Source organism: Triticum aestivum, chromosome 6D (genome assembly GCF_018294505.1).
Source record: "Triticum aestivum cultivar Chinese Spring chromosome 6D, IWGSC CS RefSeq v2.1, whole genome shotgun sequence".
In the NCBI taxonomy this organism is placed as follows: Eukaryota; Viridiplantae; Streptophyta; class Magnoliopsida; order Poales; family Poaceae; genus Triticum; species Triticum aestivum.
The window spans coordinates 248723832-248795920 of NC_057811.1; the positions used below are offsets into that span (position 1 = coordinate 248723832).

At 44.8% G+C, this 72089-nt stretch overlaps 1 protein-coding gene across 10 annotated transcripts; it reads left to right on the plus strand.

Annotated features, from left to right (window-relative positions):
• The first annotated feature begins 5916 nt into the window (after positions 1 to 5916).
• LOC123144558 (uncharacterized protein At5g03900, chloroplastic) lies at positions 5917 to 38144 on the plus strand. 10 transcript variants are annotated; one of them, XR_006471695.1, is made up of 15 exons: positions 5917 to 6473; positions 6568 to 6675; positions 6753 to 6853; positions 7077 to 7151; positions 7269 to 7338; positions 7439 to 7504; positions 7620 to 7718; positions 8182 to 8247; positions 31330 to 31472; positions 31773 to 31859; positions 31940 to 32003; positions 35581 to 35744; positions 36298 to 36441; positions 37575 to 37717; positions 37827 to 38144. XR_006471695.1 is itself a non-coding variant. In XM_044563767.1 (14 exons), exons 1-14 carry the CDS (start codon positions 6066 to 6068, stop codon positions 37609 to 37611), a joined length of 1632 nt encoding a protein of 543 aa, XP_044419702.1. In that variant the 5' UTR covers positions 5917 to 6065; the 3' UTR covers positions 37612 to 38144. The 10 variants fall into 10 exon arrangements, 7 of the variants coding, with proteins under 7 accessions (XP_044419702.1, XP_044419708.1, XP_044419704.1 ...); XR_006471696.1 differs by lacking the exon at positions 37827 to 38144 and having other exon boundaries at positions 35581 to 35856; positions 37575 to 37808; XR_006471697.1 differs by lacking the exon at positions 37827 to 38144 and having other exon boundaries at positions 35581 to 35850; positions 37575 to 37639.
• Positions 38145 to 72089: the final 33945 nt, after the last annotated feature.

A 72089-nucleotide genomic window follows, 5' to 3' on the forward strand; every position in this document is an offset into this window, starting at 1 on the left:
TTGACTTAATTCCCGGTGCATCGCTACCCAACCGTGCACCATACCGTACCAATCCAGAGGAGACGAAGGAGATTATGCGTCAAGTACAGGAGCTGCTCGACAAAGGTTATATACGCGAATCTCTTAGTCCTTGTGCTGTTCCTATTATACTAGTGCCTAAAAAGGATGGTACGTCGCGTATGTGTGTTGATTGTAGAGGCATTAATAATATTACTATTCGTTATCGTCATCCTATTCCTAGGCTAGATGATATGCTTGATGAATTGAGTGGCTCTACAATATTCTCCAAAGTTGATTTGCGTAGTGGATACCATCAAATTCGTATGAAATTGGGAGATGAATGGAAAACTGCATTTAAAACTAAGTTTGGTTTATATGAGTGGTTAGTCATGCCTTTTGGGTTAACTAATGCACCTAGTACTTTCATGAGACTAATGAACGAAGTTTTACGTGCTTTCATTGGACGATTTGTGGTAGTCTATTTTGATGATATACTGATTTATAGCAAATCTTTGGAAGAACATTTGGAACATTTACGTGCTGTTTTTATTGCTCTACGTGATGCACGTTTGTTTGGTAACCTTGGGAAGTGCACCTTTTGCACCGACCGAGTATCTTTTCTTGGCTATGTTGTTACTCCACAGGGAATTGAAGTTGATAAAGCCAAGATTGAAGCTATTGAGAGTTGGCCGCAGCCCAAAACGGTCACACAAGTGCGGAGTTTTCTGGGACTCGCTGGTTTCTATAGGCGTTTTGTGAGAGATTTTAGCACCATTGCTGCACCTCTCAACGAGCTTACAAAGAAGGATGTGCCTTTTGTTTGGGGTACCGCACAGGAAGAAGCCTTCACGGTATTGAAAGATAAGTTGACACATGCTCCTTTACTCCAACTTCCTGATTTTAATAAGACTTTTGAGCTTGAATGTGATGCTAGTGGCATTGGATTAGGAGGTGTGTTATTACAAGATGGCAAACCTGTTGCATACTTTTCTGCAAAATTGAGTGGGCCTAGTCTGAATTATTCTACTTATGATAAAGAACTATATGCTCTTGTTCGGACTTTAGAAACATGGCAACATTATTTATGGCCCAAAGAATTTGTTATACATTCTGATCATGAATCTTTGAAACATATTAAAAGTCAAGCTAAACTGAATCGTAGACATGCTAAATGGGTTGAATTCATTGAAACTTTCCCTTATGTCATTAAACACAAGAAGGGTAAAGAAAATGTTATTGCTGATGCATTGTCTCGTCGCTATACTATGCTTTCACAACTTGACTTCAAAATATTTGGTTTGGAGACCATCAAAGATCAATATGTGCATGATGCTGATTTTAAAGATGTATTGCAGAATTGTAAAGAAGGAAGAACTTGGAACAAGTTTGTCGTTAATGATGGATTTGTGTTCCGTGCTAACAAGCTATGCATTCCAGCTAGCTCTCTTCGTCTTTTGTTGTTGCAGGAGGCGCATGGAGGAGGATTAATGGGACACTTTGGCGTGAAGAAGACGGAGGACGTACTTGCTACACATTTCTTTTGGCCAAAGATGAGACGGGATGTTGAGCGTTTTGTTGCTCGCTGCCCTACATGTCAAAAAGCTAAGTCACGACTCAATCCTCATGGTTTATATATGCCTTTGCCTGTACCTAGTGTTCCTTGGGAGGATATATCTATGGACTTTGTTTTAGGTTTACCTCGAACAAAGAAGGGGAGGGATAGCATATTTGTTGTCGTGGATAGATTCTTGAAAATGGCTCACTTTATACCATGTCATAAAAGTGATGATGCTGTTAATGTTGCTGATTTGTTCTTTCGTGAAATTATTCGCTTGTATGGTGTGCCAAATACTATTGTTTCCGATCGTGATACTAAATTTCTTAGCCACTTTTGGAGATGTTTATGGGCTAAGTTGGGGACTAAACTGCTTTTTAGTACTACTTGTCACCCCCAAACTGATGGACAAACTGAAGTAGTCAATAGAACATTGTCTACTATGCTTAGGGCTGTTTTGAAGAATAATAAGAAAATGTGGGAAGAATGCTTGCCTCATATTGAGTTTGCTTATAATCGTTCATTGCATTCTACTACTAAGATGTGCCCTTTTGAAATTGTGTATGGTTTCCTACCTCGTGCACCTATTGATTTGTTGCCTCTTCCATCTTCGGAGAAGGTTAATTTTGATGCTAAACAACGTGCTGAATTGATCTTAAAAATGCATGAGTTAACTAAGGAAAACATTGAGCGTATGAATGCTAAATATAAACTTGCTGGAGATAAGGGTAGAAAACATGTTGTGTTTGCACCTGAAGATCTTGTTTGGTTACATTTGCGTAAGGATAGATTTCCTGATTTGCGCAAATCAAAGCTAATGCCACGTGCTGATGGTCCTTTTAAGGTGTTAGAGAAAATAAATGATAATGCATATAAACTTGAGCTGCCTGCAGATTTTGGGGTTAGTCCCACTTTTAACATTGCAGATTTGAAGCCTTATTTGGGTGAGGAAGATGAGCTTCCGTCGAGGACGACTTCATTTCAAGAAGGGGAGGATGATGAGGACATCAATACCATTGTTACACCCACAGCCCCTGCTGCTATACATACTGGACCAATTACTAGAGCTCGCGCACGCCAATTAAATTACCAGGTACTTTCGTTTCTTGGTAATGATTCTAATGTTCATGAGAATATGATGCTGCCTAAATTGGATACATTTGTTTTGCTTACAAATGAAGGGCCTAGCTTTGAGAAGGATGAACATTGGAGCAAGAACAAGCATGGAGATGATGGCATGCGCATGGGGAACAAGAACGGAGTTACAAGTGATGATTTCAGGACGTTGAAGCCACCATAATGCGTGCATGAAGCCTTGGACGAAATATACAAGATGCTACTTCATAACTTTCGTCCAGAGGCTATTCTAGGTGCTGCGTCACCTTATTATTGGGCCAGGCCCATGTAATTTCGAAATACATAAGTATAGGCTGTTTTTAGAGTCCGTATGTGTGGGGAAACAAGAGATAGGGTTGGTTTCGGACCCCTTCCTCAAGGGCCACGAAATTCCCCCCTCTTCCTCCATATATACAGCCCTTAGGGCGTCGTTTAGACTTTGGGTTTTGTTTAGATTAAAAGTTCGCCATAGCTGCAACTTCGCGTACTTCGTTTGTGTTCAGCGACCAGACAAAGGCGTCACAGAACTCCACCTTGATCAATAAAGCTTTCATCTTATATTCGCAATATCCAGATTGCAATCTCAGTTTCTTGCTTGTTCTTCGTTTGCTCGCAGGAAACAGACCCTCGTGGTCAGGTTGATCGTGCTCTGGCGTGGTCGATAACCTCTCGGAGTTGGTTTAGCGATTGCTAAGGCGCGAAGTCCTCGTACGTTCGTAGTCGGATCGTCAAAGTCGACTTCCACCAAAGCGATATCCATCATCTCATCGAAAGACGGGACACCTTTGCCTCTATCAGTGGTGCACCCCTGCAGGGAAGTTTATCTATTCGAATAGCCGTGTCCCTCGGTAAAAGGACGACCCGGAGTTGTACCTTGACCTTATGACAACTAGAACTGGATACTTAATAAAACACACCCTTCCAAGTGCCAGATACAACCCGGTGATCGCTCTCTAACAGGGCGACGAGGAGGGGATCGCCGGGTAGGATTATGCTATGCGATGCTAGTTGGTGAACTTACCATCTACTCTCTTCTACATGCTGCAAGATGGAGGTGGCCAGAAGCGTAGTCTTCGACAGGATTAGTTATCCCCCTCTTATTCTGGCATTCTGCAGTTCAGTCCACTGATATGGCCCTTTACACATATACCCATGCATATGTAGTGCAGCTCCTTGCTTGCGAGTACTTTGGATGAGTACTCACGGTTGCTTTTCCCCCCTCTTTTCCGCCTTTCCCTTCTACCTGGTTGTCGCAACCAGATGCTGGAGTCCAGGAGCTAGAGATCCCGAGGATGATTCTACATGGAGTTCGGCTTCGAGGAGTAGTTAGGAGGTCCCAGGCAGGAGGCCTTGCCTTTTCGATCGTTGCTACTTTTGTGCTAGCCTTCTTAAGGCAAACTTGTTTAACTTATGTCTGTACTCAGATATTGTTGCTTCCGCTGACTCGTCTATGATCGAGCACTTGTATTCGAGCCCTTGAGGCCCTTGGCTTGTAATTATGATGCTTGTATGACTTATTTATGTTGTAGAGTTGTGTTGTGATATCTTGATGCGAGACCCTGATCTTGATCGTACACATTTGCGTGCATGACTAGTGTACGGCCAAATCGGGGGCGTCACAGGGTTGCTCTCGTCGGCATAATCGCACATGCATGGACACAAAGTTGCACAATCTCGCTCGCGTAGTCGCACATGAACTATCGTGGGAGGTGCTCATACATGGTCGCGGAGTTGCACACTCTCGTCGGCACAGTCGCATATGCATGGCCATAGAGCTGCACAATCTCGTCCGCATAGTCGCACATGAGTTGTTGTGGGAGGTGCTCATGCCTGGCCGCGGAGTTGCACGCTCTCATCGACATAGTCGCACATGCATAGCCATAGAGTTGCACAACCTCGTCCGGATAATCACACATGAATTGTCAGGGGAGGTGCTCACGCCCGGCCGGAGTTACACACTCTCGTCAGTATAGTCGCACATGTATGGCCACAGAGTTGCACAATCTCATTCGCATAGCCGCACATAAATTGTCGTGGGAGGTGCTCACGCATGGTCGTGGAGTCGCACACTCCCGTCGGCGCAGTCGCACATGTATGGACACAAAGTTGCACAATCTCGTCTGCATAGTTATACATGAATTGTCGTGGGAGGTGCTCTCGCATGGCCGCGGAGTTGCACACGCACAGTCGCACATACATGGCCATGGAGTTGCACAATCTCGTCCGCATAGTCGCACATGAGTTTTTGTGGGAGGTGCTCATGCCCGGCCGCGGAGTTGCAGACTCTCGTCGGCATAGTCGCACATGCATGGCCACACAATTGCACAATCTCGTCTGCATAGTCACACATGAATTGCTGTGGGAGGTGCTCACGTCCGACCACGGAGTTGCACACTCTTGTGTGCATAGTCGCACATGTGTGGCCTGGAGTTGGGACATTCTTATAGAATAGTCCCTTAAATGCGGTTGTGGGGGCTGCACAGGCGCGGCGACTACCAGGCAGTTGGCCAGGGCACCGGGGCAACAGACGAAATTGCACATTTCACTGTTAGAGAGTAGTATGGGGTGGTGCCACTAGTGAAAATTGCATGGCCTGGGCAACAAACGAAGTTGCACATCTCACTGGAAGGAGGCAGTTTGGGGGTGGAGGTCCCATAGAGGAAAAATGCACGTTTACGGTGCACGAGAAAAGTTGCACAACCCTGTCAGGTAATTGCACATCGACGGCTAGTCAGTTGCACAAAACGGGGACAAAATTACACAAAACAAATTCGTCAAAACATACTCATGTAAGATCTAGTTTCGAAGAGCACGCCGCGAGAGCTCCAAAGTTAAAGCGTATCTTAATTTCGATGTTTCGTTTAAAAGTTATGTCTTTAAAAAAAATTAAACTAAAAAATAAATGTTTTCACACATATCGGATGGGTATTTCGTTGCATGCTGCTTTTTACTCCCTCTGTCTCATAATATATTATATTATGGGACGGAGTAAGTAGCAAATAAAACAGATTTTTTTATAATTTATTGGATGGAGACAAAAACTTAAGGAAGAATGCCACGGAGCGGGCAGCTAGACGCTCGCACGCGTCCAACTGACTGACCCCTGGTTTTCAGGCGGGGTGGGCCTCACCCTCCCTCTAATCTAATCCAACATTCCCACATCAGATCATTTCAGATCATTACGTGGATGTAACATTGCTAATAGAACCGATGCTACCTTTTTATGCAAGGGTGCCCATCTCGTGAAAAGACAAAAACGATGCAAGGGTGCCCATCTCGTGGCCACGGGCAGCACACACCGCCGCTTCCTCCTCCTCACCTTCCCTCCACAGCCACTCCTCCCGGCAAGATGCCCACCATCATCTCCTCCTCCTAGACCTCAGCCGCGCCAGCCATGGCCGCCACCGCCGCCGCTTCCCTTTCCCTCCACCTCCGCCTCCGCCCTCCTCCCTATGCCCACCGCAGCCCCCTTCGCCATGCCCCGTTCCTCCTATCCCCTTCTCCGTCCATCCCTTGGCCTCCTCACCATCTTCACGTCGCTAACGGCCGGCTCCCTCCCCCTTGCCGCCCCTCTGTGAAGGCGCAGGCAGGTACCATCGAGGCTCCGAGCCTCGCGCGCCTTGGGGGCGCCGTAGAGACCGACCGCCTCCCCGCCGACGTGCGCGACCGCGCCATGGACGCCGTCGACTACTTGGGCGGCCGCGTCACAATCGGCGACGTCGCCTCCCGCGCCGGCCTGCAGATTGACCAGGCAGAGCGCGCGCTCCAGGCTCTCGCGGCAGACACCGGGGGCTTCCTGGAGGTGCCCCCCCCCCCGCCCCCGCGGCGCGCGCTACTTCGTGGCTAGCCTTCTTTCCGGCTGCGATCTGAGCGTGGAACTGTTGTGATTTGTGTAGGTTTCGGGGGAAGGGGAGGTGCTGTACGTCTTCCCCGAAGACTACAGGGCGAAGCTAGCTGGCAAGTCATTCAGAATGCGGGTTGAGCCACTGGTCGATAAAGCCAAGGTATTCCGTAGAGGCAACCGACTGTCTTAATTCATCTGAGCAGGTGCTGATTTTAGTTATGTTCTGCTTCTTTGCAGGAAGCGGGTGCGTATCTGGCGCGGGTGTCTTTTGGGACAGCACTAGTTGCTTCCATTGTGCTTGTATATGCTACCATCATTGCCATTCTCTCAAGCTCGAGGTATGTATGCTATTGCAAGATAGAGTTCGTGTGCACAGATTACTATATGCTATACCTCCCAAGATAAGATACACAGTAGATGCCATTATGCCCTTAAGTTTTGAAGATTTTGTCAGCGTTTTTTTGCGCATTATTATTGTATAATTTTCTGTGTTTAGGTACTTAAAATAATAATCTTTATCCCCTATCCCCCTTCCAGTGATAGCACTTACTCTTCTTATAGCAGTGATGAAGATAATCGTGGAAGGCGGCGCAGATCCTATGGCTCTACGATGTTCCTCCCAACAGATTTATTTTGGTAAGTATCCTGTTTTAGTTGGGGATCTGGTAAAATATATAACTTCCCATGTGAATGTAAATCAGTTATGTACAGATTCTTATCATTTTCGATACAATCTCATGTGTTCTCCTCCAGGTACTTGGATGCAGGTTCCTCCAGGAGGAGGCGGGTAGAAAAAGATAAGGGGATGAGCTTTATTGAATCTGTAATTTAAACTGGCTTGACATGATTGTTCATTTTGTTTGTGTAATTCTGAGATGCACAGGTGGGATTAAATTGTATATTGTCTGATCAATGTTGTGCAGGTCTTCTCGTTTGTATTTGGGAATGGTGATCCTAATGACGGGCTTGAAGAGAGAAGGTGGAAGATGGTAAAGACTTTCTCAGCATGTAGCTGCTTCTATTTGACGTTCTCCGAACCAGTTACTACTATTTATTAGTTTTTCCAGTAGCAAATTTCAAGTGTCTCGTTCAATAAATTCACAGATTGGGCAGTATATTTCATCGAATGGTGGAGTTGTTACGGCAGAAGAACTGGCACCGTATCTTGATGTACCGGCACCTGCAGAGCAAACCAACTCCAAGGCATATAACTTCTGTTCCAAAGCACTAATAAGTATTGCTTGTTTCTGTTAGACCTGATTAAGTTTTCCACTCGTTCATTGAATAGTAAATAAATTAAATGTATAAATAGGTAATCTCCATCCCATTTGTAACCCAAGTCCTTTATGCTATTGTCACAGTCTACAAGGTGAAACTAGAGCCAGCAATTTCTATGCGAATATGTTGACGAACATAATAATAATTATTCATTATGAAACTACGTTTCATGACGAGATCTAGTAATATTAGTGATGTTATTGGTGTTAATAGTTATTTCTCTATAGATGTTCGAACCTAGAAATGTTTGTCTGGTGCATATTCTGAAAGGACATGTGTTGTGAGCAAGCGGTAGTAATTGATTATCATGATACTGCTATTGTGAGGTATTTCCCCATTTATGGATGGAGTTGAATCTAATCTTATTCGTTCTATCTCTTGAATACAGGATGATGAATCATTTATTCTTCCAGTTCTTTTACGCTTCCAGGGACATCCTTTAGTTGACGATCAGGTCCACCTCTTCCCTCTCGTATATTTCAGGCTTTGATTAAAGAAAAATCATTAACCACATGTCCCTATATCGCTCTTCTCATTTTGACACCTTCAACCTCGTTATTTATTGGACATGACATGCTCGACATAACTGCCGATGAACTTAAGCCAATGTTTTTAAGGCGAGGCAAGGTTCTGTAGCACCACCTCACCTTTTAAGGGCGTTTTTGATGGTGTAGCTATACCATGTAGAATAATTGGTGACGTGGAAGAGAGAGAGAGAGAGAGAGAGAGAGAGAGAGAGAGAAGAGAGTCTTGCCTTCTCTTAGCTAAGAGATCTCTTATGAAGAAAGATTTGTTCTGAATTATAAGACGTTTTGGATATTTCAATACGGACTACATACGGACTGAAATGAGTGAACGAACACACTAAACGCATCTATATACATTCGATTTAGAAAAAGTCAGAACATCTTATTATAATTCTGAACGGAGGGAGTACAACACTTGTCCCCATTGCATGTGATATCTTATCTTATTCACACGTTCACTAGTTTTAATTATGACCGTTCCATAATTTTAGGATCTCATAACATTAAATGCTACAAATAACACTAAGAGATAATCCATTGTATAACATGCTTTTTTTGCTTCTCTAAATGATGTGGAATACATAAGAAAAGACCGCCTTATCATCCACTGTACATGTCCTAAGCGCTTAAAGCATAAAGCGAGGTGGCACCTTACACACATAAATATATAATATATGGCAGCCAGTCAGGAGATCTAACAACTAACATTAACATAAAGTGCACCACAACTCTACAGGTTACATAACATGACACGGAGTAGCTGTTAGCAAAGCATAGGCCTGAAATCATTTTGTGTAGATGAGGAAATGGTGCCTTTGAAGTTTGGCCTCATCCTACTCGTCTATATATCACTCCATAGCTTTAAACTTTCTTGTGTATAAGAAATTGCGCATCTCTTTGCTAATTTAGACGGATGCCTTGGCACACTTATCCACATCGCTGATACCCATGAAAAGGTGCTGCTTCAGCCTTCTCACTGGCATGAACTATCTTTCCTGACAACATACACAAGTGTAAATATTTCCTCTCTAAATTTTGCCAGCACATACTTCCAAGCTGGATCGTAGGATGTAGCTCTTCTCCTAGGATCATTTGACATATCATAAGCATTACCAGTCGCAGGATACATCAGAGCAGGGACACTTGGCTATTGCAGCAACACTAAGAGAGGGCCAATCAGCCGTCAAAGAAAAAGAAAAGAGCCAATTACTAGAGCAACCAGATCAAGCATGAAGGAGAGAAGCGGTGGTGGAGCTATGACCACGTGGGTGGAGTCGTGTTGAAGAGGATGTTGGGAGGAAGCAAATGCGGATGGATATGGAGCTAGCAGATGCAGATGATAAAAAGTAGAGGCGGAGAAAAAAAGGAGCAAACGGAGGGTTGGCAGAAGAGAGAGGAGGAAGAAGAGAACGGAAGAGAAGCCATATCTTGCAACTGCTGGGGAAGATGGAAGAGAAGCCATACCTTGTAGCTGTCGGGGGAGTGTTTCACATCTGCCCAAAGGATGGAGAGCAGCGACCGAGCAGGATGCTGGCGGATTTGCGCCAGAGGAGCTGAGACCAGAGAGAAACAATGATACAAGGCGAATAGTGAGGGTGGCTCGATCTTCACGAAGTGGAGGTTGATGAGGAAGAACACAACAAAAACACGAAGGTCAAAGGAAAAACTCGTGGATAACTAGTAATGCCAAGGCAACACCCTCTTGTATCGTAGATCCACACCACATGGTTAATGTGACTTCTTACAAATCCAAGGGAAAGCAAGAACGAGGTGGGAGTTTCTTCCCGCAAGTCCTAGGATAGGGAGGACTTGAATTACACATGAGGACTCTTCTCCATGGAAGGTCTTGTGCTCGTAGTAGCCTTCAACCGTAAGTGGCATTGTACTCCTTGGAGTCTTTACCCATAACTGGCCTTGTACTCCAATGGAGTATTCTCTTTCCCTTGAGAGTTCTTGATCCCACTAGGGGAGGTCCTAGGATAAGGAGGACTTGAATTACACATGGGGACTCTTCTCCATGGAAGGAGGTCTTGTGCTTGTAAGAGCATTCACCGTAAGTGGCCTTGTACTCCTTGAGTATTTACCCATAAGTGGTCCTTGTACTCCAATGGATTACTCTCCCTTGAGAGTTCTTGATCCCACTAGGTGAGGATCCTATAAGGGGAGGAAGATGAGCTAAGCTCTATCAATGAGATCTATTCTTACCTAACCACAAATCTAGGAGGGGAGGAGTATATATAGTCTAGCCAACAAAGGGGTAAGTGCGGAAGGGATACATGGGCCTTTGGCCCAGAACTGCACGCAGGCAGGCGACCAGACAATCCGGTTGGGTATGGCCTATCCTGTTCAGTATGGCCTGGACAATCCCGGCCTGGAGCTTTAGCCGACGCAAGCATTGACATCGGATAGTCCATGGACTTGTTCGGGTGATGTAGAGTGGAACCCTAAGTTAATGATCTTTTCACACTTGGAGTGGGGAAAGAAAGCAAATCAAGAGAAGAATACAAGATTAGCACTCAAATAGACAAGATCCAATCACACATATACTAAATCCGCATACACATAGAGGGATACAAAGGTCCAAATCCAACACATGAGGATAAGAGGAACTAGTTCATCCCAATCCTTGAAGGAGAGAGGTCATGAATCCAAAAGGATCTTCCCTAAGAAGGGGTCTTGAATCCACTCATGGGATCATCTTGTTGGAGATATGCCCTAGCGGCAATCATGTATGATGATATTTCCTATGTGTTTATGAATAAAGATTGTCCTTGGACATCATCAATGATGTGTATCAGCAAGTACGTGACTTGTTTGTGGAACTATGCATTGTATGACGACCGTCCTAAAAGGTCCCTAGTCGAAAGGGGCATGTGGACGCGCAACCAACTAGACTAGCATATGATACGGTGGATGGCTCGGTTTCACTAGCCATGGAGCATTGGATGCTAGCCGGATAATATGGACTTGGAATCATCAGATAAGGTCCGAGTCGGACAGACCCAACTATGAGACGCAGCGATAGGTCATCTGTGAGTCTCTAGTACAACATATGTTCTATGTCCTAAGACCTGAGCTGCCGCATGGGATGGTCACAAACCTGCTTTGGGCCGACCAAACGCTAGTCCGTGACTGGGTAGTTATAAAGATAGGTTTTGGGTTTGTCCAGACCCATGTTGCGAGACATGGTCGAGCAAGATGGGATTTGCTCCTCCGATTAGGAGAGATATACTCTGGGTCCCTCGTGTGATTCGACCAAGATAAGCATAGCCATGCGACAAGGATTATGAGATAATCCGGTTTGTGGTCGGCATCACTGGAATGAGAAAGAGGCCAGGCTAGCACAAGGATGGCAGACTTGCCTTGAGCCCGACAACATATATCGTGTGGCAAAGGGAACAGAAGTGTGACATGTTGTACAGGTTCGCCAATCGGCTTCATTGTCTACTTGGTGGCTCGCACGCCTTGCTAGAGGCTGCTACCAGTCGAGCAGGTCGGAGGTGATCCGACTTGTGACCAAGCCGACTTGAACCTAAGGGGTCACGCGCTTAAGGGAAGGAACCCGTGAGGCCGGAGCAGACTCCATGAGTCAGATGTGATCCTACTCGGACTCGGATCCAGGCCGAACAGACTTTGGGCTTTAGGATCCGTGCGAGGCCCAAGTGTTGAGCCCGCAACGGATGCCTTATATAGTGGGGGTGCGGCACACTCATTCGGTTGATCGCTTTGGCGCCGTCATTAGGGCTTTGCAAGTGCTGCAACTAGCCACCTTCACTCGCCGCCGGTTGTGTGATCGGACCTAGTAGTCCGCCGCATGACGTTTCTCTTGCACGCGCGGATATTGTTAGAGGCGGTGCACTTGCGCTGCTCCGGTGAACCTGTTTGTGGGATCCGATCGACTATGTGGGAGATCGACGAGGAGGAGACGACTCCGTAGACGCGCTGTCCCAACTTTACTTTTGCTTCACGGCATTGCGCATCTAGTGGTAACGATCCGTGATCCATCTCCCATAGCATGTTCTTGGTTTATGTTGCAGCCGATGCCCCTACCGTAGAACCCAACACATCTCACACAGAGGCCTTGAACTCCATGGGAGTGGTAAGTGGATGAGCAAAACTCAATCCCAAATGAGCTAAACCTTTGCTAACCCTAGCTAGGAGGAGAGGGTCCATATACAGTGTTCCACGAGATGAGAGGGGGAAAGAGGGGATACATGGGCCTTTGGCCCGGTTAAGCACTGGCAGGTGCCGGATGTCCGGGCTGGGGGTCGGATGTCCGCGGTTCGCGTCGCGTCGGATGTTCGGGTTGGAGCTCGCCAAACTTCTGTCGCTCTCGGGTGTGCTCGGGCTAGATTCTCGGCCGGGGGCTGGATGTCCGGGGCAGTCGGGCCGGATGTCCGAGTCCTGGCACTTTGCAGCGGCTGCTCTGCCGTGGTTGCCGCTGGACCGGGGGCGCCGGATATCCGGGCCAGGGGCCGGATGTCCGACAGCCATAGACTTCAACGGTCTCCTTCATTGTGCTTTATCATCCGTGTACTTGGGACTTGGTCTTCATTCCAAGCATCTTCGGGGTGGTCTTCCTCGTACCTAAGCACACATAGCATTCCGACTTGGGATAGTAGCCATGTCTCACGTGGGTCATACGGAAGCTCATCAAGGAGAGATGTCACCTCGTTCTCGATAACTATTGCACGTGCTTGTGTCATCGGTCCATTTTGCACTTGAGGAGACGAAGGTAGGTCCATGGGGATGACCGCAGGATGCTCCGCATCACCCCCTCCCCCCGTCCTCGGGAAGGTTCGTCCTCGGATCGAAATCCTCATCGCCATGGAAAGGAGATAGATCCTTGATGCTGAAGATGTCGCTCATGTTGTACTTGTCGCGTGCAATGTCGATCTTGTAGGCATTGTTGTTGTAGTGTGCGAGCACCTTGAATGGTCCATCAGTTCGAGGTAGTAGCTTGGACTTCCGCTCGTTGGGGAAACGGTCTTTGCGTAGGTGTAGCCACATAACATCTTCGGGGGTGAACACCATGGGGTGCTTGTTGATGTTGAGCTTGGTAGCGAGGCGGTGTACTTGGTTCTTGATCGTGCGTCGTGTATCTTCATCCACCTTCTTGAGGTATCTTGCTTGTGCACGCGGGTTCATGTTGATGCGCTCTTATAGCATCTCTAGCAGACCCCGTAAAACGCCGACCCGCAGAACTCGTTTATAGTTCGCGAAAATACGGGTTTGCGGGCCAACGCGGGTTGCGGCTGAGCAGACCCCGCGTAGCCGACCCGTAAAACAGAACCGAAAACCCCAGATTAGGCAATTTGACAGCGATTCCGACGATTGAGTTTAAATGCGAAGAATAAAACATAGTTCGCGCGCAAATGAAAGTATAGTTTTCTACGACAAACGCAGAAGGACTTATGCAAAAGCAACGACCACGTCTATCATCATCTTGGTCGCTTTTCACCCGTCGTCATGATCTTCACTCCGCACCACCGCCATCGATGCCATCGCCGCCTCCGAGTCCATCACCGGCACTTGTTCCAACTCTGGCACCGAAAGCATCGCCGGGCGCACTGAAAGCATCAGCGGGACTGGTTCCAACTCCTGATGGGAAAACATCACCGGCACCGAAACATCCACCTGCCGCCGCTAGCATCCTCCTCTTCAAGATGTCTCTCCTTGCCATATCATGCCATTCTTTGGTGATGTCGTCCATGTCATCGCGGTTCAGTGTCATGATTCCTTGGCTAGAAGCTTGGCCATGGCTTTGGTCTCATCGGCAAATACTCTTCTCTCCTCAAGGGCCGCCTTGTGCAACCCCTCATCCTTGAGCAACTGCCACTTCTCTTGCTTCTCTCGTGCCTTCTTCTCGGCCAACTCTTTCTTTGCCTCCAATGTCTTCGCCAACATCAACTCATTTGGTTGCACCATGGTATCTATCTTGTCCCGCAAGCTCGTTGCCTCGTGTTCCCTTTTGATCTTCTCCCTTGTCTTCTTGTCTCCATCGGGCTTGTTCAAGTTTCGTGGGCCATCATCATCCATGTTCGTAAGTGAACCTCTCTTCGGTGGGGATTCTTTCTCAATCAACTTCCACTTCTCACACTCTTTTAGCAATTCCCAACAATGCTCTAGTTTAAATAATTTGCCTTCGGAAGCTTCCATGTCTTTGCATCTTTGTTGGGCAATTTTGTCCTACACAATTTAAACAACGTCAAATGATGCAATCACTTCAAATGCTACAAATGATTTGCACAACTTGGGACGTGAAAATGAACTCACATAGTCGGATTTCACGATTCCACTTGGAGGTGCATTGCGAATTTGTTCCAAGCAAGCAGCCCAACGGCTACAAATCGGCTTGATCACGTCTCAACGACCTTGGAGTGATCGAAAGGTGCGTGGAGTCCTATTGGGATACCTTGCCATCATTCGGAAGTATTGATCTTCGATCCTTTGCCAATACCTCTTGACGGGTTGAGATGTGCCGGTGCACGCATCAAGAGACACCGCACTCCAAGCCTTGATCAAGATTTGGTCTTCGAATAGCGTGTAGTTCTTCGATCTCGCGCCTTTTTTGCTTGCGCTTGGTCATACACCCCCTCGTCTATCTCCTCCACCTCATCTTCACCACCGTGACCATCCACGCCACCATCCATTTCATTGTAATCGAAATCAGCGATCGGGGCTTGATCGATGTCGACGGTGTTTGTGTCCAACAATTTGACGAACTCGGCAGTGGCATCGTTCGAACCGGTGCCATAGTGAGTGTCATCAAGTCACGAGCTACCGCAATGGCGAAAAGCGAAGCAAGTAGAAGAAATCGAAGAAGCATACCTTCTAGCCATTTCGTCGAACACCTCGCTTGCAGTGGAAGCAACACCATTGAAGGGCATCATCGGGGTACCTCTTGCCGGGGCGGAGGGAGAGGATGAAGTCGCCGGCCTTTTTGTAGGAGCCTTCTTGCGCTTCACGGCCGAAACCTTGCCCTTCTTCTCTTGCGGCGGTGGGGCAGATTACGCAGTGGCGGCGGAGCCGGGCGCGCGTGCCTTCCCGGCGGGGCCAGCCGGATTTCCGCCCCGCACGATGACGTTGCCCTGCCGCTTGCGGACAGGCGCGGTGGTGCCTTGAGCGACGGCGGGGGCGACATGGCCGGCGACGAGATCTGCTGGAGGGGATTGCGCGTGCGCGACATCCACGGTGACGGGGGACGGCTGGGAGGCTTCCATGGCGGCGAAGAATGGCCGGGGAAGATGGACTGGAGCGGGCGGAGGCGGGGCAATGGCGGCGAAGGGGTGGGAAGCGGGAACGGCCGCGCGGAAATTTCCTTTGCGCCAAATCTCGTTGCGGATAGGGGGCGAGCTCGGGTCGGCCTCCCACCCTGTGAATCTAAAGGTTGAGGGCGAACTTTTGCCGCGCCCCGCAAAATTTCTTACAGGTCGCGGCCTGATACGGGGTCTGACCGGGCAGCTTTTTTTGCGCGGACCCGTATTTTGGCGGTTATTTTGCGAATAGCGGCATTATACGGGGTCTGCTAGAGATGCTCTTATAGTGGTAGCGGTAGAATGTCCAATGGATACAACGGGTTGAAGTTGTAGACGACCTCGAAGGGGATTTGCCGGTAATAGAATCTCTTGCTCAATTGCAGGCGTACTCGGCGATGGGCAAGCATTCTTCCCACTCCTTGATGTTCTTCTTGATCAACACGCGGAGGAGAGTAGATAGCGTCCGGTTGGTGACCTCCGTTTGGCCGTCGGTTTGTGGATGATATGACGATGACAATAGTAGCTTGATTTTGAGCTTGGCGCAAAGCGTCTTCCAAAAGTAGCTGAGGAACTTAACGTCGCGGTCCCACACAAGTCTTAGGCACTCCATGTAATCGCAAGATTTCCCTACAAAAGAGGTCTGCAACATGTGATACATCGTCTATCTTGTTGCATGGAATGAAATGCGCCATTGAAAAAAAATGGTCCATAACGACAAATACCAAATCCTTGCCGTTTTGAGTTCGTGGCAAACCAAGCACAAAATCCATACTAATGTCTTCCATGATTGGTACGGAATAGGAAGTGGCATATAAAGACCATGGGATTGAGCTTTAGACTTAGCTTTGCGGCATGTGGAGCATCGGTTGGTGTAGCGTGAGACGCCGCAAAACATCTTTGGCCAAAAGTAGTTCTTGGTGAGCGTGGCGAAGGTCTTGTCACGGCCGAAGTGTCCCATAAGTTCTCCACCGCGAGCCTCTTGCAAAAGCAACAAACGAAGAGAAGAATCGGGTATACATAGTTTGTTAGTCCGCATAAGATAGCCATTTGGCATAAGGAATTGCAAATGAAACATCATGTGCATACAAGTCTTTAATGTGCTCAAATCCAATAACTTCCAATTCAAGTTGAGTTACTAGCAAGCATTTGCGGGAAAGAGCATCCGCCACTACATTTTCCTTACCTTTAATATACTTGATAACATAAGGAGAAGACTCGATGAACTTTGGCATATGCCGCTTATTGAATTTTGTTTGACCCTTAAGGTATTTAAGCGTCTCATGATCCCTATTGATGACAAATTCACGAGAGCGAAGATAATGTTCCCACACATGCAAGACTCTCACTAAATCATAGAACTCCTTGTCATAAATGGGGTAATTAAGTTGTGCTCCGGGAAGTTTCTCGCTAAAGTATGCGATAGGGCGCTTCTCTTGCATTAACACGCCACCTATGCCATTACCACTAGCGTCGCAATGCACTTCAAAAGTTCTATCAAAATTTGATAATGCAAGTAATGGAGCATGTGTAAGCAAGTTTTTAAGCTCATGAAATGTGGTGTCTTGAGAAGGTCCCCAAACAAATGGTACATTTTTCTTACTCAATGCGTGCAATGGTAATAGTGCTAAAATCCTTAACAAATTGATGATAGAATCCGGCTAGGCCAAGAAAACTACACACTTGTTGCAAAATTGGTTGGTTGTGGCCAAGTTTTAGTAGTGTCAATTTTAGATTCATCAACTTGAACACCCTTAGAGGACACAACAAAGCCCAAGAAAATAAGCTTATCAACGCCAAAAGTGCATTTTTCCTTGTTAGCATAAAGTCGTTCGTTTCTAAGAACTTGCAAGACGTCCCTAAGATGTTTGACATGATCTTAAGAGATTGACTAAACACAAGTATGTCATCAAAGTATACCACAACACAAATTCCAATATATTTGCTAAGAACATAGTGCATCACACACATAAAAGTGCTAGGTGCTTGAGATAAGCCCATAGGCATGACTAACCATTCATACAAGCCAAATTTGGTATTAAAAGCCATTTTCCATTCGTCACCCTCTTGCATGCGAATTTGATAGTAGTCACTTTTAAGGTCAATTTTTAAGAAATTGGTTGGAATGGGGTGTCTATACCGAATGGTGATAGTATTGATGAGACGGCAATCGGAACACATCTGAAAACTACCATCTTTCTTAGGCACAAGAATAACCGAAACGGCACATGGACTTAAGCTCTCGCGTACATACCCCTTTTCCATGACATGTTGTACTTGCCTTTGTATCTCTTTGGTCTCGTCGGGCTTGACGCTGTACGGTGCCTTGTTCGGTAAAGGTGCGCCGGGGATGAGGTCGATGTGGTGTTTGATTCTGCGAAGTGGAGGAAGTCTTGGAGGTAGCTCATCGAGGTAGACGTCCGCGAATTCCTGTAATAGATGAGACAAAACCAAAGGAAGATGTTGTGAAGTATTAGTCCGCACCACTTCATGAAGAACACTCGATGGGCTCTCACTCACATCCTTTATGTCTCTTTTGGTGGCTAAAAGCACTAGGTTTTTCTTGTCGCTCATCGTGGAGTCGCTCAATTTTGGCTTGTGGCGCACACTCTCTTTTTGGTGGTTCGCTCGCTCACTAGTCTCTCCACGATGGGTTGAAGCTTGCTTGTCGGTGATTACTTGACTTGGCGACATGGGTCGAAGCACGTACTCCTTGCTTTCATCTTGAAACTATAGTGATTGGTCGTCCGTCCGTTGTGGATGACGCCGCGGTCGAATTGCCAAGGTCTTCCTAGGAGGAGATGGCATACGGATATGGGAACCACATCACACTCCAATGTGTCTTCGTATGCGCCAATCTTGAAGGACACTTGAACGGTGTGCTCAACTTGAATGGTGCCAGAGTCACTTAGCCATTGGACCTTGTAGGGGCGAGGGTGCTTCTTCTTGGTCAATTGTAGCTTGGAGCATAACTAGCTGCTTGCCAAATTGTGGCATCTAATGCCGTTGATGATGACCTTGACGGAACGTCCATTGATGCTCGCTTTGGTATGAAAGATGTGGCATCGTCGGTCTTCATCTTGTTGGTGTTGAAGTGTCAAGACTTTGGAGACAACTAGAGCGGGGCTCGAATCATTGTCACAAGACTTGAGCGTCTTCATTTTCGTTCACTTGACGGTGCATGGCCATGTGCTCAAGTGCTTCCATTTCTTTTTCGCTCATGGAGTCGTAGGTGTTGTCATCATTGGCATCATGGTGCGCCGAGTGGGACATTGGTATGTCTTGTGGCCACAGCCTTGGCAAGTGAAGCATTGGATGGAACTTGTCTTGGCGGTTTCATCCGTTGGAGCAGTTGATGATGAAGCTCTTGGCATATAGTTGCTTGTATGAGGATGACTCGAAGATGTCGAAGGTTTCTTGTACCTTGACTTGTCACCGGTGTTTGGTGAATCTTTAGTCAAGCTAGAAGGTGTCGTAGTCGTTGAAGCTTGAGTGTATGATGTAGGTCTTGGAAGAGTACTTGAAGTATGTGAAGTCATCTTGTACTTGTCGCTCTGCCTTGGTCGCTTGATGTACTAGCTCGAGGAGGTTTGTGTAAGGATGGAAATCGTCGATTTTCTTGATAGGATGGTTGAGTCCATTCAAGAAGCGTGCCATAGTTTGGTAGTGGTCTTCAATCGACTTTGTGCCTTACTTGAGGAGTTGCATGAAGAGATCACGGCTATAGTGTGTAGGCACAAAACGAGCTCTCATGACCTCCTTCATTTGATTCCAAGTCGTGATGGGTGGATCGCCTTTCTCGCGGTGTCGCTCGATGACTTGCTCCCACCAAATGAGAACATAGTCTCGGAACTCAAGGGATGCCATGGTGATCTTCTTTTCCTCTTCATAATTGTGAAGACGGAATATCTTGTCGACCTTAAATGCCCATGAGAGGTAGTCTTTGGGATCAGTGCTTCTGGAGAACTTAGGCATGTTGAACTTGAGCTTGCTGTAGCGTTGCTCCTCATGGTGTTGGGGACGATGGTGATGTCGCTCTTGTCGTGGAGGTGGGTTTTCAACCGCTTGCTTCTCGTGCTCCGCTTGATTATCTTGGCGTTGAGGGCGTGGGATACATGCTCCGTTCCTCATTTCTTGGCGCTCCTCAAGACGTGTGGCTTCCTCTTGTCGCTCCCGTCAGAGGGCTTCTTCTTTGCGCGTACGGCGGTTGCGCTCTTACACGGGGCGCGTGTCTTTGCGTAGAGCACGTTGAGCTTCAAGTGCTTGTTCCTTATGGCGTTGTTGTTCTTGTCGGAGAGCGTCGCCGTCTTGCTCTTCTTGGCGTTGGCGTTGTCGAGCTTGCTCTTGGTTAATGGCATCTTGTTCTTGGCGACGATGTCGTTCGCGCTCTCGAAGGCGGTCTTGTAAACCATTGCCATGGAATGGATTTTGCAAAGCTTGATGATCTTGGTAGTCGTATCGAAGATGAGAACGAGCTCGTGGTAGACTTGCATCCGAAGAGGTGTCCGATGAGTGTCGGCTTGAGTGGCGTCGTCTTGATGATGACGACGTCGAGGAAGCACGGTTGACCATCATGGCGTGAAAGTTTTCCATTTGAGTTGATAGCTTGGCGTCAAGGTAGTCCCGTGTTCTTGCTTCGGATTGTCGCATGTCGGTGGCGAGTTGTTCGATGCGGTCGCCCAAAGCTTCATTCGCTTGATGCAAGGCTCGTTGAGCGCCAAAGAGTTGAACCTTGGTGATGTAGTTGTTCGGTGCGTCTTGCTCATCGAAGAGTGGGTTCGAAGAAGTGCTTGGCCTATCTATCATTCTCAAGCAAAATGTGAGCGGAAGAAAGGAAAGAACTAGACCAAATGTACCTTATCCAATGTTGAAGATGAATCAATGATCACCCAACATGGTATTATGGAAGTAGCACAATTGGTACCGGATCTTGTCAATCTCACACCTACACAAGTAAAGCCTTTGGAGTAGCTTGGTGAGGATAGTGGCACAAAATTTATGCAATTGTGAGCAAGATTCAATAATGTTGAAAGAGATTCACAAATTCGCAAGTGAAACAAGTAAGACCAATAGCAATGAGGGGCACACAGTGACACGGAAACACACACACACGGATAGATAAGGGGTTGTGCAACCAAGGAATGAGCACAAAATGTGGAATCCATGAAAAATGCTCTTGTTGCACAACTCTAGAGAGACGTAGCATGATTGCTCAATAGGCGGATATGAAACTTGTGCAGAAAAACCTATGAGAGACAAAACGTAACGACTTTCTATCCCGATTATGCTACGTATGTATGGTTCCCGGTGATTCTCTCACGATGATCCAAGATGATCAAGTATGACAATTTGATATGCAATGTGGCGATGCTATGGCTATTGCTTACAAACTCTTTGTTTTCCTTCTTCTTTTGCTTAAAAGCTTTTCTCACTTTTGATATTTTCCTTTGGCCACTTATGCAAAATGCTTGAACCAAGATAGCAATTATGTATATGCGGGAACATTTATGACGCAAGAGGTGATACGATGATATATGCACACTATGATAGCTATGTGGAACGTGTATCACTGAAGTTCACAAGTAGCGTTACCTTGCAATACTCGACGGCTAGTCTCGGTAGGAAACACAAAATTGGCTCAGGGTTAACAATGCAATGGCAAGGGAGATGTACTATGATTGTTGTTGAGGTTACCATCCTTGCTTACGGTTTGGGTGTCAAAATGGTGAAGTGGTTGTTGTCGAAGTCGAGTCCGTGGAGAAATTGAGCGGCGGTGATGTCGATGACGAACCGTTCCTAAGTAGCCGAAACACGTTAGGAAACGGAAACCACAAACTCAAATTCTCAAATGGCAAAGGTGGCAAATTTGCGGTTGGTTGCGGAAGTCAATGGTGGTTTGCGGAAGATGGGAAAACGGTCAAAATTCGATAAAATGGGGTGGTGGTGTAGATGTTGGCTGCGAGGCGCAGGATGTCCGGGCGTCAGGCCGGATGTCCGGGGGTATGGGCCGGGTGTTCGGGTTGAAGATCCGTGGATGAACTTCGTGGAAGAACTTGGGGGACGAAATTTCTTGAGCAAAATTCAAGAAATTCCGTGGATGGAAATGGTGAGGAAGAGGGAAGCTAGATCCGCCTGCAACACTTCAAATCCATGGATCAAAATCAACAAATCACAAAAAAATTGGTATGACTATTTTAGTAGGGATTTTTGAAATTAGGCAAAAACAAACAAAATCGGGGCTAGAAAGTGGAGGGGTAGGGACTCGAAGATGTGAATTGACCTATGCTCTGATCCAAGATGATGTAGGGTGGAACCCTAAGTTCATGATCTTTTCACACTTGGAGGGGGGAAAGAGAGCAAATCAAGAGAAGAACACAAGATGAGCACTTAAGTAGACAAGATCCAATCACACATATGCTAATTCCACATACACAGAGGGAAATCCAACACAAGAGGGTAAAAGAGGAACTAGTTCATCCCAATCTTTGAAGGAGAGAGGTCTTGAATCCAAAAGGATATTCCCTAAGAAGGGGTCTTGAATCCACTCATGGGATCATCTCACATGGAGGCCTTGAACTCCATGGGAGTGGCAAGTGGATGAGCAAAACTCAATCTCAAACGAGCTAAACCTTTGCTAACCCTAGTTAGGAGGAGGAGAGGGTCTATATATAGTGTTCCATGAGATGAGAGGGGAAAGAGGGGATACATGGGCCTTTGGCCTGGTTAAGCACTGGCAGGTGTCGGATGTCCAGGCTGGGGGCCGGATGTTCGGCGGCTCGTGTCGGGCCGGATGTCCGGGCTGGGGGTCGAATGTTTGGGCTGGAGCTGGCCAAACTTCTGTTGCTCTCGGGTGTGCTCGGGCCGGATTTCCGGGCGGGGGCCGAATGTCTTGGCGGGGGCTGGATGTTCGGGTCATGGGACTTCGCGGAGGCTGCTCTGTTGCGGTTGCTTTTGGGCTGGGGCGCCGGATATCCGGGCCAGGGGTTGGATGTCCGTCCGCTGTAGACTTCAGCGGTCTCCTTCGTCGTGCTTCACCGTTCGTGTACTTGGGGACTTGGTCTTCATTCCGCACATTTCTGGGGTGGTCTTCCTCGTACCTAAGCACACATAGCATTCCGGCTTGAGGTATAGTCATGTCTCATGTGGGTCATACGGAGGCTCATTGAGGAGAGATGTCGCCTCGGTCTCGATAGCTCTTGCACGTGCTCGTGTCATCGGTCCACTTGGCACTTAGAAAGACGAAGGTAGGTCCATGGGGATAACCGTAGGATGCTCAGCATCACCGGGGCTTCTCGTCTAGACCCCAAATAGTATGACGACTTGGCCCGAATAGTCCGACCACCTATGCTGGCTCGGGCGAGGCGTGACCCGGGCTATCTGGCTCGTTGTTCGCGTGCTCTCGGTCTACGATGCTGGCGAGAAGTCCCAAAGCTGGACAGTCGGGCCGTGCTGCTGCGTCTGTCCTCGGCCTGCTCCGTCTTGCGGTTTTGTCTCGCCTTCTACACTGAATGGTGTAGTAGCTCTTGCCCATTATCTCCTCCATTGCACATACGTTGTTTGGCTCGAACCTAAAGGTGCAAAACGTAGTAGGGTCAAGTAGTATACCACCCTCGAAAGTAGCGAGCAGACACGCATAAAGGAGAAGATTCACCTTTGTATTGATGGTATGCGTGTCACTTGACGTTGAAGCTCTTGACATGGTGATGACAGTAGGATACCCCGCATCACCCCCTCAAGGAGAGTCATGCCCGATTCGGATACTTGATGAACACGCATGGAACTTGGGTGCTTGATGTTCTCCATCACTCCCCCCCCCCCCCCCCAACGTGTGAAAGAGAGTTATCCTTGACGAATGGGAAGGAGATAGACCGGCGAGTGTTTACTTCACGCTCACCATGTGCTCATCATCTTGATCCTTATGTGGACACTCTCCAATGTTGCTCCTCTATCCATGAGATGTATCATGCAAAAATAAGGAAACAACAATTATTTGTAGCCGATTCATGAAAGCTCATATTAAGATCGCTCAAAGGGAAGGAGTTATACCTTAGGAATATGCCTTTGAGTTCGTCAAGTAAGATCTTGGCGCGAAGATATATACAATGTGCATGTGATGCCCCTTAGACTTCGGGGAAACTGTACAGTCTACGTGGAAACATAATATAACTCTAGCACCCCCCTCAAACTCTTGATGGATCCGCAACACTGAGTTTGGAGGGTGTGGGCCTTCGTAAAGAAACCCGCCAACTATAACTCGAAAGACACAAACGAAAGAGCAATAACCTGATCCTACCCACCTGAGCGCACAAAAGAAGCATGAACACCAATAATGCTTGGTGAGCTCATGCTTCACAAGGTTGCGTGCAATACTTGTAGCACCTACACTGTCTGACAAGAAGGGAGTATGTGTAATGACAGAAACACCAAACTACAGTAACCAAGTCACCTCTATCGTCAAAAGAGCCATAGCTCCTCTACGCTTGCACGGTAAAATGGAGTCTGTTTCTTTGTCTTCTTGGCAATGATGTAACGCCTTGGGAGTGCACTATACAGATCTAGCACTTCCGCTAGCAAATGCATAGTATCGACCCCAAGATGCCCACCAAACACAACATGCATTCTATATCCATACACGCAACATGCATGCTATTTGGGTGGTATGGCAGGTATTGAAACACAACTCTACAAAAGATTTGCAACAAAATATATACAATGACTCCAACGAGTCAAATTTAACAACTCCAACAAGTCAAATTTAACAAGGGTCTTTCGACCAAGTTGCAGCTATCACAACGGAAGCAAAAATATACCTTAGACAGGTACAATTTAACAAATGCCTTAAGAAGGCTTAAAGAAAAGCAGATAACGTTCATAACCCTTCCTAGACCACTGCCTGTGATAACCATAGCTAGCGTCATCCTTTACCCAGAGATTACCTGCTTCCAAATGCTACTATCTGATTTCCAAATGCCACTATCTGATTTGCAGCATCTAGATCAAAAGAAAAAATAAAGAAAGGTGAGTATTCAATTGTACTTGCAAGACTTACATCAGATCTATTCTAAGTATGCATCATTCTCAAAGAAGGGGTATGTGGTTTGAGCGGCAACAAGCACTAGCATCCTATGGAGACACGCTACAACTTGCGTCTATCAGAGATAAGGTAAGAGAGCACAGATGAGAGCCATCTTATCTACCCTAACCTAGCCAAAACATAACACTACCGTGCATCCCCCTTCGCATCGCCCATGAGAAGGATCCCCAAGGCATGCACACGGCTGGCAAGTTTTATCGATTATTAGTTAAAGTTGTTTTACAATCAAGTAAAAAATCTCCAAGTCGTCCATAACCATGGATACGGCTATTCAAATGGATTAAACCTTGCATGGGAAATACATGGCTCACACGCACTAGTAACAGGAAGGGAGACATATGAGCACAATCACACACACTAATACAGGGCTCATACTCAATATCCACCCACACTTAAAGAAATTATTAAACAGCTGATGGCACCTCACAAGGCATTAAAGGTGTTGGCACAGTACAATGCACACCATTAATTGAACTTTCATCCGTTATGCATGTTCCTACTTTTCCAGTCAATCTTGTGTCAATGAGTCATTTGATCGATGATTTAGGTTGCCGGGTAACCATTGACCGAAAAATACGTCTAATTCAGGAGAGACATACAATGAGGAAGCTTGGGACTGGGACCAAGCATAATGGGCTACGATACATGGATCGTGAGGTGCCGAACCATGTAGTGTCTATGGTGTTAGAGTAATGATGTGATGCTTCTGCATTGTAGAATGGGGCACGTAACTTCTGATAAAACGAGCAAGTCTTTCCTGATGTAATGTATGGGGTGAATAAGAACAAACTTTTGTGATCATCACTATTCTCTTACTCAGCTGCTATACATATAAATGATGCAGGTATGGTCCCTTTGGGCCATAGCGCGCACACGCACACACACACACTGTTAGAGTATTATATATATAGCCATGTAACCTTTCGTATTTACCCTATTGTATAAGGGGTTTCCTGCATATATTCCACACCTGTACATGTATATATACTGGCCTATGGCCTCCTGGAAATACAAGTTGCATATTTTCTAACATGGTATTAGAGCTAGGTCAATTTTTTGCACGCTGCAACTCGTGCTATTGATCTCCGTGGCCGTCGTCGCTGCCTTTTTTTGTCCACCGTAGCAGCCGGTCAACCCAAGGCCGCTCCTCTCCTTCCCTGCAGCCGCCGTTCAACTCCCTCCCGTCCAGATCATGCTAGCTCCAGATCCTATCACGCGAGCTCCAGGTCCCGCACGTGATCGCTCCAAATCAAGTCAGCACAGGAGCCTCCGCCCGCGATCGATCTTCCGCAGCCGGCCTGGTTTTTCGCCGCCCCTCATCCGGTCCGTCCGCCTCTCGCCGGAACAGGCCGCCAGTCGCCGGTCTTCGTCGCCTGCGTCCGATCCGGCCATCCCTCGCTGGATTTCGCCCCTGCTGCTGGTCTCTGCCACCCTCGCGGGATTTGGCCCCTGCTGCTGGCTCTCGTCCCATCCATCTGCTGCCGCCGCGATCGCTGACTGCGGCTGATCGTCAGGACCCTCTCTGTACTGCTGTCTGCCCGGTGATTGCCAAAAAAAAATGTCTACACCGTCAGGCTATGTCGCAGTTCCTCGCTGTCCGGTGATCTATGATGGCACTAACTACATCGAGTTTGTTGGCTTCATGCGCATTCATATGCGTGGCAATCGTCGTTGGGGCGTTCTTTCTGGTGAGGTCCGTTGTCCGCCGTGTCCGGTTCCACCTGTGGCCCCTACTCCGCCAACGCCACCGGTTCTTGCTGCCGATGCTGATCAAGCTACGAAGGATGCAACTAAGCTTGCAGATGACACTGCCGTCCATGCTTATGTGCGCAGGTTTCGACTTATGAGGAGGCTCTTCAGACTTATCATGAGGCTCTTTCTGCTTACACTCAGTGGCTTGATGAGGATGCCCGTGCGGCAGCTGTTCTCATTGCTAGTGTTCTGCCTCAGTTTGCCTCTGAGTTCTTGGGGCTCCCTACCGTATCTGAGATGTGGACTCGTCTCCGTCAGCGCTATCAGCCCTCTGGTGATGCCTTATATCTGTCTGTGGTCCGGCAGGAACATGCTCTTCAGCAGGGTGACTCCAGTGTTGACGATTTCTATGCTCAAAGTTCTGCTATCTGGCGTCAGCTTGATTCTCTCCGCACTGCTTGTTGCCGTACTTGTCAGTGTTGCCAGGCTGTGCGGGCTGATTTGGAGTTTCATCGTGTCTACGAGTTCCTATCTCGGCTCCGTAAGGAGTTTGAGCCCCGGCGTGCCCAGTTGTTTGCTCGTGGTCGTATCTCCCTCATGGAGGCGCTTTCTGAGATTCGTGCTGAGGAGACTCGCCTACGTGGTGCTGGTCTACTTGAGGTTCCCTCTGTGCTCGCTGCTCGAGTCCCTGTTATGTCGCCTGCTACACTGACTCCATCCCGCTCCAGTGCTCCTCCGCTCTTGCCTACTCCTACGGGCGGCCAGGGTCGGTCTCGTCCTCATTGCGGCTACTGCAATATGGATGGTCATGTTGAGTATCAGTGCTTCCAGAAGAAGAAACACCTGCGTAAGGCGCGATCATCAGCTTCAGGGACTTCTTCTTCTACTTCGACATCTTCCGCCACCGCCTTGACTGAGCAGGATATTCTGCGACTTGTCTGCTTGCCGCTTCAGGTTCTCCTTCAACGGGTACTGCAGCTTCTGTGACTGATGCTTCCCGCACTGAGCAACCACCCTCTACACAGTCAGGTACATCCTCGTGGGTTCTGGACTCCGGAGCTTCTTTTCATATGTCTTCTCATTCTTCAACTTTGTCCTCTCTTAAATCGCTTGATTTTCCTGTTCATGTACTCACTGGCGATGGTACTCTTTCTTTTCCTAGTCGAGGCAATCTTACCACACCTTCTTACTCTGTTCCTGATGTTGCTCATGTTCCTCGACTTACCATGAATCTTTTTTCTGCTGGTCAACTTACTGATTCTGGTTGTCGCGTCATCCTTGACGTTGACTCTTGTTCTATTCAGGATCGTCGAACGCACACTTTGGTTGGGGCTGGCCCTCGCCGCCGTGACTCTCAGGGTCTTTGGGAGCTAGATTGGCTTCATGTTCCTTCCGCTGCTACCACTATTGCCAGTCCATCCGCTTCCGTCGCTTCAGCTACCGGCTCCTTCCAGCAGTGGCATCATCGACTTGGTCATCTTTGTGGGTCTCGCTTGTCGTCATTAGTTCGTCGAGGTCTTCTGCGGTCTGTCTCAGGAGATATCTCTTTAGAGTGTCAGGGTTGTAGACTAGGAAAACATATTCAGTTACCTTATCCTACTAGTGAGTCGGTGTTTCAGCGTCCTTTTGATTTAGTCCATTCTGATGTATGGGGTCCGGCTCCCTTCGCTTCGAAAGGGGGCCATCGATACTATATTATTTTCATAGATGATTTCTCTCGTTACACTTGGCTTTATTTTATGACTTCTCACAGTGAGGTTCTTTCCATCTATAAGCGTTTTGCTGCCATGGTTCACACTCAGTTCTCTTCGCCTATTCGTGTGTTCTGTGCTGACTCTGCTGGCGAGTATATTTTCAAGATGTTGCGTGGTGTTCTTGCTGAGCAGGGCACTCTTCCTCAGTTCTCTTGTCCTGGTGCTCATGCTCAGAATGGCGTGGCTGAGCGAAAGCATCGCCACCTTCTTGAGACGGCTCGTGCGTTGATGATCGCCGCTTCTCTTCCACCTCATTTTTGGGCCGAGGCTATCTTCACCTCCACCTATCTCATTAACCTTTAGCCGTCCGCTGTTCTCCAGGGAGGTGTTCCTTTCGAGCGTCTCTTTGATCGTTCTCCTGATTATTCGACGCTTCGCTTGTTTGGTTGTGTTTGCTATGTTCTTCTTGCCCCTCGCGAACGCACCAAACTGACTGCTTAGTCTGTTGAGTGTGTTTTCTTAGGCTATAGTGATGAGCATAAGGGCTATCGTTGTTGGGATCCTATCGGTCGTCGAATGCATATTTCTCGGGATGTGACTTTTGATGAGTCTCGTCCCTTCTATCCGTGTCCATCTTCCTCGACCTTTTCAGTTGAGGATATCTCTTTCCTTACTTTTTCCGACACACCTATCACTCCAGTTAAGCCCTTGTCTCTCCGTCCTGCTCACTCTACTTCTCCACCGCTTGCCGATTTGCCGCCACCATCTCCCACGGTTTCCTCACCTCGCATGTCACCGGATTCTGCACCTTCATCCCCGGTGATTTCTTCGTCTCCACCTCCTGATTCTACCTCGGCTATTCCTCCTCGTATTCTTCCATCTTTTCCTCAGCATTACACTCGTCGTTCACGTATTGTGGATGCGTCTGCTGATGTGCCGTCCTCGTCTCAGCCTACCTATGGCTTGCGTCCTCGTTCGCTTCCGCCTGTTGATCGCTTTGGTTTTCCAACCGCTGGTGCTGCTGTTCTTGAGCCGACTTCTTATCGTGAGGCTGTTGTTCATCCTGAATTGCAGTTTGCGATGGCAGAGGAGATTGCTGCTCTTGAAAGCACTGGTACATGGGATCTTGTTTCTCTTCCTCCAGGTGTCCGTCCCATCACTTGTAAGTGGGTCTACAAGGTTAAGACTCGCTCCGATGGTTCTCTTGAGCGTTACAAAGCTCGTCTTGTGGCTCGTGGCTTTCAACAGGAGCATGGTCGTGATTACGACGAGACTTTTGCTCCTGTGGCCCATATGACCACTATTCGTACACTTCTTGCCGTGGCCTCTGCACGCCACTGGTCTGTATCTCAGCTTGATGTTAAGAATGCCTTTCTTAACGGTGAGCTGCGTGAGGATGTATACATGCAGCCACCACCTGGGTATTCTGTTCCCGATGGTATGGTATGTCGTCTTTGTCGCTCTCTCTATGGCCTTAAGCAAGCCCCCCGCGCTTGGTTTGAGCGTTTTGCCTCTGTGGTGACTGCTGCTGGTTTTTCAGTGAGTGCTCATGATCCAGCATTGTTTGTCCACCTTTCTCCTCGTGGTCGGACTCTTCTCTATGTTGATGACATGATCATCACTGGCGACGACCCTAAGTATATTGCCTTTGTAAAGGCCCGTCTTAGTGAGCAGTTCCTTATGTCCGATCTTGGACCTCTTTGCTACTTTCTTGGGATTGAAGTCTCTTCTACCTCTGATGGCTTTTTTATACCCCGGGAAAAGTATATACAGGATCTTCTTGCTCGTGCTGCTCTTACTGATGAGCGCATTGTTGAGACTCCTATGGAGCTCAATGTTCACCTCCATGATACTGATGGTGACCCCTTGCCTGACCCGATGCGTTATCGTCATCTTGTTGGGAGTCTTGTCTATCTAGCTGTCACTCGTTCGGATATCTCTTATCCGGTTCATATTCTGAGTCAGTTTGTCTCAGCTCCCACTTCGGTTCACTATAGTCACCTTTTTCGTGTTCTCCGATATCTTCGGGGCACGATCTCTCATCGTCTATTCTTTCCTCGCTCTAGTTCGTTACAGCTTCAGGCCTATTCGGATGCTACGTGGGCTAGTGATCCCTCTGATCGCCGTTCACTTTCTGCTTACTGTGTTTTTCTTGGTGGTTCTCTCATTGCCTGGAAGACGAAGAAACAAATTGCAGTTTCCCGTTCGAGTGTAGAGGCTGAGTTACGAGCTATGGCTCTTTTAACGGCAGAGGTGACTTGGTTACGGTGGTTACTTCAGGATTTTGGTGTTTCTGTTACTACACCTACTCTGCTCTTATCTGATAGTACAGGCGCTATTAGCATTGCGTGCGATCCTGTGAATCATGAGCTCACCAAGCATATTGGTGTTGATGCTTTCTATGTGCGCGCTGGTGTGCAGGATCAGGTTATTGCTCTTCAATATGTGCCTTCCGAGTTACAGTTGGCAGATTTTCTGACGAAGGCCCAGACTAGAGCGCAGCATGGCTTCTATCTCTCCAAACTCAGTGTTGTTAATCCACCATGAGTTTGAGGGGGGGGGGGGGTGTGTGTGTGTTAGAGTATTATATACACCTTTCGTATTTACCCTATTGTATAAGGGGTTTCCTGCATATATTCCACACCTGTACATGTATATATACTGGCCTATGGCCTCCTGGAAATACAAGTTGCATATTTCCTAACACACACCACAGCCCAACATATACCATCCTCGAAAGTAGCGAGTTGACACACGTAAATGAGATGATTGACCTTTTTTTGATGGTACGAGTGTCACTTGTTAAGCTCTTGACATGGTTATGACCCTAGGATGCCCTGCAGTAAGACGACACAGATCGGAGACGTGGACGGATGATCTTCACTCGAGTCGCCGACCACTGCCAAAGGTCCGGAGAGGAGAGAGAGCTCTCCTTCTCAAGCGTGCACTATGGACCGATTCGGTTCTCTCACTCCCTCCTATTACTAGTGCGTGTGAGCTGTGTATTTCCCATGCTGGTTGGTGTCCAATTTGGTCGAAGGTGCTGCTCTACGCGCCTAGGATGCTGCAAATGCTTCAATGCCTAAGGCGAGCTCGACGATGCCAAATGCGAGCTCGACGCTGCCAAATGCGAGCTCGACACCATGTTGTCGGAGGGTGCCCTCCGACGCTTTAGGGACGCCTTAAAAACAATTACTTAAACACAAGTTGCTTGAATTGATCATACTATGAAATGCCAAATATGTTTAAAAATATAACCATTCTTCTATGTAGGGAAACATTCTTTATCGATTCCCATCGCTGCAACGCACTGCTTCCTCGAAAGGAGGTGGGAGTAGGGAATATGTTGGTACAAGATGGTCTACAATGTCGAGTGGCATTGAAAAGTTTATGGAAGAGAAACCATGGGAATTCAGGTTGCTACTCACCGTTAGTCATTTGAAGCATTATTCTCTGAATTAAATTCTTGTTATTTCACCCTGAACTTGTATAATTAGCATATTTGTGTTTCAAAGTTTATCTTGGAATGGTGTCTCACATTACACAATGAACTGCATTGGACTCCAGACCTAGAGATAACAATTGTTTGTGTTTTAGTTTGACACACTAGAGGGTATTTGTTATCACTCATGAGCTCTAAATTGTCAATCTTGAGATCTGAACTATGTCCTGTGGCCTTGCTGCTGTTTTTGTATTCTAATCTGGTTATTTTACAGTAAAGCAAATGCATTAGAGAGGGCAATGGTTGCTGGTTTGGGAGGACTCAATCTTTTTGGCGTCATAATTCTGGGAAACTTACTGAAGTATGAATTATAATTCTTCCTTCAAAGTATCATTTTGTTTAATTGAATTTTCTTCTACTAAATTAATATTAATTGTGAAGGCAAATGACAATGACACCTGGTGGGCTTATCTCATTTGCTGCGCAGTTATTTCCCTTGCTTCAGGTATAACTGAACTTATTTCTTTATAAATGGGTTGATGCCATTCCTTTTGGGTGTGTTTGGTAGGTTTTATGAGTAAGATATTCCCACTGATACAAGAGTTCAGTTGTTTGGTAGCATGTTCGAGCCGTGCAAGCTATGCCCACCTTGTACCGCAAAGGCCTGATAGCCATGACCACCACAAAACCCAAGCAACCCACCCAGTTCCCTGCACGAGCGTGGCCCACCCCATCGGGCAACATCTCTCTCCCTCCCCCGCCGCCCTCTCCCCGCCGCCACCTCTCACTAGCTCTATCCCAAAAATGGAGCTCCTCCAGAAAGTAACCTGACTTTGTGTAGCTTACATGTTGGCCAGCTTGTGGGTCACACATGTCAGCCACCCTCATGTCCGGTGACTTGAAGTCAGAGAATCCTATTTCAGCCACACTGCACCCGCCCAGCAAAAACGAGATCCTCTCACATAGAAAAAGCTATGTTAGAGGGATGTCCGACGCATAGGACCTTTCATGCGCCATTCAATGGCACGGAGCAAATGCTTGCAGAAATAGAGCCCTGCGGTCAGACAGTGATGCGACACTCGTTTGTGCCTTCGGCGGCGGCACGATCTCGACGGCATGGTGCAGCCTAGAAATAGAGAGCCCTGCTGTGAGACAATGCAACGCGGCGGCGCATGGTGCAGCCATGGCAGCGGCGCCACACGCCTCCTTCACCGGAGCTGGCATTGCCCCATATCAGGTCATTCTAGTGGTCCTTGTCGCAGAACACTCGCTTGGCGTGTAGGATGCCGATGTGGGTTGTGGACCTTGCTGCCCTCCCTGATCAGGAACACGATGGAGTTGCCCGGCGAGGAGCTTCTTCTGGTTCACGAAGTTTCTCCTCCCCGAGTTGAGCATGCACCAGCGCGGGGTAACTTGGTAGGTGTGATGGAACATGAAGTCGTCCGCCTGGATGTCCTTGAGATGTTCTGCACATGAGGCTCCTCATCGTGGTCCATTGCCGGGAAGATAGTCTCTGCGCAGAACCGCAACATCGAGAAGCACCCACGTCCACCACCGAGGCTAGGGCTGGTTGACCTGCAGCCAGGCTTCGTTGGCGGTGTCACCCACGTCCACCACCGGGCTGCAAGGGACAAGCACCAGACCCACACCGCGGACGGGTCGACGACGTCTGTCGCTTGCTCCACGTGGTAGACGGCGGCGCTCGTAGGCGGGACGGGGTACATCCTACCTGAACAGGCGGCAGGCCAACCACAATTGATCCATGGTTCCAGCCAGCTGCTCACTGCTCGCCGGGCATGACAGCTCTATGGACGTGAGCATCTCTTTCCTTCCCTTGCAACCCTAGACTCGTGTGAATGTGCGTATACGTTGCAGAGCTCGCCTGGTCGCAGAACCCCATGGCTGCACCACGCCGTCGAGGTCTCGCCGTCGTGCGAGGCACCAAGCGAGCACCACGTCCTTGTCTAGGCCAATTGTTGGACTCCATTTCTGCGGCCGTTTGCTCCCTGCCGTTGGATGACGACATGGACGGTCCTATGCGTCGGACATCCCTTTGACGTAGTTTCCTCTATGTTAGAGGATCTCGTTCCGGCCCACCGGCCGTCTGCCTCTAGCTCCTTGGCTGTTGACCCCTGCTCATGCTCCTCCAGATGCCATCATGTGCTCCAACTCCTCCGAATGCAACCTCCTCTAGCCGTCCCTTGGTCAAGCTCCTCAAGCTCCTCCGTCTGCCGTTCCCTGCTCAAGCTCCTCCGGCTGCCATTCCCTGCTCAAGCTCCTCCTGCTGCCGTTCTCTGCTTCATCTCCTCCGACACTAGCTCCTCTAGCAGTCGTGCTCCTCCCTCGTCTACCTCACCTGTACGACGCTGTTGGTTGTTCTCCAGCACCAACAAGAAGGGAGCATGAAGTCTACCTGCCTGTGGGTTCTGCGCTCTGCCTCTCCTTTTCCGTCCTTGGTCACGATCTCTATGTGGGAGCGGGCTCACCACAATCCATGGGTATTCAAATGAATACCCAAATCTTGTGGAAAACATTAATATGTACTTCTCTATATAATTAGAAAACAAAGAGAAATAACAACATGATCTAGTTTTAGCTTAGCTGGTTCTGACTCATAAGGTGACGAAATTAGCGATCAGGAGTTCAACACTTTTTTGCTTGTATTTTTTTTTGAGGTGATTTATTTTGATCAGCATTCCCCCTTATGTTCTATAGTCGTAGCAATTGTTCCTATGTTTCTTAAGCGGAAGATCATTTGCCTTCTAATACTAGCACTTTTTTGCTTGTATTTATTTTCCTGGTAAATATATCAATGAGCATTTTACCATTATCTATACCAATATAAAAAGAGCGAGTTGTGGAGATCCAACAAATCTCGCCCGTTCAACTACATCTATCCAACGTTCTATGTCACTCCGGTGTTTAGCATTAAACATGTTTAGCACCTTCCACTAATTAATATGAGGCCTAATATCGACATCAACATTAATCAAGTAGTTATATCCTACCTACTATTAATATGTAATTAATATCTTGCCTAATATTAATGTATAATCTAATTAATATTTTGCCTAATATTAACACGCATTGCACATACACAATTACTAGTATTCTATATATATCTTAGCAATTGTTTCTATGTTTCTTGAGCATAAGATCATTTGTCTTATAAAGTGTGTGCTACCTGGCCAAAAATCCAATTGCACCTATATGGCTAATTTTTCTTGACAAGAAATTATTTTCACAGTAAAAAAATGTTTGAGGTATATTCTTTATAGATTTTGCAAAAGTAAAGTTTTTAGACAAAACTATCATTTTGGTGCCAAAATCCGCTTTTTGATTAATTTTCTTTTAAAAATACTATTTGAATACCGATATCCAAAATCTTGGGCCTGCCCCTCTCTCTATGCAGGCAGCAAGAAACTTCCAGATCTCCACCTCTCCCTCTGTTCTTGATTGTTGGGTGAATCCGTATCTTTGGCGAATCTGTATCTTTTTTTTGTTCTCCTTCGTGTGTTATGATCGAAGAGCAACAACATATAACTTTAGTTAATTGGGGAGGACTGAGGAGTGAGGACAATATATAGGCATTGCTTTGGAGAAAAGGTGTTCAATGTTCAATGAATATTTACAGAAATAGCTGGCAATCTATAATTTAGTTGCATTCTAAATGAATCGCATCCTGCGGAGAGTCACTATGTTCAGTTCTTCAGTATATTACAGACATTCAGGTGATAGTGCTTAGATCGTACTATATTACTGTACATCCAGATGACACTATATTTTATTATCCAGAAACAGTGACAGTGTTTGTATGCTGCTTATTTGATACTTGTGTTGAGGGATGATGATCTCCTAGTGAGGGTTTAGTCTAATGGTTTTGGTACTTCTGAAATTTGAATCTATACCTCCCAGACTTTTGATGTGAATTTTACACTTTGCAAGAATTTGCAGAGCAATGTTGACGAATCTGAATCCAAGTTTGTGCAACATAGATTGTTCTGCAATATGTTTTTCTTGTTAAGATCTTGTCTTTGTTCAAATATTTCTGACATATTTGTTTCGCGCTAAAATCTTACTAGAATTGTGTACCAAGTCCAAGAGATACACCCTACCAAACAAACTCATGTCTCAGCATGCCTCAACAAATAACATCTTATCTCAGCATGTCTCAGTGGATACCGGCTACCAAACACATCAGGTTGTATACTCTCAGCATGTCTCATCAGAGAATGGCCATGTCAGGGTGATTCCAGCTACCAAACACACCCCTTCATTACTCATTGTACAAGGCATATGGCTGAAAGAAATCACGAGCCCTTTCTCTTTTCTGAATGGCATTTCTGACTTCTGTATGTGTATGTAGCAAACTGTTGATTTCTAAATTATGTGTTAAACGTATGATGAATATTATTGATGACATACTGATGAATATTACTCCCTCCTTTCCGGTTTATAGGGCTCATCTCAAAAAAATTGTTTTTCCATTTTATAAGTCTTAGTTCTACTACTCATCATCACATGTTCAGATTTCAAGATGCATTAAATCACTGCATGCAAGGATCAAGAAAAAGCTAACCAATGCATGTTGAAGTTTTTGGTCGTTTAATGGTCATGCATGCATGCATTGTAATTAAAAGTGTAGTAATTATTTAAAAAAAAACTACGAAATTTATTCCACCACTCACCATCTACCTTGGTTGGAGAGATTTACAAATTGAGCCCTATAAACCGGAAAGGAGGTAGTATTAATGATTACTGATCATTCATTCATTCTTAAAACATGTGACTATTTGTAGATATATGCTGGCTCCTTTTTTGCAATACCATTATTTAGATGGTTGCTGCTACGCAAGACCAACAATGACATTGCAAGGAGGAACAAGGCTAGAGAAGAGAGAGCCCAGGAACTTTTGTCGCCAGAACCTTCTCTCAGAAGAAAGGTAAGAACGATTAGGCTGCGTTTGGCATTGCGGTGGGTTCTCACAATCCCGTTTGCCCCACCCTTGTTTGACCATTTTTGCCTACTTTCGTGCCTAAATTTACGCAGCAGATTATAATATAAGCATAACACAGCACAGTTCAGCAACCGCAGATTGAGCCTTAAAAGTGTATAGCTTTCTGTTTTACTTAACTGAAAATTTCTAAAGTCCAGCAAACTTTAGCTCAACAGAAGTTATGTGGTTGCTGTTTACACACAAATGACATGTTTGGAGAAAGCCGGGTATATTCCAGAGCATTTCGCTTTGAACCTGATAGGCCGAAATTTGAATGACGGCGATTGTTTACTCCCAGGTTCCATGCATCATAAAGTTCTAAAAGAGTGCCACTTTTGACGGGATAAACTAACAACAGCAAATAGAATTATGCAACTTGATCATCTCTTTCAACAGCTACAGGCTCCAGCAATGAGTGGCTATTGTTGGTATAAAGTGAAAATACATTGCAATCATGACAGTATTGCGTGTATATATATATATATATATTCTTGTAGCAATATATAGGACAAATGTTTCCTACAAGCAGTGGTAGTTACCACCACTTGCGTTTTGTATGTTGTATGTAGTATCTGTCGAAATCAAGAGTATGTACGTGTAGTATGTAGTATATAACAATGATTAGGTAGTATATATACTAATTTTTAGGTAGTATATACCATGTTTTGAGTATGCTCTTTTTTACGTACAAATATGTACGTATTTCACAAATATAACAAAAACTATGGGCTCATATGCAATTTTTTCATGTAACTTGTTTTGAAATATCTTATATATATTATACGAATATATTTAAAATAATAAAGTAGTATATATAGTACCTCATGGTAGTATATGAGACATATGGGGTAACTACCACAGGTGGTAGGATGGATTTTCCATATATATATATATATATATATATATATATATATATATTCTTGTAGCATGCTTCATTATTAGTGAGTATTATCAATTGGAGTTGTTTGTCATCTTGTCATCAAATTGCCTTGCTAGGTTGCCTTATTGATTTCTAGCAACTTACACACTTGTTTTTTGTTGATTGGCATAAATTTAGCTAGTGATTTCTGGCTTTTCAGTTGCTCAGTGCACGCGACATGGCTCAGCGGAAGGTGATTACACCAGGGGAGATTGTCTACACAACCGAAAAGGATCTATTGGATCAGGAATATGAAGTTAGGGAGTGGGAAAGGCGATTTAAGAAACTTGAGTCAGACTGATGGTAATGATGGATAATACTTGAGATTCATTTTATTGAAAAATAATACTTGATTCATATTATATATGGATGGTCCTTTGGTCGTCTGGCATCATTCTTGGATGGAGGATAGATCTGACCGAACCATTCAACCAAGTGGGCAGAATGCCTAGATGAGAGACTGGATGGTTCTTAGGCCCACTGATGTGCTGTGAAGTTTTTGCCGAAGCAGTCTTTAATACTACCATTCATCAAAGTAATTGCTGCTGCTGTACATATCTGTAACATTTAGTCTACACACATGTATATATAGTTGTAGATCAATGCACAGAAGCAGGGAATTGTAATTCAGAGCTAGGGAATTGAAATTCAGAACTGAACACCGGAACCGTAGGACATGTAAAGGATAATGCCGTTAAACTGTTGTCTCAGATTGGGTTTTCTGGATCTAGATTGATGACACTGGTGTTAATGTCTAATTCCATGATATATGCATGAGAGAATTCCACTCCTCAACTCTAAACCTACTACATGATTTAAGATTCAACCCTGAATGGAAAACCGGTTATGGCACACATTCAAATCTTGATACTGGTTATTAAATTACAGCCCCATGATGATTGGTAATTGGTTTTTGCTCACATAGCATCATGTTGACAAGTGAAAGATGATATGGCATATAAATCGGCAAAAAAATCTAAAACGAAGTTGGTGGTGCCATGTGCCATACACAAACCACCTTCATAGTATTTTTTGTCCTAAATGACCCTTCGTGATTTTTTTGAACAATTGAAGTCGCTCAACGCAAGTATGAAAGCATGCATATACACCCTATCCCTATGAAAGCATTCATACATACCCTGTCGTGGAATTGGAGCCATCGCAACAGGGTTAGCTTAAAGGGGTTCTCTTAAACGGGACAAAGGACACAAGGAGTTTATACTGGTTCGGCCCCTTGCGGTGAAGGTAAAAGGCTAATCCAGTTTGAGATGGTATTATTTATGTCTCGATTACAAGGGAGCGAATACGTTTGACCTAACTTTCGATCTGTTGTCTCTTGCCCTAACTCGTCGTCGGGTCGTCTCTTTATATACACAGGTCGACGCCCAGCGGCCTACGGAGTCCCAGCCGGCTCATAAACAACGTGTCCGGCTCGGTGACTAACTGTACATGCCTTATAATACAAGTCATACATAGTATACAATAACAGAATGCATCCACAGCAATTGAGCATCGCATTGCAGAATTGAACCAAGCAGTTAACTAAACACCACAACAAATGAACCAAATGTTAACTGAGCACCACATTGCACAATATAATATACTCCTAATAGAAGATCAGACAGTTAACCAAACCAAACATGCTAAACAACTTGGAAATATAGCAATTGTATTTGTTTCTCATGTATTTGGTACAACCAAATTCGATTTATTCCTCACATGGTATACAATAACAGAATGCAGCCACAACAATTGAACATCGCATTGCGGAATTGAACCAAGCAGTTAACTAAACACCACAACAAATGAACCAAACGTTAACTGAGCACCACATTGTACAATATAACATACTCCTAATAGAAGATTAGACAGTTAACCAAATCAATCATGCTTAACGACTTGGAAATATAACAATTGTATTTGTTTCTCATGTATTTAGTACAGCCAAATTCGATTTATTCCTCACATGGTATACAATAACAGAATGCAGCCACAACAAATGAACCAAGCAGTTAACTAAACACCAATTGAACAATATAACATACTCCTAATAGAAGATCAGACAGTTAACCAAACCAAGCATGCTTAACAACTTGGAAATATTGCACCCTGAAGAATTGAACATCACATTTGCAGAATTGAACCAAGCAGTTAATTGAACACCACATTGCACGACATAAGAACATATACACTATACCAGAAGATTGCATGGTAAAAGTAGATAGCACAATTCACTAGAATTTGTTAAGGAAAGGTTGTAGCTAGCAAACTGAATATGGGTCCTTATAGTGAGCTAATAAGACAAGCTACTCCTCATTTTCGGAGATATCGATGATGATTGGCTCCTTGGACATGGAAGAGGGCGAGGCCTCCGCATCGTGGGTGCCACCGTTATAGTGGTGAGTTGCCTGAGCCGCTCCGGGCACCAACCTGCTGGCTCTCGAGATGAGGTAAGCATGTGCACGCTGAGAAAACACCTCGTACTCTTCGTTGAAGGCACCTGGTTTTTAAATTCTAGTAAATCCAAAACTCGTCGGAAATTCATGAAACTTGGCATGCTATCATGGAGCGGCATCAACATGCCGTGGTAATTTTTTTGTCCCATTCGGGGCAGGTTTGGGTATATGCTTCTCACAAAACGGAGTTTCTCACAACAAGCATGATGGTTTTCGGTAGGGAACGTCCCACCTTTGGGGACGACACGATATCCATTGCCTCTTATTGCTTTCAATTTTTTTTCTCATGTCAACATAGACCAACAGGAGTGTTGTGTGAATTTTTGTGATTTTTCGGGGTTCGTTTGGACATTTTTATGCATTAACTGACTTTTCAATGCATTTATGTGCACAATTCAAATTTGAACTACATGCACATGCTCCAGTGCATATAAATTGGTTGAAAAATCAAATCTGTGTCCTTGGGTGCATGCTTAGGTCCCATGCAAGAAATGAGAATAAATTTCAAACACCAGGGCACCGTAGATTGCCGGCAAAACATTGAGATGCTTGGTTTTTAAATTCTAGTAAATCCAAAACTCGTCTCAAATTCATGAAACTTGGCATGCTATCATGGAGCGGCATCAACATGCCATGGTAAAATTTTGTTCCATTTGGGGCAGGTTTGGGTATATGCTTCTCACAAACCGGAGCTTCTCACAACAAGCATGATGATTTTCGGTAGGAAATGTCCCACCTTTGGGGACGAAACGATATCCATGGCCTCTTATTGCTTTCAATTTTTTTCTCGTGTCAACATAGAACAACAGGAGTGTTGTGTGAGTTTTTGTGATTTTTCGGGGTTTGTTTGGACATTTTTATGCATTAGCTGAGTTTTCAATGCATTTATGTGCATAATTCAAATTTGAACTACATGCACATGCTCCAGTGCATATAAATTGGTTGAAAAATCAAATCTGTGTCATTGAGTGCATGCTTAGGTCCCATGCAAGAAATGGAAATGAATTTCAAACACCAGGGCACCGTTGATTGCCGGCAAAACATTGAGATGCCTGGTTTTTAAATTCTAGTAAATCCAAAACTCGTCTGAAATTCATGAAACTTGGCATGCTATCATGGAGCGGCATCAACATGCCATGGTAAATTTTTTGTCCCATTTGGGACAGGTTTGGGTATATGCTTCTCACAAACCGAAGCTTCTCACCACAAGCATGATGGTTTTCGGTAGAGAACGTCCCACCTTTGGGGACATTTTTATGCATTATCTGAGTTTTCAATGCATTTATGTGGACAATTCAAATTTGAACTACATGCACATGCTCCAGTGCATATAAATTGGTTGAAAAAAAATCAAATCTGTGTCCTTGGGTGCATGCAAGAAATGGGAATGAATTTCAAGCACCAGTGCACCGTTGATTGTCGGCAAAACGTTGAGATACTTTGTTTTTAAATTCTAGTAAATCTAAAACTCATTTGAAATTCATGAAATTTGGCATGCTATCATGGAAGGGCACCCGACATGCTGTGGTATTTTTCGTGTCCATTTTGAGAGAAGGCGCACTCGAATAATGACAGCCAACAAAGGCATTTTGAAAAAATATATCTGCCACTTTAATATCTCAAACGTTTGTATAATTCAAACCGTGTGTGTTCGGTTAAACATTCACGTGACACCACGTGTCTTGGTTTTAATGGCTATAGGAGGTGTCGTGTGAACAGCTGCTTGACTGAACAGGAGACGTGCGAGCGTAGTCCGGTGCGCAGGCTCACTGGGAAGCGTACAAGCTGTTCAACGCAGGATCTGTGCATCTCTTCAACGCAAACGGTCTAAAGGTATGCAAATTAAAGCCAGACTTCGGCGCTAAGCCAAGAGACACTACGATTTGTCAAAATATGTAGCTAAAAATCAATATCACTATCTATTTTTTGCAACTAAAATTCTGTAATTAAGCATATATTTCATTCATACTAGAGATTAAGCAGTCTTTCTCACCGGGGAGCGAGACAGCCTTGGACCGCCGCCCGCCTCGCTCCCACTGGTCTATATTAATGGCGCCGCCGAGCGGCCGCACCCCCCCATCCTCGCCACACACACAATTCCTCTCTCTCCTCCCGCATCCTCGACGCCGCTCTGAGTCCTCAAAGCCGTCAGTGTATGAGGATGCCGTCGAAGCGCCCCATCGGAGGGAGTGGCGACGCCGGGGCTTCTGAAGCACCGGAGCACGGTGTGAATACGGAGACAGAGGTTTCCATCCCCGCCGACGAGGTGGAGAACGAGGCTGCCAACAATCGGAGGCGGGTCGAGAAAGAACCGCTAGCGACTCCAGTAGGCCTAGACTTCATCAACAACCTCCCCGATGATATGTTGATAGTCATCATATCCCTCCTCCCAATCAAATATCGGGCGAGGACAGGCGCCCTTTCCCGGCTATGGCGCACCCTATGGCTCCGCACCCCTGCTGTGACGCCCGGATAATTAGGCTACAGTAATCCCATGTTAACGATGCATGTCACCTCGGTTACTATTGATACTCTCGCGTTAGTTCGAAATGATTCAAATTAAAATTTTGAATTTAAGTTAAAACTATTAAAGTTTTCAAAAGTCAAAACTAAATTATTTCTAATGTGTCAAATAATCCATAGACCATGTTGGTGGAGAGACCACACCTTTATAAAGTATTTAGATGCACTAGAGTAAAGAAAATTGTGGCTAAAAACAAATATTTAAATACCTTTTAAATAATAAAAATGTATTAAGTAATTATTACTACACCAAACATTTTGAGCTAGTGGCCTATATTATAACGATACTTTAGGAGTTTGTTTTGTATTTTATAAAAAACTGTAATAGGTGTAACCAAAAGAGAACAGAAAATAATAAATAAAAGAAAAGTAAATAAAACAAAGCTAAGAAAAAAAATAAAAGACACCCCCCGCTGGGCCAACCGGCCGGCCCAGCCACCCCCTCTCTCTGGCCTACAAGGCCAACCCCGACCCAAACCCTAACTACCCGATCCCCACTCCCCTCGATCTCCCCCACGCCCCTCTTCCCTTTCCCCCCGTCCGGATCGAGGCAGAAGAGCCAGATCCCGCGCTGCCCCGCACCCACGTCGCCGGCGCCCCGACGCCCGCCGACGCCCGTCGCCTCCCCGACCCCAAGCCGGTGCCCCGCTACCTCGACGCGTCATCGTAGGCCTCGCCGTCGCCGGACCTCCCCACCGGACCTCCTCATCTCCTCGTCGCCGGTCTACCCCAGGCCTCGCCGCCTCTTCCCTGCAACGTTGGTGAGGCCCCCGGCCTTCGCCTTCCCTACTTCGTCGTCCCCCCTTTCTCTCTATCACCGCGGCCACCGCGCCCTCGTTGGGGTCCGGCCCCGCCCGCGGTCACTGCGCCCCGCCGTGCCCCCTGCTCCTAGCTGCTGCAACTGCTTCTACTGCTGCCCTGCTGGACCTTGTCCCCTCGCCACCGCTCGTCGGAGCCACCGCGGTCCCGCGACCAACTCCGGCGGCCCGCCGGCCGTCGCCCGTGCGCCCGGGTTCGCCCCGTCGGGCGCCTGGTGCATGCGCCCGTAACCGGCCTGCAGCGCCCGCTTGGGCAGTGCCCGAACCGCGCCTAGCGCCCGCCCCTGCGCCCGTTAGCCCTCCCGCTAAGGCCCCTGGCCTATGACATATGGGCGCCACCACCTGGAATGTTAAAAAAAGTTAATTAAAATAAATAAATAATAATATTCAATAATTAATTAATTAATTAAATTAATTAACTTAAATAATTATGTTTAATTAACCTAGTTAACTACCGTTAGTTAACTTAACTAATCTGTTAACTAAACTAATTAACCTGGTTAGTTAGTTGCAGTCAATGACATGCGGGACCCACACGTCAGTTTGACCAGTCAACACCTCTGTTGACTGCAGACGTCATGCTGGGGCAATAATACTAATTTCGAATTAATTTAATAATAATAAATTAGGAAATGATTTAAAACTTTAAAAATTAATATAAAATAAACCGTAGCTCAGATGGAAAAACTTTGTACATGAAAGTTGCTCAGAACGACGAGACAAATCCGGATACGTAGCCCGTTCGTCCGCCACACATCCCTAGCATAGCAAACACGCAACTTTCCCCCTCCGTTTCATCTGCCCGAAAACGCAAAACACCGGGGATACTTTCCCGGATGTCCCGCCCTTCACCAGTATCAGTTACTACCGCGTTAGATCACCCCCGGCACTGCGTATTGCCTTGTTATATTTTGTGATGCTTTGTTTGCTCCGTATTTACTATTTCTTCCCCCCTCTTCTCTCCGGTAGACTACGAGACTGACGCCGCTGCTGGTGCCCTGATCGACTACGTTGTTAACGACTCCTTGCCAGAGCAACCAGGCAAGCCCCCCTTGATCACAAAATATCGCCTATTCCTTCTCTATACTGCTTGCATTAGATTAGTGTAGCATGTTACTGCTTTCGGTTAATCCTATTCTGATGCATAGCCTGTCATTGTTGCTACAGTTGTTACCCTTACCTGCTATCCTACTGCTTAGCATAGTATGCTAGTGTTCCATCAGTGGCCCTACACTCTTGTCCGTCTGCCATGCTATACTACTGGGCCGTGATCATTCGGGAGGTGATCACGGGCATATGATATATACTTTATACTGTTACATTACTTATGATACTGTTCGGAGATGGGGGCTGAAGGGGCAGGTGGCTCCATCCCGGTAGAGGTGGGCCTGGGTTCCCGACGGCCCCCGACTGTTACTTTGTGGCGGAGCGACAGGGCAGGTTGAGAACACCTAGGAGAGAGGTGGGCTTGGCCCTGGTCGGCGTTCGCGGTTACTTTAAAATAACACGCTTAACGAGTTCTTGGTATATGATCTGAGTCTGGCCATTTGGTCTATACGCACTAACCAACTACGTGGGAACAGTTATGGGCACTCGACGTCGTGGTATCAGCCGAAGCCTTCGTGACGTCAGCGACCGAGCGGCGCGCGCCGGATTGGACTGGAACGCCTGCTAGGCTAGGTCTGCTTCCGGCCGCCCTCGCAACGTGCAGGTGTGCAATGGGCGATGGGCCCAGACCCCTGCGCCATAGGATTTAGACCGGCGTGCTGACCTCTCTGTTGTGCCTAGGTGGGGCTGCGACGTGTTGATCTTACGAGGCCGGGCATGACCCAGAAAAGTGTGTCCGGCCAAATGGGATCGAGCGTGTTGGGTTATGTGGTGCACCCGTGCAGGGAAGTTTATCTATTCGAATAGCCGTGTCCCTCGGTAAAAGGACGACCCGGGGTTGTACCTTGACCTTATGACAACTAGAACTGGATACTTAATAAAACACACCCTTCCAAGTGCCAGATATAACCTGGTGATCGCTCTCTAACAGGGCGACGAGGAGGGGATAGCCAGGTAGGATTATGCTATGCGATGCTACTTGGTGAACTTACCATCTACTCTCTTCTACATGCTGCAAGATGGAGGTGGCCAGAAGCGTAGTCTTCGACAGGATTAGCTATCCCCCTCTTATTCTGGCATTCTGCAGTTCAGTCCACCGATATGGCCCTTTACACATATACCCATGCATATGTAGTGTAGCTCCTTGCTTGCGAGTACTTTGGATGAGTACTCACGGTTGCTTTTCTCCCTCTTTTCCCCCTTTCCATTCTACCTGGTTGACGCAACCAGATGCTGGAGCCTAGGAGACAGACGCCACCGTCGACGACGACTCCTACTACACCGGAGGTGCCTACTACTACGTGCAGGCCGCTGACGACGCCTAGGAGTAGTTAGGAGGATCCCAGGAAGAAGGCCTGCGCCTCTTTCGATCTGCATCCCAGTTTGTGCTATTCTTCTTAAGGCAAAGTTGTTTAACTTATGTCTGTACTCAGATATTGTTGCTTCCGCTGACTCGTCTATGATCGAGCACTTGTATTCGAGCCCTCGAGGCCCCTGGCTTGTATTATGATGCTTGTATGACTTATTTATGTTTTAGAGTTGTGTTGTGATATCTTCCCGTGAGTCCCTGATCTTGATCGTACACGTTTGCGTGCATGATTAGTGTATGATTGAATCGGGGGCGTCACAAGTTGGTATCAGAGCCGACTGCCTGTAGGAATCCCCTTTCCAACTCCTTGGCTGAAGTTGAGTCTAGAAGCCGAAAACTATTTTACTAACTTGGCTGTGTGGCTTACGAGCCCACGTCGCCATTGGTTGGTATTAGGATCTTTTACTCCTCGACCTTTACTCTGGGACTCTGATCTCTCCTCTATTCGGGTTAAATGATTTTCTAAAAATCTAACTTTAGGTTCTCGAAAACACTTTCTCCCGGAGAGCCCCTTCAGTCTAGATGATCGCCGGCTGCACCAGAAGATTTCGAAGTTACTCTCCGATACTCTTTTGAGATTTTGTGCCCGTTGCTTTTGCAATTCCCTACCACCGAAATATCCCTATGGATAAATACATACACTCGTCGTTCTTACTTTTATTCCAAGTTGATCTTGTTATTACAAGATACCCTGAAATCCTCTCTATTGTTCCGAGAATATTTTGTGCCTACTATCTTGCAGTTCTTGCCACCTGAATATCCCTACGGATAATTTCTCGCACTTATAGAGTATCCGCTCATCCCCAGATGATTCGTGTGTCTCACAAAATTCTTTGGAATACTTTTTGATCTTTCGAAAATCCTCTACAACCTGTTATTCTTGAAATTCTTGCCTGCTTGCATTATGGTTAATTCCATATGACTAGTAGTCCTCGATAACAGGTTATCCTTTTAAAAAATTATCTTTCCGACTCAGACGTCATTCCGGACATGAGTTGGTTCTCGGCAATTCAAACCTTTATTGATTGTCCAACTAAGTGTTTTACTTATCCATCCTTGATCAGAGCGTCTGCTTCCGATCCTTCGTTTTGGAAACCATAATTTCTTTCTATTTAAGCATCAGACTAATCAGGCGATTCTTGAATCTGATGCCTCTGCATTCTTTCTTCCTTTGAGTGAGTATCGATACTCACATCAGCTCCGTTGTGGATCGCCCGATCCATTGTTGGATTTTTATCCGACAGCGTCCTTCATATTCAATCACCTTGTGAGTTCTTCCGCTGATACACAATGCCTTTGGTAAATTGTATCCTCTGCTTGGCCAACCATGCTATGCTTTCGAGCTTGTGTATTTACTTTTGAAACTTGTGGTATATGTTACTAAGATGCCCGATGGGTTGAACCTATGCCTTCCCCTAATCCGTGAGAATCCAAAAGTTTTCACAAGTCATACTCTTCTGGTGTTCTACCAGATAAAATTCCAACACTACAGTTTTATCAAAGCGAGAGGTGAATGAAATGATATGCATTAAAGAAGTGGGAGTCGACCTTGAACTTTATGTTCATGCCCATGAAAATGATGTAGACCGTCTCGAAAGCTTCTTGCAAAATGATTATCCAGCTGTATGATTCTTTCAGTATTCTTGAAAGTGGTTCCTTACAGTTATGGTTCCGACCATGCTGTCCTGATCTAATATATCTGATGGGAATTCATTCCAGTGCCTCGTCTATTTTTGGCAAGGTTGAAGTATCTACTGTCATAGGTCAATGACCCGGTACTACTTCTATCATGTTCAACCTTCGAGTATTACCCCCTGGTATCTCGAAGATGTCTTGCCATTGCACCACATCTTACTAACTTTGTTGAAGTAATGTCTTTCCTTGTCGTAATCACTCTACGGGTTCTAGGTTGTTATCAACCGAGGACACCGACTAGTGAAATTATTCCGCACTACAAATCAAATACCCCTAGTATTTTTACTAGGAAATTTTGAACTCAATCTGGTCATTCCTAGACTATCGCCTGCATCCTGGTCTTGCTATCTTTGACTGTGCTACCTCATCTTTCTCCGGTGCACGAATTCTTCAGTGTGTGAGCACGACTTACATCGAGCTTTCAACATCATGGTGCTTGTCTTGAAAGGCAACCTTGGTTCCGATCTTGCATCTTATATTTTGATCATATAACTTGCCACTACGTCATTCCCTTGCTTGTTGCCATTGTTGTTTGATTGCATCCTCTCGAAACCTCCCGACAAATGTGTCGGATCACCTTCAACACTTTGACTTCTTCCGAGATGTCAACTGTGTTCATGATGAGAAATACCCTCCTTGCCCTCGATAATTTTTATTATCATCGACAACACCCTTGACTTCCTTTCATCGCGAACTTGTCCACATTATGAATACAACTTGCTCTCCAGCTAGTGTTGTGTTCTGCCTTGAAGTATTACTTTCTTTTCTGTCGAGAATGTTGTGGGGATTGCTCCACCTCTTAGAAATTCTAGGTATGATGATACTTCTCACCATCACCATTCTTTCTTGGTTCTCGTGTTGATTCCAACCAGGGTATCAACAAGTGAACGACGCTGTTTGGATTCAGTACTTCTTGTAACCCTATTGCTTTGAAGTTAATGATCAATAGTTCATTTTAGCCTATCAGTTATTAAATCACCATTCTAACAATTGATCAGGCTACCTATGCCCATATTTCGGGCGCACCTTTCAACCAATGTTTAATTGTGTATGTTTTCCTCGAACATACATCATTATATCATTCGATCCGACAAATGTTATCTCTTTGTTCACATAATTGTGGAAATCCATCTAGTCAGAAATCTTGATGAATTGTCGCTGAGTTGCTTAGTCACCTCCTCATCCTCTCCTTGGTTTGATGATGAACTCTTGTTTCGGAACTCGCTTCCATAGTTCAATTCCTGAGAATCTTACAATGTCATCTTGACAATTTGTGTTGCACCTTTCTTCTCAGGCGTCCTGAATCTGAGTTATCCTAACACCAATCAGATCTGAATCTCGGTCAGATATGATGGTTGGAACATATTTCCGAGAGTTATAACATTGGCCTTTATGTGACCCGGTAAGGTGATGTCGTGCCTAGCACACCTGGCCGGAGGCCCTATTGTTATAGATTCCTTTTCAGCAAGGTTATCCATTCTTCCATGAGGAAATTGTAAGACTTATCCTACAAGTTATTCTTGATGGATCCTTTGTGTTTCCAAAGTCTGATCTTCACCTTTCCGAACTATTTATGTGTGTTGCTGGTGCTGCTACGAGACATGACAAAAGGTGGACCACAATATGGTCATCCAGGACACACCTTCACTTGAGAGATTACTTGTAGTTAATCAACAAGGTCCAACAAGAATCAATGTCATTTATGCGCCGAAATTGAAAGTGGTGGGCTACTCGTCTGTCAAATACTACAACTTTCAGGTACAACAGTCGCCTTATATACCTCTTCTTCTTGATATCAACGTTATTTCTAGTTTTGAAGATGTATGTTCGTCTGTCATCCAACGAAGCTTCACCCAGACTCTGGGCACAATGAAGGTCTTGGCACTAGAATCTGTCGTCCCCAACCTGGACCAAGTTTTCAGTTGCCTGAGATGCTTTCCGTGCCTGAAGAAGCTGTATATCGAGGTGATGTTCCTTTCTTGTTAAATGTTAACCATAAGGGAGTTCAATTTTTTGCACCTTTCCCCAAGTTTACAATGACAATGTACTATGATTTCTGAAGGAATTTTGGAGGATTTTAGGACATACACCCCCACCCCATATTGGTTGCTTCATTCATATGGTTACAATCGTCCATAAGCATTTCTCCTTTGGATTCATCTATACTAGTTTTCTTATGGAATTTTTCATCCAATCCAACCTCTTGTGAAGAAGGCTACATGTTTCTAGATTGTAATCAAATGCCCATGTTAATCATGCCAGATCGAAGATGGCACGTTGGTGCATTTTACAAATTCTGCAAACCAAATGGGCGTGTAGCAGTGTTCAAAACTGCATGTAGGCACTAACAAGTTCTCTTCTTTTGCAGTGCATATTAGGCCCGGTGGATGATGTTTATAACGACAATCACATCGAATGCCTGGATCTGTATCTCTCAAATATTACTTTGAACTCCTACCGAGGGACCCCACCGGAGATTACACTCGCCAGGTTCTTTCTTGCCAGAGCAAAGGTGCTGAGTTTGTACTGAGGTTGAACACGCATTTGAAGGAAATATGCCCTAGAGGCAATAATAAAGTTATTATTTATTTCCTTATTTCATGATAAATGTTTATTATTCATGCTAGAATTGTATTAACCGGAAACATAATACATGTGTGAGTACATAGACAAACAGAGTGTCACTAGTATGCCTCTACTTGACTAGCTCGTTGATCAAAGATGGTTATGTTTCCTAGCCATAGACATGAGTTGTCATTGGATTAACATGATCACATCATTAGGAGAGATGTGATTGACTTGACCCATTCCGTTAGCTTAGCACTCGATCGTTTAGTATGTTGCTATTGCTTTCTTCATGACTTATACATGTTCCTATGACTATGAGATAATGCAACACCTGTTTACCGGAGGAACACTTTGTGTGCTACCAAACGTCACAACGTAACTGGGTGATTATAAAGGTGCTCTACAGGTGTCTCCGAAGGTACTTGTTGGGTTGGCGTATTTCGAGATTAGGATTTGTCACTCCGATTGTCGGAGAGGTATCTCTGGGCCCTCTCGGTAATGCACATCACTATAAGCCATGCAAGCATTGTGACTAATGGGTTAGTTGTGAGATGATGTATTACGGAATGAGTAAAGAGACTTGCCGGTAACAAGATTGAACTAGGTATTGAGATACCGACGATCAAATCTCGGGCAAGTAACATACCGATGACAAAGGGAACAACGTATGTTGTTATGCGGTTTGACCGATAAAGATCTTCGTAGAATACGTGGGAGCCAATATGAGCATCCAGGTTCCGCTATTGGTTATTGACCGAAGACGTGTCTCGGTCATGTCTACATTGTTCTCGAACCCGTAGGGTCCGCACGCTTAAAGTTCGATGACGGTTATATTACGAGTTTATGTGTTTTGATGTACGGAAGGTAGTTCGGAGTCCCGGATGAGATCGGGGACATGACGAGGAGTCTCGAAATGGTCGAGACGTAAAGATCGATATATTGGACGACTATATTCGGACATCGGAAAGGTTCCGAGTGATTCGGAGTACCAGAGAGTTACGGGAATTCGCCGGGGAGTATATGGGCCTTATTGGGCTTTAGGGGAAAGAAAAAGGAGAGGCTGGGCGCCCCCCAAGGCCTAGTCTGAATTGGACTAGGGGGAGGGGCTCCGCCCCCTCCTTCCTTCTCTTCTCTCTCCCCTTTCCTTGACTCCTACTCCTACTACTTGGAAGGGGGGAATCCTACTCCCGGTGGGAGTAGGACTCCTCCTTGGCGCGCCTCTCCCTGGCCGGCCGCCTCCTCCCCTTGCTCCTTTATATACGGGGGCAGGGGGCACCCCATAGACACAACAATTGATCGTTTGATCTTTTAGTCGTGTGCGGTGCCCCCCTCCACCATAGTCCACCTCGATAATACTGTAGCGGTGCTTAGGCGAAGCCCTGCGTCGGTAGAACATCATCATCGTCACCACGCCGTGTGCCGACGAAGCTCTCCCTCAACACTCGGCTGGATCGGAGTTCGAGGGACGTCATCAGGCTGAACGTGTGCTGAACTCGGAGGTGCCGTGCGTTCGGTACTTGATCGGTCGGATCGTGAAGACGTACGACTACATCAACCGCGTTGTGCTAACGCTTCCGCTATCGGTCTACGAGGGTATGTGGACAACACTCTCCCCTCTCGTTGCTATGCATCACCATGATCTTGCGTGTGCGTAGGATTTTTTTTGAAATTAATACGTTCCCCAACATCATTTAATTAGGAAAGATCAATGGTATGATTATCAGAGCCGGCTGGTACTGTTGAATGGAAGTGCCTCAAAAAATGCCAAACTTCATATGGGAAGAACATATGGCAAATCAATTGGAAATCATTGTGTCAAACCCATACATGACTTGTCAGCAGCTGATCCCTTTTCAGAAATGACGCAGCTTGCAATGTTTGAATTTGGGCGTTGTAATCTTTGAATTTGAACCTTGCAATATTTATGGTACTTGTTATATTGAACCGTTTTTTTTCTCTTGTCTCAACGCAGATAGTTCATCCGGGTGAACCGCATGTCGTACATCGCACACACCTTGACCTGGCCTACCGTTTCTTTTGTGTTGCCTAATCACAAATAGTTCATCCGAGTGAACTGTATGTTGTACATCGCACACACCTTGATCCGGCTGACCGTTTCTTTTGTGTTGCCTAATCACAAACAGTTCATCCGAGTGAACGGTATGCTGTACATCGCACACACCTTCATCTGGCTGCCTGTTTCTTTTGTTCCTACTCATCGAAAATGGTTAATTGAACTGAACCATATGCCCTGAATCGCACACGCAACTAAAATCTGAACCGTGTTTGATGCATCCGCATCGCAAACGTTTTGCGCCTTTTTTGACGGGTTTTTACACCAGCGTTTGCAATTATTGCATCGCACACAGTTTCGTCGAAGGGTCCCTGATCGTAGTGTCGCGTTAGCAGTATCCTGCAGTAGTGATGGTAACCCGCCGTGACGTCACATGTCATTAATATTGCACAAAGCTCAAATCTTAATAAATCTTCTCTTTTAATGAATCTCCGAAAATCGTGGCATTTGCGCCGTCATATCCATTTTTTGGCCTCCTCGATTCTCGCGCATGTCACTTATCCTTTTATCTTATAAATAGGGCCCGGGGTCCCTTTCACTTTTCCCCCTTGCCTCTTTGTCTCTGCCCTCCACCTCGCGACGCTCTAGCACTCGAGCTCTGCCGCCGCCGTTGACATTCGCCTCTGCTCCATCAACGGTCGCTGCATCGACCTGATCTGACCAGATTTCATCCGCGCACCTCCGCTGTTCAACAGCCCTGGTTAGTTCTCCTTCTTCCTCTTCCCATAGATCCGTTAGGGTTTCGACGAGTTCGTCAGATTTCATCCTCGCTTTGCACTGCAGCTTGCGATTTTTGATTCGAACTTGGTACTCCTCCTATGCGTGGTAATCGTAGCACTCCTTTTTACTATTTAGAATATCTCTTCCGCATAAGAAAACCAATCTAGACCCATGAACTCCTCGAGCACTGATATTTTAGGTCTAAATATTTTTTATTAACTGAAGTGCCGTAGATCCAAAATCATAGCATCAATCTGTGAAACCTGTTTTTCTCAACACTTAGCGATTTTTTCATCCTCATATCTGTTCTTTCAATATCTGTATGGGCGGCTTAACTCAGAAATAGTAACCCGCCAGGTATTGTTTGCCTTTTAACCATAAGCCGGCTTAATGATACGTCCATTTTGCATCATGCTTTTATATCGATATTTATTGCATTATGGGTTGTTATTACACATCATGTCACAATACTTATGCCTATTCTCTCTTATTTTATAAGGTTTACACGAAGAGGGAGAATGCCGGAAGCTGGAATTCTGGGCTGGAAAAGGAGCAAATATTAGAGACCTATTCTGCACAACACCAAAAGTCCTGATACTCCACGAACGTCAGTTTTGGAATATATTAAAAATATTGGGCGAAGAAAGAACTAGAGGGGGGCCACACCCTATCCACAAGGGTGGGGCGCGCGCCCTACCCCCTGAGCGCGCCCCCTGCCTCGTGGGCCCCCTGGCAGGCCTCCGGGTCCCATCTTTTGCTATATGAAGTCTTTCGCCCTGGAAAAAATAAGGAAGAAACTTTCGGGATGAAGCGCCACCGTCTCGAGGCGGAACCAATCTAGGGCTCCGGCGGAGCTGTTCTGCCGGGGAAACATCCTACCGGGAGGGGAAAATCATCACCATCGTCATCACCATCGATCCTCTCATCGGGAGGGGGTCAATCTCCATCAACATCTTCACCAGCACCATCTCCTCTCAAACCCTAGTTCATCTCTTGTATCCAATCTTTGTCTCAAAACGTCAGATTGGTACCTGTGGGTTGCTACTAGTGTTGATTACTCCTTGTAGTTGATGCTAGTTGGTTTATTCGGTGGAAGATCATATGTTCATATCCTTTATGCATATTAATACCCCTCTGATTATGAACATGAATATGATTTGTGAGTAGTTACTTTTGTTCCCGAGGACATGGGAGAAGTCTTTCTATAAGTAGTCATGTGAATTTGGTATTCGTTCGATATTTTGATGAGATGTATGTTGTCTTTCCTCTAGTGGTGTTACGTGAACGTCGACTACATGACACTTCACCATTGTTTGGGCCTAGGGGAAGGCATTGGGAAGTAATAAGTAGATGATGGGTTGATAGAGTGACAGAAGCTTAAACCCTAGTTTATGCGTTGCTTCATAAGGGGTTGATTTGGATCCACATGTTTCATGCTATGGTTAGGTTTACCTTAATTCTTCTTTCGTAGTTGCCGATGCTTGCGAGAGGGGTTAATCATAAGTGGGATGCTTGTCCAAGGAAGGGCAGTACCCAAGCACCGGTCCACCCACATATCAAATTATCAAAGTAACGAACGTGAATCCTATGAGCATGATGAAAACTAGCTTGACGATAATTCCCATGTGTCCTCGGGAGCGCTTTCCTTTATATAAGAGTTTGTCCAGGCTTGTCCTTTGCTACAAAAAGGATTGGGCCACCTTGCAGCACCTTGTTTACTTTTGTTACTTGTTACCTGTTACGAATTACCTTATCATAAAACTATCTGTTACCGATAATTCCAGTGCTTGCAGAGAATACCTTATTGAAAACCGCTTGTCATTTCCTTCTGCTCCTCGTTGGGTTCGACACTCTTACCTATCAAAAGGACTACGATAGATCCCCTATACTTGTGGGTCATCAAGACTCTTTTCTGGCGCCGTTGCCGGGGAGTGAAGCGCCTTTGGTAAGTGGAATTTGGTAAGGAAAAATTTATATAGTGTGCTGAAATTTACTGTCACTTGTTACTATGGAAAGTAATCCTTTGAGGGGCTTGTTCGAGGTATCTTCACCCCGACCAGTAGAGCAAAGAGGTGCTCCTCAACCTACTGAACCTACTGAAAAATGTTCACTTTGAAATTCCTTCAGTTATGATAGAGAAACTGCTAGCTAATCCTTTTACAGGAGATGGAACATTGCATCCCGATTTGCACCTAATCTATGTGGATGAAGTTTGTGGATTATTTAAGCTTGCAGGAATGCCAGAGGAGGTTATCAAGAAGAAGGTCTTCCCTTTATCTTTGAAGGGAAAGGCATTGACATGGTTTAGGCTATGCGATGATATTGGATCATGGAACTACAACCGATTGAAATTGGAATTTCATCGGAAGTTTTATCCTATGCATCTGGTTCATCGTGATCGTAATTATATATATAATTTCTGGCCTCGCGAAGGAGAAAGTATCGCTCAAGCTTGGGGGAGGCTTAAGTCAATGTTATATTCATGCCCCAATCATGAGCTCTCAAGAGAAATTATTATTCAAATTTTTTATGCTCGACTTTCTCTCAATAATCGCTCCATGCTCGATACTTCTTGTACTAGTTCTTTTGTGATGAAGACTATTGAATTCAAATGGGATTTATTGGAAAGAATCAAACACAACTCTGAATGGGAACTCGACAAAGGTAAGGAGTCAAGTATAACACCTAAGTTTGATTGTGTTAAATCTTTTATGGATACCGATGTTTTTCGTGAATTTATCACTAAATATGGACTTGACTCTGAGATAGTAGCTTCTTTCTATGAATCATTTGCTACTCATGTTGATCTCCCTAAGGAGAAGTGGTTTAAATATCATCCTCCCATTGAAGTAAAAGTAGTTGAACCTATTAAAGTTGAAGAAAAGACTATCACTTATAATGTTGATCCTATTGTTCTTACCGCTTATATTGAGAAACCACCTTTCCCTGCTAGAATAAAGGATCATGCTAAAGCTTCAACTGTGGTTCGTAAGAGTAATACTAGAACACCTACACCCCCTAAGCAAATTAAAGTTGAACCTAGTATTGCTATGGTTAAAGATCTCTTGGTCGATAATATTGATGGGCATGTTATTTACTTCTGTGATGAAGCTGCTAGAATTGCTAGACCCGATACTAAAAATAAACATAGACCTGTTGTAGGCATGCCTGTTATTTCTGTTAAAATAGGATATCATTGTTATCATGGCTTATGTGATATGGGTGCCAGTGCGAGTGCAATACCTCATTCTTTATACGAAGAAATTATGCATGATATTGCACCTGCTGAGTTAGAAGGTATTGATGTTACAATTAAGCTTGCCAATAGAGATACTATTTCACCAGTTGGGATTGTTAGAGATGTTGAAGTCTTGTGTGGGAAAGTTAAATATCCTACTGACTTTCTTGTTCTTGGTTCCCCACAAGATGACTTTTGTCCCATTATATTTGGTAGACCCTTCTTGAATACTGTTTAAGATAGATTGCAAAAAGGATGGTATTACTATTGATTTAGGGGATATGTCTCATGATTTTCATTTTGCTAAATTTCGTAGACAACCCCATGATAAAGAATTGCCTAGTAAAGATGAAATTATTGGTCTTGCTTCTATTGTCGTGCCTCCTAATGATCCTTTAGAACAATATTTGCTAGACCACGAAAATGGTATGTTTATGAATGAAAGAAGGAAAATAGATGAAGTATTCTTTAACCAGGGGCCTATTTTGAAACAAAACTTGCCTGTTGAAATTCTAGGGGATCCTCCTCCACCCAAGGGTGATCCCGTGTTTGAGCTTAAACCATTACCTGATACTCTTAAATATGCTTATCTTGATGAAAAGAAGATATATCCTATTATTATTAGTGCTAACCTTTCAGAGCAGGAAGAGGAGAAATTATTGAAAACTCTGAAGAAGCACCATGCTGCTATTGGATATACTCTTGATGATCTTAAGGGCATTAGTCCCACTCTATGCCAGCACAAAATAAAATTGGAGAAAGACGCTAAACTGGTTGTTGATCACCAACGACGATTAAATCCTAAGATGAAAGAAGTGGTAAGAAAAGAAATACTAAAGCTTCTAGAGGCATGTATAATTTATCCTATTGCTGATAGTCAGTGGGTAAGTCCTGTCCATTGTGTCCCTAAGAAGGGAGGTATTACTGTTGTTCCTAATGATAAAGATGAATTGATCCCACAAAGAATTGTTACAGGTTATAGAATGGTAATTGATTTCCACAAATTAAATAAAGCTACTAGGAAAGATCATTACCCACCTTTTATTGATCAAATGCTAGAAAGATTATCCAAACATACACATTTTTGCTTTCTAGATGGCTATTCTGGTTTCTCTCAAATACCTGTGTCAAAAGTGTTGGGGAACGTAGTAATTTCAAAAAATTTCCTACGCACACGCAAGATCATGGTGATGCATACCAACGAGAGGGGAGAGTGTTGTCCATGTACCCTCGTAGACCGAAAGCGGAAGCGTTAACACAACGCGGTTGATGTAGTCGTACGTCTTCACGATCCGACCGATCAAGTACCGAACGCACGGCACCTCCGAGTTCAGCACACGTTCAGCTCGATGACGTCCCTCGAACTCCGATCCAGCCGAGTGTTGAGGGAGAGTTTCGTTAGCACGACGGCGTGTTGACAATGATGATGTTCTACCGACGCAGGGCTTCGCCTAAGCACCGCTACGATATCGAGGTGTAATATGGTGGAGGGGGCACCGCACACGGCTAAGAGATCAATGATGAATTGTTGTGTCTATGGGGTTCCCCCTTGCCCCCGTATATAAAGGAGCAAGGGGGAGGCCGCCAGCCAAGGAGGAGGGCGCGCCAAGGGGGGAGTCCTACTCCCATCGGGAGTAGGACTCCTCCTTTCCTTGTTGGAATAGGAGAAGGGAAGGGAGAAGGAGAAAGAAGGAAGGGGGCGCCCCCCTCCCTAGTCCAATTCGGACTAGTCCATGGGGAGGGGTGCGGCCACCCTTTGGGGCCTTTCTCTCCTTTCCCGTATGGCCCATTAAGGCCCAATACGAATTCCCGTAACTCTCCGGTACTCCGAAAAATACCCGAATCACTCGGAACCTTTCCGAAGTCCGAATATAGTCGTCCAATATATCGATCTTTACGTCTCGGCCATTTCGAGACTCCTCGTCATGTCCCCGATCTCATCCGGGACTCCGAACTCCTTCGGTACGTCAAAACACATAAACTCATAATATAACCGTCATCGTAACGTTAAGCGTGCGGACCCTACGGGTTCGAGAACTATGTAGACATGACCGAGACACCTCTCCGGTCAATAACCAATAGCGGAACCTGGATGCTCATATTGGCTCCCACATATTCTACGAAGATCTTTATCGGTCAGACCGCATAACAACATACGTTGTTCCCTTTGTCATCGGTATGTTACTTGCCCGAGATTCGATCGTCGGTATCTCAATACCTAGTTCAATCTCGTTACCGACAAGTCTCTTTACTCGTTCTGTAATACATCATCCCGCAACTAACTCATTAGTTGCAATGCTTGCAAGGCTTATAGTGATGTGCATTACCGAGTGGGCCCAGAGATACCTCTCCGACAATCGGAGTGACAAATCCTAATCTCGAAATACGCCAACCCAACAAGTACCTTCGAGACACCTGTAGAGCACCTTTATAATCACCCAGTTACGTTGTCACGTTTGGTAGCACACAAAGTGTTCCTCCGGTAAACGGGAGTTGCATAATCTCATAGTCATAGGAACATGTATAAGTCATGAAGAAAGCAATAACAACATACTAAACGATCGAGTGCTAAGCTAATGGAATGGGTCAAGTCAATCACATCATTCTCCTAATGATGTGATCCCGTTAATCAAATGACAACTCATGTCTATGGCTAGGAAACATAACCATCTTTGATCAACGAGCTAGTCAAGTAGAGGCATACTAGTGACACTCTGTTTGTCTATGTATTCACACATGTATCAAGTTTCCGGTAAATACAATTCTAGCATGAATAATAAACATTTATCATGATATAAGGAAATAAGTAATAACTTTATTATTGTCTCTAGGGCATATTTCCTTCAGTCTCCCACTTGCACTAGAGTCAATAATCTAGTTCACATCGCCATGTGATTTAACATCAATAGTCACATCACCATGTGATTAACACCCATAGTTCACATCGTCATGTGATCAACACCCAAAGGTTTTACTAGAGTCAGTAATCTAGTTCACATCGCTATGTGATTAACACCCAAAGAGTACTAAGGTGTGATCATGTTTTGCTTGTGAGATAATTTTAGTCAACGGGTCTGTCACATTCAGATCCGTAAGTATTTTGCAAATTTCTATGTCTACAATGCTCTGCACGGAGCTACTCTAGCTAATTGCTCCCACTTTCAATATGTATCTAGACTGAGACTTAGAGTCATCTAGATTAGTGTCAAAACTTGCATCGACGTAACCCTTTACGACGAACCTTTTGTCACTTCCATAATCGAGAAACATATCCTTATTCCACTAAGGATAATTTTGACCGCTGTCCAGTGATCTACTCCTAGATCACTATTGTACTTCCTTGCCAAAATCAGTGTAGGGTATATAATAGATCTGGTACACAGCATGGCATACTTTATAGAACCTATGGCCAAAGCATAGGGAATGACTTTCATTCTCTTTCTATCTTCTGCCATGGTCGGGCTTTGAGTCTTACTCAATTTCACACCTTGTAACACAGGCAAGAACTCTTTCTTTGACTGTTCTATTTTGAACTACTTCAAAATCTTGTTAAGGTATGTACTCATTGAACAAACTTATTAAGCGTCTTGATCTATCTCTATAGATCTTGATGCTCAATATGTAAGCAGCTTCACCGAGGTCTTTCTTTGAAAAACTCCTTTCAAACACTCCTTTATGCTTTCCAGAATAATTCTACATTATTTCCGATCAACAATATGTCATTCACATATACTTATCCGAAATGCTGTAGTGCTCCCACTCACTTTCTTGTAAATACAGGCTTCACCGCAAGTCTGTATAAAACTATATCCTTTGATCAACTTATCAAAGCGTATATTCCAACTCCGAGATGCTTGCACCAGTCCATAGATGGATCGCTGGAGCTTGCATATTTTGTTAGCACTTTTAGGATTGACGAAACCTCCTAGTTGCATCATATACAACTCTTCTTTAATAAATCCATTAAGGAATGCAGTTTTATTTATCCATTTGCCATATTTCATAAAATGCGGCAATTGCTAACATGATTCAGACAGACTTAAGCATAGATACGAGTGAGAAACTCTCATCGTAGTCAACTCCTTGAACTTGTCGAAAACCTTTTTGCGACAATTCTAGCTTTGTAGACAGTAACACTACTATCACTGTCTGTCTTCCTCTTGAAGATCCATTTAATCTCAATGGCTCGCCGATCATTGGGCAAGTCAATCAAAGTCCATACTTTGTTCTCATATATGGATCTCATCTCAGATTTCATGGCCTCAAGCCATTTCGCGGAATCTGGGCTCATCATCGCTTCCTCATAGTTCGTAGGTTCGTCATGGTCAAATAGCATGACCTCCAGAACAGGATTACCGTACCACTCTGGTATGGATCTCACTCTGGTTTACCTACGAGGTTTGGTAGTAACTTGATCTGAAATTACATGATCATCATCATTAACTTCCTCACTAATTGGTGTAGGAGTCACAGGAACAGATTTCTGTGATGAACTACTTTCCAATAAGGGAGTAGGTACAGTTACCTTATCAAGTTCTACTTTCCTCCCACTCACTTTTTCGAGAGAAACTCCTTCTCTAGAAAGGATCCATTCTTAGCAACGAATGTCTTGCCTTCGGATCTGTGATAGAAGGTGTACCCAACTGTCTCCTTTGGGTATCCTATGAAGACACATTTTTCCGATTTGGGTTTGAGCTTATCAGGATGAAACCTTTTCACATAAGCATCGCAACCCCAAACTTTAAGAAACGACAACTTTGGTTTCTTGCTAAACCACAGTTCATAAGATGTCGTCTCAACGGATTTAGATGGTACCCTATTTAACGTGAATGCAGCTGTCTCTAATGCATAACCCCAAAACGATAGTGGTAGATCGGTAAGAGACATCATATATCGCACCATATCTAATAAAGTACGGTTACGATGTTCGGACACACCATTACACCTTGGTGTTCCAGGTGGCGTGAGTAGTGAAACTATTTCACATAGTTTTAACTGAAGGCCAAACTCGTAACTCAAATACTCTTCTCCACGATCAGATCGTAGAAACTTTATTTTCTTGTTACGATGATTTTCCGCTTCACTCTGAAATTATATGAACTTTTCAAATGTTTCAGACTTCTGTTTCATTAAGTAGATATACCCATATCTGCTCAAATCATCTGTGAAGGTCAGAAAATAATGATACCTGCTACGAGCCTCAATATTCATCGGACCACATACATCTGTATGTATGATTTCCAACAAATCTGTTGCTCTCTCCATAGTTCCGGAGAACGGCGTTTTAGTCATCTTGCCCATGAGGCACGGTTCGCAAGCATCAAGTGATTCATAATCAAGTGATTCCAAAATCCCATCAGTATGGAGTTTCTTCATGCGCTTTACACCAATATGACCTAAACGGCAGTGCCACAAATAAGTTGCACTATCATTATTAACTTTGCATCTTTTGGCTTCATTATTATGAATATGTGTATCACTACGATCGAGATCCAACAAACCATTTTATTGGGTGTATGACCATAGAAGGTTTTATTCATGTAAACAGAACAACAATTATTCTTTAATTTAAATGAATAACCGTATTGCAACAAACATGATCAAATCATATTCATGCTCAACGCAAACACCAAATAACACTTATTTAGTTTCAACACTAATCCCGAAAGTATAGGGAGTGTGCGATGATGATCATATCAATCTTGGAACTACTTCCAACACACATCGTCACCTCGCCTTTTACTAGTCTCTGTTTATTCTGCAACTCCCGTTTCGAGTTACTACTCTTAGCAACTGAACCAGTATCAAATACCGAGGGGTTGCTATAAACACTAGTAAAGTACACATCAATAATATGTATATCCAATATACCTTTGTTCACTTTGCCATCCTTCTTATCCACCAAATAGTTGGGGTAGTTCCGCTTCCAGTGACCAGTCCCTTTGCAGTAGAAGCACTTAGTCTCAGGCTTAGGACCAGACTTAGGCTTCTTCACTTGCAACTTGCTTGCCGTTCTTCTTGAAGTTCCCCTTCTTCCCTTTGCCCTTTTCTTGAAACTAGTGGTCTCGTCAACCATCAACACTTGATGTTTTTCTTGATTTCTACCTTCGTCGATTTCACCATCACGAAGAGCTCGGGAATTACGTTCGTCATCCCTTGCATACTATAGTTCATCATGAAGCTCTACTAACTTGGTGATGGTGACTAGAGAATTCTGTCAATCACTATTTTATCTAGAAGATTAACTCCCACTTGATTCAAGCGATTGTAGTACCCAGACAATCTGAGCACATGCTCACTGCTTGAGCTATTCTCCTCCATCTTTTAGCTATAGAACTTGTTGGAGACTTCATATCTCTCAACTCGGGTATTTACTTGAATTATAACTTCAACTCCTGGAACATCTCATATGGTCCATGACGTTCAAAACGTCTTTGAAGTCCCGATTCTAAGCCGTTAAGCATGGTGCACTAAACTATCAAGTAGTCATCATATTGAGCTAGCCAAACGTTCATAACGTCTGTATCTGCTCCTGTAATAGGTCTGTCACCTAGTGGTGCATCAAGGACATAATTCTTCTGTGCAGCAATGAGGATAATCCTCAGATCACGGATCCAATCCGCATCTTTGCTACTAACATCTTTCAACATGATTTTTCTCTAGGAACATATCAAAAATAAACACAGGGAAGCAACAACGCGAGCTATTGATCTACAACATAATTTACAAAATACTATCAGGACTAAGTTCATGATAAATTTAAGTTCAATTAATCATATTACTTAAGAACTCCCACTTAGATAGACATCCCTCTAATCCTCTAAGTGATCACGTGATCCATATCAACTAAACCATGTCCGGTCATCACATGATATGGAGTAGTTTCAATGGTGAACATCACTATGTTGATCATATCTACTATATGATTCACGCTCGACCTTTCGGTCTCCGTGTTCCGAGGCCATATCTGCATATGCTAGGCTCGTCAAGTTTAACGTGAGTATTCCCCGTGTGCAACTATTTTGCACCCGTTGTATTTGAACGTAGAGCCTATCACACCCGATCATCACGTGGTGTCTCAGCACGAAGAACTTTCGCAACGGTGCATACTCAGGGAGAACACTTTTATCCTGAAATTTTAGTGAGAGATCATCTTATAATGCTACTGTCAATCAAAGCAAGATAAGATGCATAAAAGATAAACATCACATGCAATCAATATAAGTGATATGATATGGCCATCATCATCTTGTGCTTGTGATCTCCATCTCCGAAGCACCGTCATGATCACCATCGTCACCGGCGCGACACCTTGATCTCCATCGTAGCATCGTTGTCGTCTCGCCAACTATTGCTTTTACGACTATCGCTACCGCTTAGTGATAAAGTAAAACAATTACATGGCGATTGCATTTCATACAATAAAGCGACAACCATATGGCTCCTGCCAGTTGCCGATAACTCGGTTACAAAACATGATCATCTCATACAATAAAATATAGCATCATGTCTTGACCATATCACATCACAACATGCCCTGCAAAAACAAGTTAGACGTCCTCTACTTTGTTGTTGCAAGTTTTACGTGGCTGCTACGGGCTTAGCAAGAACCGTTCTTACCTACGCATCAAAACCACAATGATAGTTTGTCAAGTTGGTGCTATTTTAACCTTCGCAAGGACCGGGCGTAGCCACACTCGGTTCAACTAAAGTGAGAGAGACAGACACCCGCCAATCACCTTTAAGCAACAAGTGCTCGCAACGGTGAAACCAGTCTCGCGTAAGCGTACGCGTAATGTCTGTCCGGGCCGCTTCATCTCACAATACCGCCGAACCAAAATATGACATGCTGGTAAGCAGTATGACTTATATCGCCCACAACTCACTTGTGTTCTACTCGTGCATATAACATCAACACATAAAACCAGGCTCGGATGCCACTGTTCGGGAACGTAGTAATTTCAAAAAAATTCCTACGCACACGCAAGATCATGGTGATGCATAGCAACGAGAGGGGAGAGTGTTGTCCACGTATCCTCGTAGACCGAAAGCGGAAGCGTTAACACAACGCGGTTGATGTAGTCATACGTCTTCACGATCCGACCGATCAAGTACCGAACGCACGGCACCTCCGAGTTCAGCACACGTTCAGCTCGATGACGTCCCTCGAACTCCGATCCAGCCGAGTGTTGAGGGAGAGTTTTGTCAGCACGACGGCGTGGTGACAGTGATGATGTTCTACCGACGCAGGGCTTCGCCTAAGCACCGCTATGATATTATCGAGGTGTAATATGATGGAGGGGGGCCCCGCACACGGCTAAGAGATCAATGATTAATTGTTGTGTCTATGGGGTGCCCCCTTGCCCCCGTATATAAAGGAGCAAGGGGGAGGCCGCCAGCCAAGGAGGAGGGCGCGCCAAGGGGGGAGTCCTACTCCCACCGGGAGTAGGACTCCTCCTTTCCTTGTTGGAATAGGAGAAGGGAAGGGAGAAGGAGAAAGAAGGAAGGGGGCGCCCCCCCTCCCTAGTCCAATTCGGACTAGTCCATGGGGAGGGGTGCGGCCACCCTTTGGGGCCTTTCTCTCCTTTCCCGTATGGCCCATTAAGGCCCAATACGAATTCCCGTAACTCTCCGGTACTCCGAAAAATACCCGAATCACTCGGAACCTTTCCGAAGTCCGAATATAGTCGTCCAATATATCGATCTTTACGTCTCGGCCATTTCGAGACTCCTCGTCATGTCCCCGATCTCATCTGGGACTCCGAACTCCTTCGGTACATCAAAACACATAAACTCATAATATAACCGTCATCGTAACGTTAAGCGTGCGGACCCTACGGGTTCGAGAACTATGTAGACATGACCGAGACACCTCTCCGGTCAATAACCAATAGCGGAACCTGGATGCTCATATTGGCTCCCACATATTCTACGAAGATCTTTATCGGTCAGACCGCATAACAACATACGTTGTTCCCTTTGTCATCGGTATGTTACTTGCCCGAGATTTGATCGTCGGTATCTCAATACCTAGTTCAATCTCGTTACCAACAAGTCTCTTTACTCGTTCTGTAATACATCATCCCGCAACTAACTCATTAGTTGCAATGCTTGCAAGGCTTATAGTGATGTGCATTACCGAGTGGGCCCAGAGATACCTCTCCGACAATCGGAGTGACAAATCCTAATCTCGAAATACGCCAACCCAACAAGTACCTTCGGAGACACCTGTAGAGCACCTTTATAATCACCCAGTTACGTTGTCACGTTTGGTAGCACACAAAGTGTTCATCCGGTAAACGGGAGTTGCATAATCTCATAGTCATAGGAACATGTATAAGTCATGAAGAAAGCAATAACAACATACTAAACGATCGAGTGCTAAGCTAACGGAATGGGTCAAGTCAATCACATCATTCTCCTAATGATGTGATCCCGTTAATCAAATGACAACTCATGCCTATGGCTAGGAAACATAACCATCTTTGATCAACGAGCTAGTCAAGTAGAGGCATACTAGTGACACTCTGTTTGTCTATGTATTCACACATGTATCAAGTTTCCGGTAAATACAATTCTAGCATGAATAATAAACATTTATCATGATATAAGGAAATAAATAATAACTTTATTATTGTCTCTAGGGCATATTTCCTTCAAAAAGAGGATCAGGAAAAGACCACTTTTACTTGACCTTTCTGTACCTTTGCTTATAGACGTATGCCTTTTGGTTTATGTAATGCACCTGCTACCTTTCAAAGATGTATGACTGCTATATTCTCTGACTTTTGTGAAAAGATTGTTGAGGTTTTCATGGATGATTTTTCCGTGTACCGAACTTATTTTGATGATTGCTTAAGCAACCTTGATCGAGTCTTGCAGAGATGTGAAGAAACTAATCTTGTCTTGAATTGGGAGAAGTGCCACTTTATGGTTAATGAAGGTATTGTCTTGGGGCATAAAATTTCTGAAAGAGGTATTGAAGTTGATAAAGCCAAAGTTGATGCTATTGAAAAGATACCGTGTCCTGAGGACAACAAAGGTATAAGAAGTTTCCTTGGTCATGCCGGTTTTTATAGGAGGTTCATTAAAGACTTCTAAAAAATTTCTAGGCCTCTAACTAATCTCTTACAAAAACATGCTCCTTTTGTCTTTGATGATGACTGTGTAGAAGCATTTGAAATACTTAAGAAAGCCTTGCTTTCTGCACCTATTGTTCAGCCACCTGATTGGAATTTACCCTTTGAAATTATGTGTGATGCCAGTGATTATGCTGTAGGTGCTGTTCTAGGACAAAGAGTTGATAAGAAATTAAATTGTATCCAATATGCTAGTAAAACTCTAAACAATTCCTAGAGAAATTATGCTACTACTGAAAAAGAATTTTTAGCAATTGTATTTTCTTGTGATAAGTTCAGACCTTATATTGTTGATTCTAAAGTAACTGTTCACACTGATCATGCTGCTATTAAATATATTAAGGAAAAGAAAGATGCTAAACCTAGACTTATTAGATGGGTTCTCCTACTACAAGAATTTGATTTGCATATTATTGATAGAAAGGGAGCTGAGAACCCCGTTGCAGACAACTTATCTAGGTTAGAGAATGTTCTTGATGACCCACTACCTATTGATGATAGCTTTCCTGATGAACAATTAGCTGTCATAGATGCTTCTCGTACTGCTCCATGGTATGCTGATTATGCTAATTACATTGTTGCTAAAGTTATACCACCAAGTTTCACATACCAGCAAAAAAAGTTTTTCTATGATTTAAGACATTACTTCTGGGATGAGTCACACCTTTATAAAGAAGGAGTAGATGGTGTTATTAGACGTTGTGTACCTGAGCATGAACAGGAACAGATCCTACGCAAGTGTCACTCTGAGGCTTATGGAGGACACCACGCTGGAGATAGAACTGCACATAAGGTATTGCAATCCGGTTTTTATTGGCCTACTCTCTTCAAATATGCCCGTAAGTTTGTCTTGTCTTGTGATGAATGCCAAATAATTGGTAATATTAGTAGACGTCAAGAAATTCCTATGAATTATTCACTTGTTATTGAACCATTCGATGTTTGGGGCTTTGATTATATGGGACAATTTCCTTCCTCTAATGGGTATACACATATTTTAGTTGCTGTTGATTACGTTACTAAGTGGGTAGAAGCTATTCCAACTAGTAGTGATGATCATAACACCTCTATTAAGATGCTTAAAGAAGTTATTTTTTCGAGGTTTGGAGTCCCTAGATATTTAATGACTGATGGTGGTTCACATTTTATTCATGGTGCCTTTTGTAAAATGCTTGCTAAGTATGATGTTAATCATAGAATTGCATCTCCATACGACCCATAGTCTAGTGGTCAAGTAGAATTGAGTAATAGAGAGATTAAATTAATTTTACAAAAGGCTGTTAATAGATCTAGAAAGAATTGGTCCAAGAAACTGGATGATGCATTATGGGCCTATAGAACTGCATATAAAAATCCTATGGGTATGTCTCCGTATAAAATGGTTTATGGAAAAGCATGTCACTTACCTCTCGAACTAGAACATAAGGCATATTGGGCCATTAAAGAGCTCAATTATGATTTCAAACTTGTCGGTGAGAAGAGACTATTTGACATTAGCTCACTTGATGAGTGGAGAACCCAAGCCTATGAGAATGCCAAACTGTTTAAAGAAAAAGTTAAAATATGGCATGACAAAAGGATACAAAAGCGTGAGTTTAATGTAGGTGATTATGTTTTGCTATACAACTCCCGTTTAAGATTTTTTGCAGGAAAGCTCCTATATAAATGGGAAGGTCCTTATGTTATCGAGGAGGTCTATTGTTCCAGTGCCATAAAAATCAACAACTTCGAAGGCACAAATCCAAAGTAGGTGAACGGTCAAAGAATCAAACATTATATCTCAGGTAATCCCATAAATGTTGAAACTAATGTTATTGAAACCGTAACCCCGGAGGAGTACATAAGGGACACTTTACAGAATGTTTCAGCTCCGAAAAGGAATAGGTATGTGGTACGATAAGTAAACCGACTCCAAAACAGTTCTAATGGCAATTTTTCTCCGTTTTGGAATATTTAAGAAAATAGGAAAATAATAAGTAGTCCGGGAAGGACACGAGGCATCCATGAGGGTGGAAGGCGCGCCCTACCCCCCTGGGCGCGCCCCCCTGCCTCGTGGGCACCTCGTGTGCTCTCCGGACTCCGTTTTCTTGCACGATACTTCTTTTGGTCGGTAAAAATTTACTATATAATCTCCCGAAGGTTTTGACCACCGTACCACGCAAATATCCTCTGTTTCTGTTTCGAGCTGTTTCTATAGCAGATTTAGAGCAAGATGTCATCTCAAGACTCTGACGGAGAGAGCTATGTCTCACATCTCGTTGCTGACCCAAAGACCTATGGGGACCTATCTCCTTGTGGTCGAACTACGGATGATGAGGAGGATGCTCATTTGATGAGGATCAATGATTCAAGTTCGGAGGAGGAAGATGTTCCTCTACCTCAACCTGGGGATATGCACGTGAAGTTCAAGAAGTCTAGTCTCCCTAAGAGGGCTAAACTGTCTAACAACCGATCTATTCCTTCTTGTTTTTGGCAGAAAAGCAAAGGAGACTTATGTGACAAGATCTTGAAGCTGGAGTTGGAGGTCGATGATCTAAAGGAGGAAATTGCTCTCCTCAACTACAATATGAAAAAGCTGAAGGCACAAACATCATCAACAACTCCATCATCACCACCTTTGAAGAAAGAGACATAAATACATGGGTATGGGCACTCCCCTTGGCAACTGCCAAGCTTGGGGGAGGTGCCCTGGTATCGTATCACCATCACACTTCTATCTTTACCGTTTTTCTCCGTTCGATCCTTTTGGTTATATCTTGATCTAGTAGAATAAAGTTTAGTATGATCTAGCTTTGAGTTTTTGTGTTGATCCTTATCTATGTAATCGAGTCCGTGAGCTATATATAATAAAGATTAGTTTTGAGTCGAGGGCTTGGTTATCTTGCTATGATCTTGAGGGAATTAAAGAAAAGTATAAAAAGAAATAAAGAGATCATATTGATCTTATGGAGAGTAATGACTTCACACATAAAGAGTATGATGAATAAAAGTTGTTGAGAGTTGACAAACATAGTTTTGTTCATCATTGCAATTAATAGGAAGTAATAAAGAAAGAGAGGTTTTCACATATAAATATACTATCTTGGACATCTTTTATGATTGTGAGCGCTCATTAGAATATGACATGCTAAAAAGTTGATGTTGGACAAGGAAGACAACGTAATGGGTTATGTTTTCTTATATCCGAAATAAAGTATATTGTCATGGATCATCCAACATGTTGAGCTTGCCTTTCCCCCTCATGCTAGCCAAATTCTTCGCACCAAGTAGAGATACTACTTGTGCTTCCGAATATCCTTAAACCCAGTTTTTCCATGAGTGTCCACCATACCTACCTATGGATTGAGTAAGATCCTTCAAGTAAGTTTTCATTGTTGCATGCAATAAAAATTGCTCTCTAAATATGTATGATCTTTTAGTGTGGATAAAATATGCTTTATATGATCTTGTGATATGGAAGAAATAAAAGCGATGGACTGCATAATAAAGGTCCCTATCACAAGTGGCAATGTTCTTTTGCATTAAGATTTCGTGCATCCAACCATAAAAGCACATGACAACCTCTGCTTCCCTCTGCGAAGGGCCTATCTTTTATTTTTGTCTTATGTCTTATGCAAGAGTCGCGGTGATCTCCACCTTTCCTTTTTACACATTATCCTTTGGCAAGCACATTGTGTTGGAAAGATCCTGATATATATATATATATATATATATATATATATATATATATCCAATTGGATGTAAGTTATCATAAACTATTATTGTTGACATTACCCTTGAGGTAAAAGGTTGGGAGGCAACACTATAAGCCCCTATCTTTCTCTGTGTCCGATTAAAACTCCATACCCATAAGTATTGCGTGAGTGTTAGCAATCGTGAAAGACTAAATGATAGTTGAGTATGTGGACTTGCTGAAAAGCTCTTATATTGACTCTTTCCGATGTTATGATAAATTACAATTGCTTCAATGGCTGAGATTATAGTTTGTTAGTTTTCAATGAAGTTTCCGATTTATACTTTACATTGTGATGGATTGTTACTTTAGCATAAGAAATCATATGACAATATATATATGTTGCTGTTATAAGAATGATCATGATGCCCTCATGTCCGTATTTTATTTTATCGACACCTCTATCTCCAAACATGTGGACTTATTTTTCGTTATCGGCTTCCGCTTGAGGACAAGCGAGGTCTAAGCTTGGGGGAGTTGATACGTCCATTTTGCATCATGCTTTTATATCGATATCTATTGCATTATGGGCTGTTACTACACAATATGTCACAATACTTATGCTTATTCTCTCTTATTTTATAAGGTTTACACGAAGAGGGAGAATGCCGGCAGCTGGAATTCTGGGCTGGAAAAGGAGCAAATATTAGAGACCTATTCTGCACAACTCCAAAAGTCCTGAAACTCCACAAAAGTCAGTTTTGGAATATATTCAAAATATTGGGCGAAGAAAGAACCAGAGGGGGGCCACACCCTATCCACGAGGGTGGGGGGCGCGCCCTACCCCCCTGGGCATGCCCCTGCCTCATGGGCCCCCTGGCAGGCCTCCGGTGCCCATCTTTTGCTATATGAAGTCTTTCGCCCTGGAAAAAATAAGGAAGAAGCTTTCGGGATGAAGCGCCGCCGTCTCGAGGCGGAACCAATCTAGGGCTCCGGCGGAGCTGTTCTGTCGGGGAAACATCCCACTGGGAGGGGGAAATCATCAACATTGTCATCACCATCGATCCTCTCATCGGGAGGGGGTCAATCTCCATCAACATCTTCACCAGCACCATCTCCTCTCAAACCCTAGTTCATCTCTTGTATCCAATCTTTGTCTCAAAACTTCAGATTGGTACCTGTGGGATAAAACTTGCCATTAAGCCGTCACCCCGATTTAATGTGCGAATACACTGGTGACATAAAAGATCCTCAGTGCCATTGTGACATTCAATTGTCTGATGCAAAAGTTATTGAAGCCACCAAAAAGCTGCTGAATGAACCTGTGAAGGAGTGCAGCAAAACCGGACTTAGTCCTTTCTGCACTTTCAACAAGCTGCCAGCTGTAAGAATTGCACATCTTCTGCTTAATCCATATTTTCAATAATTATGCCTATTTATGATCTTTTCAACCTCAACAGGCCGACTCTCCATTGAGGAAGAAGAAAACACAGGATAAACCATCCAAACCGGCTTGTGTCAAAACCAAGGCCACCAAGAAGTCTACCAAGAAGACTACTGAGTCCGCTGATGAGAATGAGGATAATGAGTCAGAGGTAGAACTTGACTCTCTTGGCTCCTTTTTTATACATCTCATTGACAATGATTGTTATCAGGACGACGTAGAGGCCAGCCGTGCAGGTGACGTAGAGGTAACTATTCTTCCTTCCGGCTCAGCACCTCTGCCAACACAGAAAACCCGACAAGCAAACCGGAAAGTAAGCTTTTCTCACCCTCCAGCTCACTTGGATCCCAACTTTATTTTGAAGAAACAGCAACGCGAAGCTCGCCGAGTCACCCGGCATAGTGGTGGGCAGATCACTTCCTCCGGCTTACCAAACACGCCGGTTCGCAAACGCCGCCCAGAGGTCCTTCAAATTTCTGATATATTTTATCCCAAGGCAGGTCATTTCTGACAACCTCTTAACCCGTCTGATTCAAACTATCAGGGGACTTCTCATTCCTCCTCTGGCGAGTCATCAGGGACACAAATCCCGGCTTTCAAAACTGTACCTGGGTAAGGATACATTTTAACCATTCACACCTTATGCTTTGATAATTATGCTAACCTCTTTGCACTTCTTATTCTCAGGGGCCAAGCCAAGCCCAACATGAAAGCCAAGCTGACTAAGCCGGCCAACGATCTCAATCTGTCTGAGCCGGAGAAACAACCGGAGTCTCCTCATCCAACTGCAGAAGCCACCATTGACAACTCACCTCCGGAAGACCATGAAGCTTCCATGGACCGTGTGGATG

What these genes read in the sequence shown, in the direction of transcription:
- LOC123144558 (XM_044563767.1), top strand. Translation starts at nt 6,066, where the DNA reads ATGGCCGCCACCGCCGCCGCTTCCCTTTCCCTCCACCTCCGCCTCCGC. An exon ending in GCCATTCTCTCAAGCTCGAG is followed by an intron (nt 6,854 to 7,076) that starts GTATGTATGCTA and finishes CTCTTCTTATAG; the next exon opens with CAGTGATGAAGATAATCGTG. An exon ending in CAGAGCAAACCAACTCCAAG is followed by an intron (nt 7,719 to 8,181) that starts GCATATAACTTC and finishes TCTTGAATACAG; the next exon opens with GATGATGAATCATTTATTCT.